Source organism: Tachyglossus aculeatus, chromosome 11, assembly GCF_015852505.1.
Source record: "Tachyglossus aculeatus isolate mTacAcu1 chromosome 11, mTacAcu1.pri, whole genome shotgun sequence".
Lineage (NCBI taxonomy): Eukaryota > Metazoa > Chordata > Mammalia > Monotremata > Tachyglossidae > Tachyglossus > Tachyglossus aculeatus.
Genome location: NC_052076.1, coordinates 19527368 through 19588145, shown reverse-complemented (window position 1 = coordinate 19588145; position 60778 = coordinate 19527368). Strand labels below are relative to the sequence as shown.

Below are 60778 nucleotides of genomic sequence, written 5' to 3'. Positions count from 1 at the left end.
TGTTTCTGTAGAAAGATAATCAGGCAGCAGGGTGAAATATGAACTTAAGTGGAGAGACACAGGAGGTTGGGAGGTCAGAAAGGCGGCTGATGCAGTAATCCAGTCGGGATAGGATGAGTGATGATAAACCTTTGTAGACCGCTTTCACATTCCAAAGCTCATCTATCTTTTACAATGGGAGACTTATCATTCTTTCCCCCATTTGACTGATGAGGAAACAGCAGGAGAAAGACCCAAGTGACTTGCCAATGGTCACACAACAGACCAGTAGCAGATCTGGGAATAGTTCCCATAGCTTCTGACTCCCAAATTCATGTTCTTGCCCTCACTACCTCCTATGTTAACTCACGGTCCAATACAAAATAGTCTGAGATATACTGGTTCCAAATATTACTAAGATGCTTTTTGGCCTCTGGGTAGAAGAGTGTGCCTTGAATCTTTTATTATCTCTAGGTAATGGGACAAGAACAACAAAAGAACCAAGCTGGATAATGAAAACTTAAGGAGGGCCAATGAATCCTCAAAAGTAGAATTTTATTTGTTTACTAGGTGGATTTAAGTTATTTCATTGCTCCATAGCATGACCCATCACATTAACCATTTAACTCCATCCATATACTAAAATTCTCTGAAGGTTAAAAAAAGTGGGAGCATGGTCCTTTAAACCACAAAGAGCAGGGCTGCCACTTACACTAATACAGTAATTTTTTAATTATGCCAACAGGCATGCTCTTTAAGAGAGCATGTTCGTAGTAAAACTGGCATTTGGGAACTATTGTTTCAGTGGAAAATCAGATGCATTCCTGCATCCCACCGCAGTCACTGCTCTCAGTTCATGAAGATTTACGATGCATTCCCATTTTCATACTAATATGTGCTTTTTAATCTCTTAGTTCTGGTTTAAGGATGACAAAATGCTGTAAAACTAGAATGATCTTGGAAATGCATACGAGATTCAAAAACTTCATATTTACCGGTGAGTTTAAGTTTCACCCATAAACCCACCAATTTTGAACTGATGTACCCAATGAATAATCACAGTGTGGCCTAGTGGAAAGATGAAGCCTGGGAATCAGAGGACCTGGGTTCTAATCCCGGCTCTGTCAATTGCTAGCTATGTGGCCTAGGGCAAGTCACTTAACTTCTCTGTAACTGTTTCCTGAACTATAAAATGTAGATTCAACACCTGTTCTCCCTCCCAATTAACACTGTGAGCCCCAGGTGGGACAGGGACTATGTCTGACCTGACTTGTACCTACTCCAGCTCTAAAAACAGTGTTTGATACACAGTAAAGTGCTTAAAAAGTACCATAAAGCAAACAAACTTATTGGAAACAAACTTTTTTCCATTTCCCCCTAAATGATTCCTGTGTAACTCTTTTGCATTATTTAGGAATGGTTGTTAAAAAGAAAATTGTTGGGGTGCAAAATTGGTGATATATACTGGACTCTGGGATGGAGTACTATACTGAATGAAGGATTTCAGAGATCAGCAGTCTTGTTTGTTAGGGTGTCTTATCAGCACTCCTATTCATTTTTAAAAACAGTATCGTCTTCCCTGATCCCCTGAATCATTGATCAGTTAGAGGTACTTGGGCTGCTCCCAGTTCCTGTTTCTACCTATAAATGGGTGACTGAAAGGCCAACTACCTAGACCAATACTTTATTTTGGGATTCCATTACTGAAGCAGCACTGGGGTTGTCCCAACTCCCACTTGCTCCTTCATGTCTATTATCTCTGAAGCCATTCAGCTTCACAGTCCAGCCAGGGTCTGGCAAAAGCTGAGTAGGTGAACAAAAGCAGGTATCATGCCTGCTCAAAGCCCTTCAATTGCTGCTCATCCCAGAGCCATAAGTGACAAGGAGAGAGTAGGCTCTCATGCCATGAGGCCTTTATACACTAGAGTATTTTGGACCCTGACATGCTATCTGAACACTCGGTTACATCTTTGAGGCATGCTATATTAAACCCCTCAAAACATTTAACCTAGTCAGTAGGGGGCCAAGAGAGGAGAATGAAGGTGGGGTGAGGGAGCCTAGCGTCTCTGGTGAGTGGAAAGCTCTCATTCTATCGACACCTGCCCCCAACTCTTACACCGAGGACCCTGCTGAATGGACTTAATCTGAAGGAAATGAGGATGGGTGCCCAATGGACTACAACCAAAGTGGTCATTCATCCAGTTTTACACTGGGCAGCCTGATTTCAGCTTGTCTGTCTCATGTTTGGGACCCAATAACCAACCGGACACCTGTGGGCCGGCCACCTTCTGCTTCCAAGTTCATTCAGACCTGAACTGCTTCCAAGTTCATTCAGACCTGAGAGGGGAGTTCAATGGCTCTGGGGCAAGCGGGGGAGTTGGGGTTCCCATGGGGAAACGCTCTTGGATCAGACAAACTCGGGCTGACTTCCCCTGAAAAATAATAATAACAATAGCTATGGTATTTGTTAAGTGCTTACTTTGTGCCAAGCACTGTTCTAAGCGCTGAAGTAGATACAAGGTAATCAGGTTGGACACAGTCTCTGTCCCACATGGGGCTCACAATCTTAATCCCCATTTTGCAGATGAGGTAACTGAGGCACAGAGAAGCTAAGGGACTTGCCCAAGGTCACACAGCAGACAAGTATTGGAGTCGAGATTAGAACCCGCATCCTCTACCAAGCCCATGTTCTTGCCAGTAGGGCACCTGTGACATCTTTGCATTATGCTGCAGGTCTGGTGAAAATGAGTGATGTCATGGGAATCTCATTGTTTGGAATTGACGATGGTTGCCTGTACCCACCCAGGAAACAGCATGGCACAGTGGATAGGACACGGGCCTGAAAGTCAGAAGGTCATGGGTTCTAATCCTGGCACCACCACTTGTCTGCTGTGTGACCTCAGGCAATTCACTTCACTCCTCTGTGCCTCAGTTGCCTCATCTGTAAAATGGGGATTGAGACTGTGAGCCCGATGTGGGACAGGGACTCTGTCCAACCTGATTTGCTTGTATCCACCCCAGCACTTAGTACAGTGCCTGGCACATAGTAAGCACTTAACAAATAATTTATTTTATTATTATTATTATTACAAAACAGGCTCTCAGCCCTACAATGAATTGCAGCTCCTCATCATTATGTAACGAGAGCCCACTGGATGCCGAGGCGGTCGCTAGGCACTGCTGAGAATGATAAAATAGAAAGTTCCTACTACTGAGGAGCTGGGGGAGGACATCAAGAAACAAATGCACTCCATTCTTCCACATTACATGTCAGATAGAGCACTGTTGGGGAACCAGGGGCATCTTTCCGATGACTGACTAGAATGCGATGTGATGTTAAAAGACATGGTGGTGTGTACAGTCAAGGCTTTTATGCCTTGACTTTAGTGCCACTTTAATGCCAGTTTTCCTTTACATGGGGCTCGTCAAGGATGCCACTCCCATGTCATAGGAGAGGAAAGTGTCTACAATTAGTTAAGGGGAAGAGCACTGATATTATATCTGTTGCATAGGAATAATAATAATAATAATGGCATTTATTAAGTGCTTACTATGTGCAAAGCACTGTACTAAGCACTGGGGAGATTACAAGGAGATCAGGTTGTCCCACGTGGGGCTCACAGTCTTAATCCCCATTTTACAGATGAGGGAACTGAGGCCCAGAGAAGTGAAGTGACTTGCCCAAAGTCACACAGCTGACAATTGGCAGAGCTGGGATTCGAACCCATGACCCCTGACTCCAAAGCCCAGGCTCTTTCCACTGAGCCACGCTTCTTCTCCATTTTTGAAATATTTGGAATATATGGAATTAGTTGGTAGGGATGTTCTTTAGAGGGGATATAGGTCCTGAGCAACATTCCATGAAGATGACCTAAGCAGCCGTGAGGGATATGGATTGAAGTTAAGAGAAGCAGGATGGTGTAATGAATAGAGCACGGGCCTGGGCGTCAGAAGGTCATGGGTTCTAATCTCGCCTCTGCCACCTGTCTGTTGTGTGACCTTGGGCAAATCACTTTACTTCTCTGGGCCTCAGTTACCTCATCTGTAAAATGGGGATTGAGACTGTAAGCCCCACATGGGACAGGGACTGTGTCCAACTCAATTTGTTTGTATCCACCCCAGCGCTTAGTAAAGTGCCTGGCACACAGTGAGCACCTAACAGATACCATTATTATTATTATTATTAAGTGGGCAGAGGCCAGAGGCAAGAAGAGCGGCAAGGAGTGGTGAGGCCCGGGATGCCACTGAAAAATCCAGCCTACAGTGGGGTGTGACGGCATAATACTGCCATAATTTTGTGGATGGCCATCCAATTGGGTCAGAATCAGCCTGAACACAAACTTAGGTTCTGATTCTCCCTCAATAGCTCCAGAGCCACAGCATTTCCCCCTCAGACCAAGTGAAAACTTGGACACTGTGCCTGAGCTGCATTATTCTGCGTCAAGAGATTGGGTGCTGGAAGTAAACCACACTGGATAAATAAGAGCATCCATTTCCAAATCAGTACCAGACGGGCCAGCTGAAATGGCCACCCTAATGACTCCTCCTGTCAATACTGTGATGAGTGCTTGGATTAGGGAGAATGGAGAAGAAGGGCCAAGTGCTAAGTGCTTGGGAGAGGACAATACAATAGAATTTGTAGACCTAATCCCCACACACAAGACACTCACAGTCTAGAGGGGGAGATGGACATTAAAATAAATTACAGATAAGGGAAATGGCAGAGTATAAAGACATTTACATAAGTACTATCGGGCTGGGGGTGGGTAACTAACACAAAACACTTACAAGATTCAGATCCAATGGCATAAGCATCTCCTTCTACCTTCAAGACAACTCTATTTGGATGTCGTCCCATCACCACAAGCTTAAAATGTCCAAAACAGAACTCCTTATCTTCCCTGTCCTACCCCTGACTTTCCCATCACTGCAGACAGCACCTCCATCCTTCCTGTCTCATAAACCCATAATCCTGGCATTATGCTTGATTCCACTCTCTCATTCAAGCCACTAATTCAATCTATCACTAAATCCTGTTGGTTCGATCTCTAAAATCTGCCCTTTCCTCTCCGTCCAAACTGTCAGCATGTTACTCCAAGCAGTTATGCTATCCCAACTTGATTATCAGTCTCTCCCCTGCTTCAAAGCCTTATTGAAGGCACATCTCCTCCAAGAGGTCTTCCCTAACTAAACCCTCCTTTTCTCTTTTTCAACTCTCTTCTGCACTGCCCTGACTGGCTCCCTTTATTCATCCTTGAGCCCAGCCCCACAGCACTTATGTACATATCTGTAATTTATGTATTTATTTTAATGTCTCCCCCTCTAAACTGCAAGCTTGCTGTGGGAAGGGAATGTGTCCATTCATTGTTATATTGTACTCTCCCAAGCGCTTAGAACAGTGCTCTACACACATTAAGCACTCTGATTGAACATCAGCCTGCTTGCTGACCTCCCTGCCTCCAGTCTCTCCCCACTCGTCCATACTTCACTCTGCCACCCAGGTCATTTTTCTACAAAAACGTTCTGACAATGTTTCCCCACTCCTCAAGAATTTCCAGTGGTTGCCCATCCACCTCCACATACAAGAAAAACTCCTAACCATAGGCTATAAAGCACTCAATCACCTTACCCACTCCTACCCCACCTCACTGCTCTCTTACTAAAAAACATAGCCCACACACAGCATTTCATAACACCGACCTACTCACTCTTGATCTCATCTATCTTGCCACGGACCTCTCACCCTCATCCTGCCCTCCCTCTTCATATTCAAAAGACAAGTACCCTACCTCCTTCAAAACCTTATTGAAAGCACAACTCCCCCAAGAGATCTTCTGTGACTGTCTTCTTTTCCTTTTCTTCCACTGTTCTGTATCTCCCTGACTTGCTCCCTTTATTCATCCCCCCACCCAGCCCCTCAGTACTTATGTACACATCCAAAATTTATTTATATTAATGTCTATCTTACCCCTTTAGACTATAAGCTTTTGTTGGCAGGGAATGTGTCTGTTATAATTTACCCTCCCAAGTGCTTAGTACTGCTCTGCACATAGTGAGCGCTCAATAAATACAATTGATTGCAGAAGAATGAGCGAATAAAGAAATCAAAGGCTTAGGAGAGGCCTCTTGGAGCAGATGGGATTTTAGTAGGGTTTTGAAGATGGGTGAGTGGCGGTCTATCGGATATGAATGGGGGAGGTTCCATGCCAGAGGGAGGATGTGGGCATGGGATCAATGGCCAGACAGACACACAGGAACAAGTGGTGAGTAGGTTGGTGTTAGAGGAGCAAAGTGTGAAAGTTGGAAGGTAGGAGATCAGAGAGGTAAACTACGGGTAGAGCTGGTTGAATGCTGTGAAGCTGATGGTAAGGACCTGAATGCCATTTATGAATCAAAAAGAAACACCAAACACTGAGTCTAGACCTTAGGAAGCCTCAACTTGCCTAATTTGGATAGCTCACCAGTGGTAGCTGCTCTGGCAATGCTTAGATCAAGGCCCAAGCCTTGAATAATAACAAAACAATAATAATTGTGGCATTTAAGTGCTTCCTATGTGCCAAGCACTACGCTATACACTAGGGTAGCTACAAGATAATCAGGTCCCTCATGGAACTCACAGTCTAAATAGCAAGGAGAGGAGTTATTGAATCCCCACTTTGCAGATGAGGGAACTGAGGCACAGAGAAGTAAAGTAACTTGCCCAAGGTCACACAGCAGGAACCTGGTGGAGCCAGGATTAGAAGCCAGGCCTTCTGACTCCCTGGCCCATGCTCTTTCCACTAGGCCACACTGCTTGAGTGGGGAGAATGTTTCTCCATGGGGCATCAGGCCCAATCAGGCCTAACAACAATCCCCATTATTTTAGAATGAGACAAGAAGCAGTATAGCCTAGTAGCATGGGCTCGGGTTCTAAACCTGATTCCGCCCCTTACCTGCTATGTGACCTTGGACAAGTCACTTAACTTCTCTGTGCCTCCATTTTACCTTCTGTAAAACTTCAAAACTTGTTCTCCCTTTTCCTCAGATTGTGAACCCCACATGGGACAGGGTCTATGTCCGACCTGATTATCTCGTAGCTACCTTAGTGTCATTCCCTTGGAGAACTCATTCACTCTCAGGGCTTCAACTACCATCTCTATGCAGATGATACCCAAATCTACATTTCCTCCCCTGATCACTCTCATTCTCTTCAGGCTCGCATCTCCTCTTGCCTTCAAGACATTTCAACTTGAATACACTCGCATCACCTCAAACTTAGCATGTCCAAAACAGAGCTCCTTTATTTTCCCACCCAAACTCTGTCTTCTCCCTGACTTTTCTGTCACTGTAGACAGCACCACTATCCTTCTCGTCTCACAAGACTGAAGCCTTGGCATTATCCTTGACTCCTCTCTTTCAACCCACATAATCAATCCGCCACCAAATCCTGTCGGTCCCACCTTCATACATGACTAAAATCCACCCTTCCCTCCCCATCCAAACTACTACCACGTTAATAAAGTCACTCATTCTACCCTGCCTAGATTACTGTATCAGCCTCCTTGCTGACCTCCCAATCTCCTGTCTCTCCCCACTACAGTCCATACCTCACTCCACTTTCTACAAAACATTCAGGACATATCACCCCCCACCCCCAAATCTCCAGGGATTGCCTATCTACCTCCATATCAAACAACTACTCCTCACCATTGGCTTTAAAGCATTCCATCACCTTGCTGTCTCCTACCACCCAGCCTGCATACTTCACTCCTCTGGTGCTAACCCTCACACTGTGCCCCATTAATTAATTCACTCATTCAATCGTATTTATTGAACGCTTACTGTGTGCAGAGCACTGTACTAAGAGCTTGGGAAGGACAAATCGGCAACATATAGAGACGGTACCTAGAAGCAGCGTGGCTCAGTGAAAAGAGCCCGGGCTTTGGAGTCAGAGGTCATGGGTTCAAATCCCAGCTCTGCCAATTGCCAACTGTGTAACCTTGGGCAAGTCACTTAACTTCTCTGTGCCTCAGTTACCTCATCTGTAAAATGGGGATAAAGACTGTGAGCCCCCTGTGGGACAACCTGATCACCCTGTAACCTCCCCAGCACTTAGAACAGTGCTTTGCACATAGTAAACACTTCATAAATGCTATCATTATTATTACCCAACAACGTGCTTACAGTCTAGAAGCAGTGTAGCTCAGTGGAAAGAGCATGGGCTTTGGAGTCAGAGGTCATGGGTTCAAATCCCAGCTCTGCTACTTGTCAGCTGTGGGACCTTGGGCAAGTTACTTAACATCTCTGTGCTTCAGTTACCTCATCTGTAAAGTGGGATTAAGACTGTGAGCCCCACGTGAGACAACCTGATCACCTTGTATCCCCCCAGCGCTTAGAATAGTGCTTTGCACATAGTAAGCACTTAACAAATACCATAATCATCATCATCATCACAACAAAACAAAGCAAGTAGACAGGTGTCAATACCTAAAGAATAAATATAAGTATAGCTATATACACATCATTAATCGAGTAATAAATATGTACAAATATATACAAGTGCTGTGGGAGGGGAAGTGGGTAGGACGGGGGGGCGATGGGGAGGGGAAGAGGAGAAGCCCGCACCCTCCACTCCTCTGCCGCTAATCTCCTCACTGTGCCTCATTCTCACCTGTTCCGCCGTCGACGCCCGGCCCACGTCATCCCCCTGGCCTGGAATGCCCTCCCTCCACACATCCGCCAAGCTATCTCTCTTCCTCCCTTCAAAGCCCTACTGAGAGCTCACCTCCTCCAGGAGGCCTTCCCAGACTGAGCCCCCTCCTTCCTCTCCCCCTCCTCCCTGCCTTACCTCCTTCCCCTCCCCACAACACCTGTATATATGTATATGTTTGTACCTATTTATTACTCTATTTATTTTGCTTGTACATATTTATTCTATTCATTTTATTAATATGTTTTGTTTTGTTGTCTGTCTCCCCCTTCTAGACTGTGAGCCCACTGTTGGGTAGGGACCGTCTCTATATGTTGCCAACTTGTACTTCCCAAGCGCTTAGTACAGTGCTCTGCACACAGTAAGCGCTCAATAAATACGAATGAATGAATGAATGGGAAGGTTTCCTGGGGGAGGTGAGCTCTCAGTAGGGCTTTGAAGGGAGGAAGAGAGCTAGTTTGACAGTTGTGTGGAGGGAGGACATTCCAGGCCAGAGGAAGGACGTGGGCCGGGGGTCGACGGTGGGACAGGCAAGAATGAGGCACAGTGAGGAGGTTAGCATCAGAGGTGCGGAGTGTGCGGGCTGGGCTGGAGGAGAGAAGGGAGGTGAGGTAGGAGCGGTCGAGGTGATGGAAAGCCTTGAGTAGTTTTTGCTCATCTCAACTGTCCCGGAGCCAATGTCCTGCCTCTGGCCTGGAATGCCCTCCCTGTTCAAATCCAACAATTGCTCTCCCTGCTTCAAAGCCTTATTGAAGGCCTTTCTCCTCCAAGAAGCCTTCCCAGACTAAGCCCCACTTTTCCTTTTTTCCCACTCCGTTGTGCATCACCACCTTGCTCCCCCACCCAACTATGTATAGATCTGTAATTTTATTTATTTTTACTGATGTCTGTGTTCTTGTATTGATGTGTGCCTCCCTCCCACCCCCCCACTAGACTGTGAGCTCATTGTGTACATATGTATTTGTTTGTACATATTTATTACTCTATTTATTTTACTGGTACATATCTATTCTATTTATTTTATTTTGTTAGTATGTTTGGCTTTGTTCTCTGTCTCCCCCTTTTAGACTGTGAGGCCACTGTTGGGTAGGGACTGTCTGTATATGTTGCCAACTTGTACTTCCCAAGCGCTTAGTACAGTGCTCTGAACACAATAAGCGCTCAATAAATACGATTGATTGATTGTGGGCAGGGATTGTCACAGTTTATTATTGCATTGTACTTTTCCAAGAGCTTAGTACAGTGCTGTGCACACAGTAGGCGCTTAATACAACTGAATTAGTGAATGGTAAAATGTGTGGCACAGAGCTCTTAATAAGTACCGCAATTACCGCTAGGGATTCAAAAACCAATGACTTCTTGGCTGGCAAATACCCCAGGCAGGGCCTGGTATCCTGCTGTTCTTGTACCAGGCTCAAGACCTCAGAATGAGCCTATTCTCATTTTTATTCAAAATCCCTGCTCATTTAATGGGAGAGAAGAAAGCAGGGAGAATGGAAGATTGACATTCTATTCTAGCCATCTCCCAGGACTGTTCCCTCCTGTGTCTTCTCCCTCCCAAGGGAAAGGACTAGTAACAATAATTGTAGTATATGTTTAACCTTTTACTAGGTGCCACATCCCATGTTAAACAATATAAAACGATTAGACTCGGTCCGGTCCCATATGGGGCTCACAGTCTGAGGGGGAGGAAGTATTAGATTCCACCTTTTACAGATGAGAAAACTGACTTTTAGACTGTGAGCCCACCTTTTAGACTGTGAGCCCACTGTTGGGTAGGGACTGTCTCTATATGTTGCCAACTTGTACTTCCCAAGCGCTTAGTACAGTGCTCTGCACACAGTAATTGCTCAATAAATACGATTGATTGATTGACAGTACAAGGTAAGTGACTTGCCTAAGGCCAACACAGCAGTTACTTGGCAAATTATGTTATGTTGCCAACTTGTGCTTCCCAGGCGCTTGGTACAGTGCTCTGCACACAGTAATTGCTCAATAAATACGATTGATTGATTGATTGATTGACAGTACAAGGTAAGTGACTTGCCTAAGGCCAACACAGCAGTTACTTGGCAAATTATGTTATGTTGCCAACTTGTACTTCCCAAGCGCTTAGTACAGTGCTCTGCACACAGTAAGCGCTCAATAAATACGATTGATTGGCAGAACCAGGATTAGAAGACAAGTCTCCTTATATCCAGGGCGTGATACCTTTATACCCTTTCCCCTAGGGGCCGCTGCTTTCCCCGTGGACAGGAGAAGGTCTCTGAAGCCCCAACACAGAGGTCTCCTCTCTGGGACCATGGGCCAAATGCTCCATGCGGCCTGAGGGAGCAGTCCGCCATTTCGTCCCAACCTCATCTCTGCCCCCACGGAAATTATTGACGCAAGCGCGGTGGGAGGCGGCGGCACTAGCCGCGAAAGCAAGAGCTCCAAACTGCGTATATCCGGACCGTCGGCATCTAGTTCTTCGCTTTCTTATTAATACATCAGCCAGTCCCATGGCGTGACTGGTTCTCCGCGGCGCCCTTTTCACCCCCCTTCCTCTTCGCCCCCTCCCTGTCGGCGTTCCCCACCCTCCCCCATTCCTAGGGATGTCTGTCCGCCCTTCCGCCTCTGCTCAGCAGCCCCTCGGCTTCCCGCGCGCGGGTTCCTAAAAGCCCCGCCCGCTTCTCCTTCCTCTTCCTCCTTCCTCCTTCCCCTCCCCCGCCCAACCCTTCCCCAGGGGCCGAGCGGGGGCGAGAATGAAGGTTCGAGAACGCAGAGGCCGCGCGTCACAGAGACCAGGGGCGGAGGCAGGAGGGAGGAGGCGTGTCCAGGGAGAGGAAGCTGCCGTGGCGATTGGCCCGAGGGCCCCTGGTCGCCAAGACCATTGGTTAGAAAGCCAGTGATGGGCGGCAGGAGAGGGTGGATCTGTTCTGGAAGGTTCTGTGCGAGGCTATAAAGGGTCGGGGGCGGGAGGAAGCCGGTCTCATTCAACGCAGCGGCTACCCTGCGGACTCTTTTGCACAGTATCGGCCCGGACCCCAGGTAATGGACTTGCGGCCTTCGCGGTGATTGTTAAAAGAAGCCTTTCCCGGAGTCTGTGAGGGAGAGACCCTGCGGGCAGTTTGTGGCGGGGGACAGGTTACAAGGGCCTTCTTTATTTAGACCAAAATGCTGAAGTCATGAATTGTCTGATGGGGCGGGCGGGAGAAGAGGGGTAAATGGATCGATCACCCAGGTTCCAGTTGTTTGCTGGGAGGTCGGGAAAAATAAGACTTGGGGTGGCTGGATCACCGTGATTGTCAGTGACTGTAGTGTACTGGGGGACACAGTGGAGCAAGATGGCGCGGGGGATGTTGGGGCTTGCAGTCTCCTCGGCTGGGAGTCGCAGGGGTCACCGAGATGTGCCCTGAGAGAGGTATTTTAGTGGACGGCGTGGGCCACGTGGGCTCTCGGTGGCGCATTATGGGCAATGTAGTTCCAAGGCTTCTTCCTACCCCTCCCATTCGCGGCCTAACCACATGGCTTCTCCGCAGTTTGAGACCGATCGCGGTGTTTTGCCCCCTGAGATTGGTTTGGGGCCAAGGCCCAGAGTGCACGGCCCAAGAGGAGCCTGTTGGGTTGGGGGAAAGGAGGCGACCCTTGGCCTTGCTGGTCAGATTTGGCACCAAGTGCGTGCCCAGCCTCCCTGACGGGAACAGGAAATACCGTTTCGTGAGTGGTGCTAGGAGCTTCCCTAGGAAAGGCCGCCCCATGTGGGCCACCCCAGCCCCACCCCACTTAACGATGTTAATGACTAGCCCTGCTCCAGTCTATCGTATTCTCCCAAGTGCTTAGTGCATTGTTTCCCGCTGTAAATATTTAAATAGTGCTAAATAAGCATTTAGTACTGGCTTTTCCTAAACCCCCGGCTCGTGCCCTTGCTCTGTGGTGAACTTGGGCACAGTCCATCAGTCCATGTGGCTTGGCCAATAGGTGAAAGTGGAGGCAAGAGACTCCCCCTAGCGATGGGCCAGTTGAAAAGCCGCAGTCAAGGCAACTGGTCCCTGCTGTTAACCGGTTTGCCAAACTCTGACGCTTCTTTTCAGGCACAATGTCGAAGGGACCTTCAGTTGGCATTGATCTCGGCACCACCTACTCCTGCGTAGGAGTCTTCCAGCATGGAAAAGTGGAAATCATTGCCAATGACCAGGGAAATCGAACCACCCCCAGTTACGTCGCCTTCACAGACACAGAGCGTCTTATTGGAGATGCTGCAAAGAATCAAGTTGCGATGAACCCCACCAATACGGTTTTTGGTAAGTAACACTTTAAAATTCAGAAGCTTGACATGAACTAATGCAATCTGTTAGTAGGAACTGAGTGGCTATTTGCAGAAAGCTGTGCTTATTCTTAAAGAGTGTCCCGGCAATGGGTGGAAGCCAAGTGGGCCCTGAGGATTAAAAAGTGTATTTCGCGGGGTGGGTGGGGAAGGCTTCTGAAGAGCCCTACATGGGTAGGGCAAAAGATTAGATCAAGTCATAATTCTTGCTTTGCACTTGGCCAGGGTGGAGGGTTTCCGGAAATGACTTCCTGATTCAACTAAAGCAGCCACATCTTCACTCTGGAGACTTAGCAGTAATCGTTTCTAGCCAGGAAGTCCACAAAAGCAGTTCACACCCAGCTTGTTCACTTCCAAACTTCTTATCAGCCTTAGTAACTCTAGCTTTGTTACAAATGGCTGAAATGTGTGACAACTAAGTAAACCTGATCTTCAGAGGGACAGTATCACAGTTGAGATTCCATATTAAGGGGCACTTTAGGAAATGTTGCTGGGTTTGGGTCACTGGTTCCCTGGGTTTAAAGTGGTGGCATGTCTCAAGCATTGTTTTAAGTGCTGGGGTAGACACAAATTAACCAAACTGGGACTTTCTATTTTGGAGGGAGAATAGGGATGGTAACACCATTTTACAGATGAGGAAATTGAGTCACGTTAAATGATAGTGGTTTGGCTAAATCCTTACTGTGCAACTCCCACGCCTGTATTCCATCTACTTGGCAACAGCTACCTTTCTTGAGTGACTCACCCAAGGTCACACAGCAGCTTGTGGTAGAACTGGGATTAGAACCTAGATCATCAGTCCCATGCTTTCCATGAGGTAATGCTACTTCTCACAGCTTCTAGCTAAAAGTGGGCTTTCCTTGGGGAGTCCTTTATACTAAGGTCACATCTGCCTATTCGTTTTTTTTTAAAAAATGGTATTTGGAGGGCTGTTTATATGCCAGGCACTGGGGTAGATACAAGTAATCAGGTTGGACACAGTCTCTGTCCTATATGGCTCAGTGTTAATCACTGTTCTAGGGGTGAGAAGTGGGGTGTAGAAGTGAAGGGATTGCTCTAGAGTCACACAGCAGACAAGTGGTGGAGCTAGGATTAGAACCCAGGTCTATCATCCCAGACTCTTTCTATCCTCTTAAGCCATGCTGCTTCTCAGTTGGCCTAGTGGGTAGAGAAGCTTCTCTTGCTGCTCTGGTGCCAGGCAATCACTCATGCCCTTGGTTCCTTTTAGATGCCAAGCGTCTGATTGGCCGGCGATTTGATGATGCGGTTGTCCAGTCAGATATGAAGCATTGGCCCTTCACGGTGGTGAATGATGCAGGCAGGCCAAAGGTCCAGGTGGAGTACAAAGGGGAGACCAAAAGCTTCTATCCAGAAGAGGTGTCATCTATGGTCCTGACAAAGATGAAGGAAATTGCTGAAGCTTATCTTGGGAAGGTAAGACCTATTTAGATTGGCTTGTATTAAGGGAGCTCCTTGATCGCTGTGATGAGTATTTCCAAAACCATTCGTAGTTTCCACCAGAAGTTGACTAATGATGGCTAAGTACCTTCCTTGGATGTCTGAGCGATCATTAGAAGGGCCTTGATTGACAAAACTTTTCCTGGCCAGACTTTTAATAATGACAACAATAATGATAATGGTGTTAAGCACTTACTATGTGTGAAGCACTGTTCTGAGTGCTGGGGGGAGGTGGGGGGGCGGATGCAAGGTGATCAGGTTGTCCCACTGTCTTCATCCCCATTTTACAGATGAGGGAACTGAAACATGAAGTGAAGTGACTTGCCCAAGGTAACACAGCTGACAAGTGGCTGGGATTCGAACCCATATTTCTTGACTCCCAAGCCCGTGCTCTTTCCACTGAGCCATGCTAGATTTGAAACTGCCATAATGTAGCCATCCAAGATGGCTGCCCTGGAGGCCATTTTGATGTCCTGTGTGATTTGATCATTGCCTCTTGAAACCTAGGCTTGGATGTGTTTTGTGATTTAGTTTGTATAGTGGCTGTAATTTTTTGCAGGGCATATCTTGACTTTTTCAAAACCTTCCTCTGCAGACAGTCACTAATGCTGTGGTCACAGTCCCAGCTTACTTCAATGATTCCCAACGTCAGGCGACCAAAGATGCGGGAACAATTGCTGGTCTCAATGTGCTCCGTATCATCAATGAGCCAACTGCCGCTGCTATTGCTTATGGCTTGGACAAGAAGGTAGGTAGAATGACTGGAATAGAGCTGGTTCCCCCTCCTGCCCAAGCAATAGCTTCAAATTTGGGCAGTCACTTAACATCTAAAATTGCCTTGTCTGGCCTAGGTTGGTGCCGAGAGAAATGTGTTGATCTTTGACCTTGGAGGTGGTACCTTTGATGTCTCCATCCTCACCATTGAAGATGGGATCTTTGAAGTGAAGTCAACAGCTGGAGATACCCACCTGGGTGGGGAGGACTTTGACAACCGCATGGTCAATCATTTCATTGCCGAGTTCAAGCGCAAGCACAAGAAGGACATCAGTGAGAACAAGCGTGCCGTCCGCCGCCTGCGTACCGCTTGTGAGCGAGCCAAACGCACCCTTTCCTCCAGCACCCAGGCCAGCATTGAGATTGATTCCCTCTACGAGGGCATCGACTTCTACACCTCCATTACACGAGCCCGCTTCGAAGAGCTGAATGCTGATCTGTTCCGTGGCACCCTGGATCCCGTGGAGAAGGCCCTGCGAGATGCCAAGCTCGATAAGTCCCAAATCCATGATATCGTCCTGGTTGGCGGCTCCACCCGCATCCCCAAGATCCAGAAACTCCTACAGGACTTCTTCAATGGCAAGGAGCTGAACAAGAGTATCAATCCGGATGAGGCTGTTGCCTACGGTGCAGGTAATTTGTCCTGAAGTGTCTTGGGCTCCCGTGGGAGGAAGAAATCCAGCTGGCCTGGTTTGTCAGGTCTACTTCCAAAATGTAGTATCGCTGTGATGAATGCTTCCAAAACCATTCGTAGTTTCCACCAGAAGGTGACTGATGATGGCCAAGTTCCTTCCTTGGATGTCTGAGCGAGACTCCCTCGTGCTCCTGGGGTCATCTTGGGTCTCCCGGTCCATTATGCTAACTTGTTTGTCTTCTCTTTCAGCTGTCCAGGCGGCCATTCTGTCAGGAGACAAGTCTGAGAATGTGCAGGATCTTCTCCTGTTGGATGTGACCCCCCTGTCCCTGGGAATTGAAACAGCAGGAGGGGTCATGACTGTCTTGATCAAGCGCAACACCACCATCCCCACCAAGCAGACACAGACTTTCACCACCTACTCAGACAACCAGCCTGGTGTACTCATTCAGGTAAGTCTTTACACAGGACCTGACTGCACCCTTGCTGCCCCAACCCTCTTTGCCTGAGCAATCTACCCTTAGGTTGGACTGCCTGGCTTGGTGCCCAGCTGTTGCTATGTAGGGCTTTTGTCGCTGTGATGAAAATGACCACAAACCATTCGTAGTTTCCACCAGAAGTTGAAAGACGTGTGTTGGCCCAAGTTCCTTCCTTGGATGTCTGAGCGACTTCTCTGTCCTGCCATCCACATTGCTTGAGTTGGCTCATCTGGTTGACCTGGCTTACACCTTGCCCCCTCATCCCCAGGTTTATGAAGGTGAGAGAGCCATGACCAAGGACAACAACCTGCTTGGGAAGTTTGAGTTGACTGGCATCCCTCCTGCTCCCCGAGGTGTGCCTCAGATCGAGGTCACCTTTGACATTGATGCCAATGGCATCCTGAATGTGTCTGCTGTGGACAAGAGCACAGGCAAGGAAAACAAGATCACAATCACCAACGACAAAGGTGAGTTCTGGTACTAAGTGCTTACTTTGGGCCAGGCACTGTGGTTACAAAATAACAGGTTGTACACAGGGCTGATGTTTTACAGACAAGGTGATTTGCCCAAAGTCTTGTGGCAGAATTGGGATTAGAACCCACATTCTGATTTCTTGGGGCCATTCTCTGTCCACTAGGCACACTGCTGGGCTGAGTAGGGAATCAGCCACCTGGGCTAGGTTATGTGGTCACCTGAAACAGGACACAACACCTTTTAAGTGGTGGGAAAAGTCCAGAGGTCTGCTATGATGCAATGATCCAAACCATTCGTAGTTTCCACCTGAAGTCCTAAGACTCATGTTGGCCCAAGTTCCTTCCTTGGATGTCTGAGCGGCTGGATTAACCACTATTTTGGAATGCAAAGCTTCATCAAGCACTTGTAGTCCTTAGTGACTGTTAGAACCACAGCATAGATGGGGCTAAGAGGCTAACTGAACCCAAAACACCTCTTGCCACAGGGCGTCTGAGTAAAGAAGACATCGAACGCATGGTGCAGGAGGCAGAGAAATACAAAGCTGAAGATGAGAAGCAGAGAGACAAGGTGTCTTCCAAGAACTCCCTTGAGTCTTATGCTTTCAACATGAAGGCAACAGTTGAGGATGAGAAGCTCCAGGGCAAGATCAGTGATGAGGATAAGCAGAAAATCCTGGACAAATGCAACGAAATCATCAACTGGCTGGATAAGAACCAGGTAAGTCTGGTGGCCTGCATGGCTCATTACTTAGCACCCATAGTAAGAGGATTTGAGTCTTTGAGTGTTTCAATGTCAATGCCCACAAAAGGCACCAGGGCCTGAAGTCCCAAGTCTAAGGTGGGTCTGCAGTTCAGTGTTGACTACAGGCTTTCTGAAACCTGAATGATATTGGGCAATTTTGGCAGTTACATGGTCGCTATGATGAAAGATTCCAAAACCATTCGTAGTTTCCACCAGAAGTTGACACATGTTGGCTTAAAAGTTCCTTCCTTGGATGTCTGAGCGACTAGACTAGAACTAGTGCCCTACCCTCCCTGTAGAGCTGTTCAGGCAGTTCATTCAATTGTATTTATTGAGCGCTTACTGTGTGCAGAGCACTGTACTAAGCACTTGGGAAGTACAAGTTGGTGACATACTGTACTCAACAATGGGCTTACAGTCTAGAGGATGGGCTTAATTGTGTTGCTGGAGCCAACTTTGCTTGCCTCTAGTGGGTAAGCCACAAAGCTAAGCTCCCAGGTTAATAAATGGAATTGAGCACAGCATTGGACTATAAGCACTAAATTGGTTAACACCCCCCCCCCCCCCCCCCCCCCACTACCCTCAAGGAGCTTACTCAAGTGTAACAGGAGGATCTTGTGGTCCTGTTTGCTGCCCTTAGAGGATACTACTGGCATGGGGTCTCCTGCACCTACCCGTAGCTATGCTCTGCTCTTCAGTGTTTGGGGATGGGGGTCAAATACTGGCCTGGCCATCAAGACTCCTATGGATTGAGCTCTCCTGACCTGTTTTTTCCCCCCTCCTCCCCTGTGCTTAACAGACTGCTGAAAAGGAAGAGTTTGAACACCAACAGAAGGAGCTGGAGAAGGTGTGCAACCCCATCATCACCAAACTGTACCAGAGTGCAGGTGGCATGCCTGGTGGGATGCCCGGGGGCTTCCCTGGTGGTGCAGCCCCTCCCTCTGGTGGAGCATCCTCTGGTCCCACCATCGAGGAGGTTGACTAAGCTCCCCAGGAGAAAGCATGTTCCACACCAGGCTCTAAACCACTCAGAAGGACCCCAATTTGGAGCCAGGGCTGGGTGCAGCAGCAACTCAAAACTCCCCTTTGAGTGGCTGGGTCATCTTTCCAGGCATTCTGAATACTTGAATGTACACAGGGAGAGGAGTGAACACCATCGCACTTTATCAGTACTGTAAACAAGTGGAAATGCAATTCATGTCCTGAACAATAAATCCTATTTAATTGGCACCATACAACTGAGTCTGGCTCCTGGTGTTCTCCTGCATTCATCCTGTGGACCCCCTACCCCTAATGATGTGCTTACTATGTGCCAAGCACTGTTCTAAGCACTGGGGGGATACCAGGTAATCAAGTTGTCCCACACGGGTTTTACAGTCTTAATCCTCATTTTACGGATGAGGTAACAGGTACAGAGAAGTTAAGTGACTTGCACAAAGTCACAGCTGAGTGGTACCTGTGGCAGAGCTGGGATTAGAACCCATGACCTGGCTCCCAAGCCCGTGCTTGTTCCACTCTGCACTGACATGCTGCTCCACAACATCTACCACCCTGAACAGAGCTGTGGGTGGATTCTGTCTTTAAGGAGGCCCTGTTTCCTGGTCCCTTATCTTGGGAGGCAATGCCTACTGGATTGAGTATTCCCTCCTTCCCTGCTATCTTTCTTACCCCTACTTAAGGCCATAGTAAAGCTTTGGGGCTGCAAGAGATCCTAATAAGGTGGGTTTGGTGGGCAGGTGCTGGCCGTGTAACCTACTGCCTCACTGGAGGTGTATGGTCTGCTGGCCCTGCTGGGAAGGAGACATTGGATGGGAATGCAGTATCCTCTGGGTATGTTTTGGCTTTATTCCCCCCTCATCCCTTCCCTCCCACTTGCCCGTAATTACCTAAGGTTTGTGGGCAGCAGAGGATGGTGGGGCTGGGATTAGAATCTCTAGGCCTGTACTCAGACCAGTTTGTTCCTGGGGAGGCATGACAACCAGCTCCCAGGGGATCCCAATTTACCTAAGTGACCTAGTCTAGTATTTTTTTTCCCCCCTCCCCCTATGGTGCCTCCTTTTCTAAGCTAAGTGGAGTAGCTCTGGAGGGGACTTTTTCCCTCAATACCAGCCACCCCTTTATACCAGCTGGAATGACTTCCAGGAGGGATTGGACAGATGAGAGCCAGCATCTTTTCTCTGGCCTGGAATGCCCTGTCACCTGAAGGGTAGTTACACTTCCCCAACTTCAAAGCTTTATTGAAAGCTTTTGCTTATTGAAAGGCATCTCCAAGAGGCCTTTGCTAAGCCATCCATATCCCACTCCTGTGTTGCCCTGACTTGTTTCCTTTATCCATTTTTTTCCCCACAGCACTTATACACATTTAGGATTGTATTAAGTATGTCTTCCCCTCATGGATTACATTGTCTGATTGTATTCACCCAAATGTTTATTATAGTGCTCTTCACAGTAAATCCTCTTACGACTGCACAGGCCTAGAGAGCAGCAGGAGGGAGATGATTGGTTTTGTAAACTTATGTATTACAAATGCAACTGTTCAAAGTGAGGTCTCCATGCTTTTCCTCCTTAGACTGAGACCTGTTTCACAACAAGTCTGCTTGATATATCTTCTGTCTATCCCAGATTTTAGCAAGGTATATGTGCAGGGCACTAGTTGTTGGGAGCTTATAAACTCTTTTGCATCCAGCCTTCTCTCTACCATAGCTCACCTTACTCAGACAATGTGAGCCTGTTGGGGAGCAGGGGCTCAGGGCTCTGTCCTTACCCACTACCCTCGCTCCATAGCCAGGGCTGGGGAGATAGGAGGAGCTACTACTAGGAAAACAGATGGGGTTACTCACATTGGTCTCTTTCTAATAGTATTAAGTGCTTACTAGGTGCCAGACACTACTTTGCCCTGGAGTAAATACAAGCTACTCAGATGGGAGGCATGGAGAAGTTAAGTGACTTGCCCAAGGACACAAAATCCAAGTGAGAGCTGTGATTAGAACCCTGGTCCTGGATACCAGGCCAGTACTCCATCTAATGGGCCATACTGCTTCTCTTCCTCCTGTTTCTCCCCTACTCTTTGTCTCTTTCCCTCCCATCTCTCTGACTACCTCCCCTCTGCCTATCTCTTTAGCTGTCGCTTTCTCTGCTCTGTTTCTTTGTCTTTGTCGCTTCCTGGGCCTAAATTCAGGAAGCCAAGCAGTTCTTGCTATCCCTGAGCTGCCTTCATATATGGAAGAAGTGATGTCATGGGGCAGCCAGTAGGGTTCAGTGGTGGGAGTGAATGGGCTCCAGGGAAGAAAGCTGGGACAACAGCTGCACTGAAGCGGCACAGGTAGGCTCAGCATGGAGGCTGCAGGCAGTACAACTGCAAGGTAGATGCTTGTTGGGTGGAGGCCATAGGTCACAGGTGCAGCTGGTGGGTGGGAGGCCATTCATTCAATCATTGAGTGCTTACTCTGCAGGGCACTGTACTAAGCGCTTGGAAAGTATAAGTTGGCAACAGAGACAGTCCCTACCCAACAACGGGCTCAAAGTCTAGAAGGGGGAGACAGTAAAATAAAACAAGTAAACAGGTGTCGATACCATCAAAATCCATAAAATTATAGATATATAGGCATTAATAAAATAGAGTAAGCAGATATAAGTGTGGGGTAGGGTGGAGAGGGAGTGGGGGCGATGGGGAAGGGAGGGAGGAGGAGCAGAGGATGGGGGGGCTTAGTCTGGGAAGGCCTCCTGGAGGAAGTGAGCTCTCAGTAGGACTTTGAAGGGAGGAAGAGAGCTAGTTTGGCAGATGTGAGGAGGGAGCGCTTTCTAGGCCAGAGGTAGGACATGGGCCAGGGGTCAACAGCAGGACAGGTGAGAACAAGGCACAGTGAGGAGGTTAGGGGCAGAGGGTGCGAGCTGGGCTGTAGAAGGAGAGGAGGGAGGCGAGGTAGGAGCGGGTGAGGTGATGGGGAGCCTTGAAGCCAAGAGTGAGGAGTTTTTGCTTCATATGAAGGCTGATGGGCAATCACTGGAGATTTTTGAGGAGGGGGGTGACATGCCCAGAGCATTTCTGTAGAAAGATAATTTGGGTAACATTGAAGTATAGGCTGAAGTGGGGAGAGACAGGAGGTTGGGAGATCAGAAAGGATGCTGATGCAGTAATCCAGTCGGGATAGGGTGAGAGGTTGTACTAACAAGGTAATGGTTTGGATGGAGAGGAAAGGATGGATCTTGGCGATGTTGTGAAGGTGAGACTGGCAGGTTTCAGTGATGGACTGGGTGTGTGGGGGCCACTGTCCACAGTCCACTGTCACCCCCCAGCCCCCCAAGTCTGCTGTCCAGGTGAAGGAAGTGATGATTGCTCTTCTCCCTACATCTCCTACCACCACTGGCATACATTTGGGTCCTCAGCCTCAGCAACCAGGACAGGAGGGGAGTGGGTGGGGGAATTCTATGGAAGAGGTAATGGGGTCCATGAAGGAGAGAGACCCCAGATGTGAACAGGAGGGGAGGGCCTGGCTCAACCCTGTACAGGCAACCCTGTTCCCACCAGGGGGAGCATTGCTTGGGGCACTGTTGGGGGTCTGTGGCTGCCAGGGAGTAGGGGGTTCTCTTTCCCAGTGTATGAAGGCTGGGATGGGCTGGAGAATCTGCATGCTTACCATGTCATGCGGCATCCAGGGAGCAAAAACAAGACATTTTTTTCACTTTCCTGGTTGGAGCTCCTGGACCTTGAGTGTTTTTTTCAGAGGCCTCTACTCTGCTCCTCAGCCCCAGCATTCCAAACCAACAAGTCAGCTTCCCTCTGGGTACCAACTAATGGGAGCAACTTCCCACTGGGTACAGCCAATGGGTGCATCTTCCCACTGAGTACCAGCCAATTGGCAGCCGCACACTTCCATCCCTCATCGCCTCCAACCCCAGACTTGCTTTCCCTTATCATTTTTTAAATCCCTTTTGATCATAAATTCATTTTTTTCTTCAACAGTTTCCATCACAATTTAAACAATCACTGTAATCTTTGTTAATTTAATTTTAACTTTATGGTGTTTGCCAAGCATTTGCTAAGTGCCAAGCACTGTATTAAGTACTTGGGACAGTTGGTATGAATGTTTCCTGTCCTCAATGAGTTTACACTCAAGAAGGGAGGGGTAACAGGTATTGAATCCCCCTTTTTACAGATGAGGCCCAAAGAAGTTAAGCGACTTGCCTAAGGTCACTCAACAGGTAAGTGGCAGAACAGGGATTAGAATCCAGATCTTCTGACTCCCAGGCCTGTGCTCTTTTCACTAGGGCATATTGCATCCCTTCAAAGCCCTACTGAGAGCTCACCTCCTCCAGGAGGCCTTCCCAGACTGAGCCTCCTCCTTCCTCTCCCCATCCCCCTGCCTTACGTCCTTCCCCTCCCCACAGCACCTGTATATATGTATATATATTTGTACGTATTTATTAGTCTATTTTATTTGTACGTATTTATTCTATTTTTTATTTTGTTAATATGTTTTGTTTTGTTGTCTGTCTCCCCCCTTCTAGACTGTGAGTCCGCTGTTGGGTAGGGACCGTCTCTGTATGTTGCCAACTTGTACTTCCCAAGCGCTTAGTACAGTGCTCTGCACACAGTAAGCGCTCAATAAATATGACTGAATGAATGAATGAATCCCCACTTACTATAAGCTAAGCACTCTGCTATGAGCTAGAGGAGAAACCAGATAATCAGGGTGGATGTGGTTTTTGCCCCACCTGGGGATGCACATTAGGGAGTTAAAACATTTTGTTTTCAGGAGACCCTCCCTACTTTTCTAGCACGACAATTCTGCAAATGTGAACTCTCCCAGTGTAGAAATGTTGAAGCTGCTCAAGATGGTGTTTGGAATTTTGTCTACCAAGGGCTCTTATTCTCCATGGGTTTTATCTGGGCCTGTTGGCCTCCCTCTTTTTCCCCAGTGGAAACCACCCTCTATCCCCAGGTGCATGGTGGGGCTTAGGGGACTCTGAGTTCAGCTTCTACTGTGAAAGTATTCAGCCTTCCACAGCTTGAGAGCATCTCCCCATGGCTACATTCAGGACCCTCACACGCCTGTTGCCCCAGGCTCTATGTGTTTCTCCCACACTGGCAGTGACTGATGGGGCAGTAATGGCCTGAGTCCTGCCCTCGAAGGGTTGGGTGACGTTGGGCAAGCCATTTAACCTCTCTGGGCCTTAGTTGCTTAGTTCTGTTGTAGGGGGAGACATGTTGGGAGTCAGGGGATCTGAGTTCTACTCCTGGCTCTGCCACTTGCTGGTTGCGTGACTTTGGGCAAGTCACTTAACTTCTCTGTGCCTTAGTCTTCTTAACTGTACAATAGGGATTAATCAATCAATCGTATTAAATACCTATTCCTATTTAATAGATTAAATACCTATTCCTCCTTCTAAGCTTGTGAGCCCCATGTTAGGACTATGGCTGCCCTGATTATCCTGCACCTGTTCAGTGTTTGGCACACACAGTATGCATTAACAAACACCACATTTATTATTATCATTAGAAAATGAAGGCAAGGAAGAGAAAGGGTTTTGATAACTGGAGAAATCCAAATATCATTGTATTGTTCACTCAACCCTTCATGGGAGCTAGCTGTGGTCAGTGCTATTGTTCCCATTTTACAGATGGGAACAACGAGGTGTGGGGAATCTCACGGACTGGCTGCGGGCTGGCCATGAAGATCTAATTTATGATCCAGAGAATTGTTTTTCCCCTTTTGGGATTAAAGCTTCACGGGGCTGGAGCTCAGGGTTCTCCAGTTCTCTGTGATCTTTGGGAGAGAAGGAGCAATTTCGATCAACACTGTGCCTCGCCCGGGTGCAAAATTCCCCAGGAAGAGTGTTTTATATATACTATATAGACACACTACTCCTTGTTGCCACCAGATGGGAGTAGGTATTAAATTATGAACGGATTTGACAGGAGGAAATGAGAACCCTACACCCTTGGGAAAAGTCCCCAGTTCAGACATAGCCCAGCCAGCGGTGCTGAATAAGCCAGGATGACAACGAACCACACACATGCACACACCCCAGACACATAACAGCAGGCAAATACATGGACATATACAAACATGAACACATAAGCATACATTCAGATATGCATGCACATATGCATGCATGACACCCACAGGTGCAAACAAGCATGCACACCAATGCACCCCCCCCACATGCATTCGTGTATTCTTACACACAAACATATGTATGTGCACGTGAGCATGCATACAAACACACACACATAAACATACACACCAGCATGGCCTTGGGTCAGAAGTGTATTACTGGGGGTGGGGGGAATCTCCATCCAACTCCTTTCAAGTCTTGTCAGTCAGAGCCCAGACAAAGTCTCCTCCTTTCATCCACTTCCAGGCCTCACCCTGTCACCATGCGTCCCGTGACCGTCGTTATTCTGTCCCACTACCTGCACACAGCGGCCTTCCCGGATCCCAGCCCCACAGGCCCCTCCTCCAACAGGCACAAGCTCAAAATTACTCAATCCCATGCCCTGCTGCCACCACCTCCCTGGAATACCTCTAATGTCTCCGAAGCCAGCCTGGATCAACACTGGCAGTGGGAGCAAAGGAATTGTGCATCGGGCCACAGCAGGAGTGATTTGCCCTACTGAGAGCTCACCTCCTCCAGGAGGCCTTCCGAGACTGAGCCCCCTCCTTCCTCTCCCCCTCATCCCCCTCTCCATCCCCCCGTCTTACCTTCTTCCCTTCCCCACAGCACCTGTATATATGTATATATGTTTGTACATGTTTATTACTCTATTTATTTTACTTGTACATATCTATTCTATTTATTTTATTATGTTAATATGTTTGGTTTTGTTCTCTGTCTCCCCCTTCTAGACTGTGAGCCCACTGTTGGGTAGGGACTGTCTCTATATGTTGCCAACTTGTACTCCCCAAGCACTTATTACAGTGCTGAGCACACAGTAAGCGCTCAATAAATACAATTGATTGATTGATTGATTTGGACTAGACTTGAGTAAGAGCTTCCTGGGAGGGAGGGTAGTTCTTATCCTTCCCCTGGCCTGGAATGCCTTCCCTCCACACATCCGCCAAGCTAGCTCTCTTCCTCCCTTCAAAGCCCTACTGAGAGCTCACCTCCTCCAGGAGGTCTTACCAGACTGAGCCCCCTTTTTCCTCTCCTCCCCATCCCCCCATTCTACCTCCTTCCCCTCCCCACAGCACTTGTATATATTTGTACAGATTTATTACTCTGTTTATTTTACTTGTACATATTTACTATTCTATTTATTTTGTTAATGATTTGCATATAGCTTTAATTCTTTTTGTTCTGACGATTTTGACACTTGTCTACATGTTTTGTTTTGTTGTCTGTCTCCCGCTTCTAGATTGTGAGCCCGTTGTTGGGTAGGGACCATCTCTATATGTTGCCGACTTGTACTTCCCAAGCGCTTAGTACAGTGCTCTGCACACAGTAAGTGCTCAATAAATATGATTGAATGAATGAATTAATTAATTAATGATGTAAAATTCCAGAAGGATTTTCATGGACAATGCAAAGGGGAGGAAATAGAAAAAGGCAATGTTTCTGTAATGTGTTCAAGTACATTTTATGGCTTCAAGGCCTTTACATATTAATTACCTTGGCTCTCTGAATTGTAGCTCTTGCTTCTTTCTGTATATGAAAGGAGAATTGCCATAGTTAGGAATTTTGGCTTAATATGAATTTGCAGTAGATATATATTTTTCCTCCTTAGATGGTTCCTGGTGTGTGACTCTTACCTGTGCCATCTCCTACAGAAGGTCTTCCTTACATTTTCTCCCGCTCCCTTCTTCAACACCCTGACTTTCTCCCTTTGTTCATCCCCCCTCCCAGCCCCACAGCACTTATACTCGTATCTGTAATTCATTTATTTACATTAATGTATGTCTCCCCCACTCTAGATTGTAAACTCATTGTGGGCAGGGAATGTGTCTGTTTATAGTTATATTGTACTCTCCCAAGCACTTAGTACAATTCTCACTAAAGTACTCACTGAATAGGATTGAATGAATGAATGAATGCCAACACTGCATCCAGAGACCCCCATCCAAGCCAGCAACCACACCACCCAACTCTTACCCACCAGCCAACCACTGGGCCATCCCTGCACATGCAAAAAAAGAATTACCCTGAACTTCTTGAGGGCAGGGGTCATGTCTCTTACCTAGTGAAAAGAGCACCCTGACTTTCTCCCTTTGTTCATCCCCCCTCCCAGCCCCACAGCACTTATACTCGTATCTGTAATTCATTTATTTACATTAATGTATGTCTCCCCCACTCTAGATTGTAAACTCATTGTGGGCAGGGAATGTGTCTGTTTATAGTTATATTGTACTCTCCCAAGCACTTAGTACAATTCTCACTAAAGTACTCACTGAATAGGATTGAATGAATGAATGAATGCCAACACTGCATCCAGAGACCCCCATCCAAGCCAGCAACCACACCACCCAACTCTTACCCACCAGCCAACCACTGGGCCATCCCTGCACATGCAAAAAAAGAATTACCCTGAACTTCTTGAGGGCAGGGGTCATGTCTCTTACCTAGTGAAAAGAGCACATGGTTGGGAGTCAGGAAAACTGGATTCTAGTCAAGGCTCTGTCCCTGGCCTGCTGTGTTAAGAGATTCGCCCGAGGGAAAGTCACTTAACATCTCTGGGCCTTAGTTTCCTCACATGTAAAATGGGGACTCAATATCTGTTCTCTTTCACCCTTAGACTGTGAGCTCCATGTGGTGTAAGGACTATGCCCAACCCGCTTATCTTGTGCTTGGAACATAGTAAGCACTTACCCAAAACAATTATTATTATTTTCCAAGTTGTTGGTGTCCCACAGTGACCCTGGGGTACCCACCATCTCAAGATCAAATGCTATCTTGTGACTGCCTGAGCCAGCAGTTGGAACTCGAAAGTGCAGGTGGGATATTGCCCCCACAACCAAAACTGCTAGATTGACAGCTCAAGCTGGGAATACAGAAGGTGTCCCTCGCCACTGTGCCAATCAAATTCGGTATGGAGGAGGGGGGAGGGCAGAGATTGGATAAACTGAGGCCAGAAGCTAGAATGGCCTAGAAGAACAGGTAATAAATACCTGTGGCCTCTGACCTTCTGTGCAGTGGATCGAGACTTTCAGCAGCTGGCTGTAGGTCACCTCTGCTCAGAGTATGAGATGCCTGCCCTGCCTGCACCAAGTGAGGAGCCATGGGATGGGTGAGGGCCCCGTCCTGCTGAATGCTTGTGGGGCTGGAAGCCAGGTGCTTTGCTTCCAGCCAGGTTGTGTAATGCATAAGTGGATTCCTCCCAAGTGGGAAGTCCACGTGGGTGAGAGCTAGCCTCCTCACCTCATGCAGGTAATACATAAGTGCCAGGAGCTTTGCCACAAGTTGTGTAACGCATAAGTGGATTCCTCCCGAGTTGGAAGTGCTCGTGGGTGGGAGCTAGCTGCCTCGCCACATGTGAACAAACCATAAGTGAATTCCTCCTCCTGGGTGGGACCTGGGTGTTTTTGCCATGCATGAGTAACACATAAGTATATTCCTCCCAATAGGGAAGCTCTAATATCATTAAATAATCATATTCTCCCTGAAAGGGAAGTTCAATTTTCCATGTCTAAAATAATCAAATAGTTCAACTTGCTGTGCCAAAATAGAAAAAAATTCAATTTGCTTTGCAAAATAAATTTTGTATAAAACTTAGGCTTTCCATCCCCGCTCTCTCTCTCTCTCTCTCTGTCTCTCTCCACACCAATTCCCGAACCAAGCCGTTCCTGGGACACGGGTGACGGTACAGTGCATCATAGTCAGTGGGCACTCAGAAAATAGCATTGCTTCTGCTGCCCTGCCCAACCTGTATGTCTGTGGCAGGGATCCTAGATCAGGCCAGAGATGCTGCTTGTCTCTCCTGGCAGGGGGAGGAGCATGGACAGAGAAGCTGCTCCTTCTACCAGCACATAGGTGGCTTCTTCCCCTGCCCGGGCCCAAGCCCACCTCCTGACCTTCATTATCTGACCCAATGCATCCTTCTACTGTGACCCCTCAAGCTGGGCCTCAGACTGGACTGTGGACTGGGGCTTTGGGATGGGATTTCTGGGCCGGCTTCTATTTTTGGGGAGCCTGGCATCTCACCCTCCTTCTACCCTGCCTACATGTAGTCAGATGCTGGCTGGGGCCTACTTGAATCCCTAACTCCCTGGTTCAGGGGAAACTGAGGCTTGGCCAGAGTTTGTGAGCACCAGGATTAATTAATAAATTATGGTACTTGTTAAGCGCTTACTTTTTGCCAGGCATTGGAGTAGATGCAAGTCAATCAGGTGGGACACAGTCCTTCACACTCTTAATCTCCATTTTTATGGATGAGGTAATCGAGGCAGTGAAGTGACTTGCCCAAGGTCATACAGCATACATGTGGTGGGGCTGGAATTAGAACCCAGTACCTTCTGACTCCCAGACCTGTGCTCTATCCTGGTGGGGTGGAGAGGGAGAGGGGTGCTTTGGGGGCAGGCTAGGGGAGAGGGCCACCTGACTGGGCCACATTCTGGGTTCAGGGGGCAGTTCAGCCCAAGTTGGATTTGCTGGAACTCCATAGCTCAGAGAGGGCTATCCAGCATCAGCCCTGACCCTGGGCACCTGAGTGCACCTGGGATCCCCTGGCCCCCACCAGCCCTGGGGGCTCTAGATAGTTGAACAGTGCTGTCAAAGTGGGGGCAGAGGTAGAGAAAATGACAGTGGGAATGGCAGGAAAGAAGAGATCTCAGCAACTGCTGCTATGGAGACCTGATACAGAAGGCAACGGCTGGAGAAAACTACAAGATGGGTCAGATGGTGGCAACAGCAGCAGCAGCAGAGGTGGATAACAATGGCATGTTCCCTCCTGCCCTGCCGAGTAGCAGCACATACTCGGAAAAAGGGTCCCTCCCTCCTTCTTCAGGTGCGTGATTGCTTTGCTCTGTGTCCTTCAAACCTTGGTGTTTTGCCCTGGGCTGGGTCCAGTGGCTGGGTACCATGGTTGGGCTATTAGATCTGGGCTGTGAGCTCTGCCCCGGGCAGATCCACATTGGTGGTGGCTAGGCTGGTGATGACTGCATCCCCACCAACACTGGGCAGTCCCGGGTACTCAGTCTGCTAGGTGCCATGGGTGCTCCACAAGTGTGGAGGCTGGCCTGGATTTACATGAGATAATTGGGGTCCCAGCTGGTCCATCTACTGTTGGACATGGCACCAGATGTCATTTTGACTGGCATTTGGAATCTTAGTATCCGACCTCTCTAAACCTCGGCTCCTGCCACTGAGTCCCAAGGCTTGGAAGTAGCACAGGAAGGAGTGAGGGATGGGGTGGCCTTGGCTCCAAACCAAGGGAGGGGGCTGGAGTTCATTCATTCATTCATTCAATCGTATTTATTGAGCGCTTACTGTGTGCACAGCACTGTACTAAGTGCTTGGGAAGTACAAGTTGGCAACATATAGAGATGGTCCCTACCCAACAACGGGCTCACAGTCTAGAAGGGGGAGACAGACAACAAAACAAAACATGTGGACAGGTGTAAAGTCATCAGAATAAATAGAAGTAAAGCTCAGGCAACCTCAGACAGACTTTGGCCAAGCAGCTCATTTGACATCATGACTATATGCCATTTGCAGGTGATGACCCATGCGATGCCTCAACTGGTGTTCAGCATCCACTGTTTGCGATGGAGGCCAGGGTCCCCAGGCTGCCCAGGAGAGCTGGACAAGGTTTGGCCAGGGGGGCCAAACTGCAATCCTGCCTGACCCCAGGCAGAGTCCCTTCTGTGGAGTGGACCAAGCTGCCCACCCCTTACCTGAGTGAACATGGGCCTCTAGCGATCCTTGTGATGTCCTCAATCTGTTGCCGGCCACTGGAGGGCCCTGGCCACTCTAGAAACCTCTGTCTGTCCCCACGTGGGGAGTGCTCTTATCTGGGCTATACCTCCCACTGGACCTCTGGCCACAGGCTTCTGGGATCTCTCACTGAGAAGCAGCATGGCTCAGTGGAAAGAGCCCTGGCTTTGGAGTCAGAGATCATGGGTTTGAATTCTGACTCCACCACATGTCTACTGTGTGACCTTGGGCAAGTCACTTAGCTTCTCTGAGCCTCAGTTACCTCATCTGTAAAATGGGGATGAAGACTGTCAGCCCCACGTGGGACAACTTGATCACCTTGTATCCCCCCAGTGCTTAGAACAGTGCTTTGCACATAGTAAGCGCTTAACAAATGCCATTATTATTATTATTATTATTATTATTATTATTATTAAGGGCCTGGGGAGACGGGACCCAACCACAAAAGTCGTGTCTGCTTGGAACCTCGCAGCCAGAGCACCCCAGAAGAAAATATCTCATGGGGTGCGAAAAACCTTTTCACCTATTTGAAAAACATTTCCAATTCTCTGTTGGACAAAAAGGAGGAGTTTTTCCCAATCTTTCTTTTTCTTTTTTTCTTCTTCAGACCTTCCTGCCTTCCCCAGATACTTACAGGAGCTGGCTCCTGAGCACGTTTGGGGATTTCCTTCTTTTCTCCCCTCCCCCCAGAGATCTTGGAGAAAATAATGTCAAAGGGATTGTTTAAGCCCCTGAGCACTTGGGCAATCACTTCCCTGCTTTGTCCCAGCCCCCCACCATCTGTTCTTAGGCACATATCTTTAGATTCTATTGCTCCCCTATGTGTAACTTATTTGGACTGAAGCTCTTTGAGGGTAGGTAATAATAATTATGATATTTATTAAGCACTTACTATGTGCCAAGCACTGTACTAAGAGCTGGGGTGGATACAAGCAAATCAGGTTGGACACAGTTCCTGTCCCACATGGGGCTCACAATCTCCATCCCCATTTTACAGATAACTGAGGCAGAGAGAAGTGAAGTGACTTTTCCAAGGTCATACAACAGACATGTGACAGAGCTGGTATTAGAACCCAGGACTTTCTGACTCCCAGGCACATGCTCTATCTACTATGCCAGCCTACCAACTGTATTGAAATAAATTAATAGTGATATTTATTTAGCACCCACTGTGTGCAGAACACTGTAGTAAGCACTTGGGTAATACAACAGAGCTGGTAGATGTGATCTCTGACCACAAGGAGTTTACAGCCTACAGGGGGAGACAGATATTAAAATAGATTAGGGATAGGGGAAATAGAAGAATAAGACTATGTACATAAGTGCTGTAGGACTTGGATGAGTATCAAAGTGCCTATGGGCTACACAGCCAAGTTCGTAGTTGACATGAGGGGAGCGTGGACAGGGAAAATAAAAAAACTTAGTCTGGGAAGACCTCTTGGAGGAGATGGGATTTTAGGAGGGATTTGAAGGTGGGGATTGTGGTGGATGTTTGGATATGAAGGGAGAGGAAATTTCTGGCCATAGGGAGAATATGGGCAAAGGATCAGTGGCAAGATAAGATGAGATTGAGGCCCAGAGAGTACATTAGTGTTAGAGGGGAGGAGTGTGTGGATTGGGCTAAAACAGGAAATCATCAAGGTAAGGTAGGACGGAGAGAGTGGTAAGGAGTTCCTGTGTGATGTGGAGGTGGATAGGAAACCTTCAGAGGGTTTTCAGAAGTGGGGAGATAGGAGCTGAACAGGTTTTTCAGATAAATGTACCCGGGACCAGAATGAAGTATGGACTGGAGTGGGGAGGAACAGGATGCAAGAGGGTCAGCGAGGAGTCAAGGCAGGAAATGATGAATGCTTGGATCAGTGTGGTAGCAATCTGGTGAAGAGAAAAGGACAGATTTTGGAGGCTTTGTAAAAGTAGAACTGATAGGATTCCATGACAGATTAAATGTGTAGGTTGAATGAGAAAGATGAGTTGAGGATAATGCCAAGTTTATGGGCTTGTAAGGCAGGGAGGATGATGTTGCTGTCTGTAGTGATAAGAAAGTTATGGGGAGGACAGGATTTGGGCAGGAAGATGAAGAATTCTGTTTTGGAAACATTAGGTTTGAGTTGTCTGTGGGATATCCGAGCAGAGGTGACTTGAAGTCAGGAGGAAATGAGAGACTGCAGGGAAGGAGAGAGGTCAGGGCTGAACATGTAGATTTGGGAGTCATTAGTGTAGAGATGACATTTTAAACCATTAGGGTAAATGAGTTCTCCAAGGATGTTGGTGCAGATGGAGAATTGAAGGGGCCCCAGAAATGAACCTTAAGGCACCCCTCACCCCACAGGGGGTGAGCCAGAAAATGAGCCAGCAAGAGACTGTATGCTCCCAAATGCTTAGCACAGTGTGGGATACAATAAACACTCTACAAATAGCCTTGATTGATTATGAACCCTCCGAGAGACAGGGTTCATGGCTAATTCCCACCTGTATTCTCTTCCAACGCTCCGTACAGTGCTCTGCTCATAGTAAGTGCTCGTTGTGGGCAGGGAACTTGCTATACTGTTATATTGTACTCCCCCAAGTGCTTAGTACAGTGCTCTGCACACAGTAAGCACTCGATAAATATGAGTGATTTATTCATTCATTCATTCATTCAATGGTATTTATTGAGCACTTACTGTGTGCAGAGCACTGTACTAAGCGCTTGGAAAGTACAAGTTGGCAACATATAGAGACGGTCCCTACCCAACAGCGGGCTCACAGTCTAGAAGGGGGAGACAGACAACAAAACAAAACATATTAACAAAATAAAATAAATAGAATAAATATGTACAAGTAAAATAAATAAATAAATAGAGTAATAAATATGTACAAACATATATACATAGTGACTTGAATATAAATAGCACACCCCTCTAAATGTTTATCACAACCAAAAATTTGGTAACCCAGTTTTCTGGATATGCATATGCTAGGTATCTAAGCATGGGGACTTTCCTTTTTTCAGAGCAGTAGTTGCCCAAAATCAATCAATTAATCAATGGTATTTATAATAATAAGAATAAGAATGGCATGTATTAAGTGGTTACTATGTGCTGAGCACTGTTATAAGCGCTTGGGAGGTTACAAGGTGATCAGGTTGTCCCACGTGGGGCTATCACTATCACTACTCCTGCTGGATTGCTGTTTAGGTATAGTCCTGCTGGGAGTCCTGGCTGGACCTGATGACCTCCTAAGTAGGAGGGCCCTGAGGTCACTGCTTTGTTGGAACAGTGGCATGCAGTCAGGGGGCCAGCCAGAAGCCATGTCAGAGGCTGTAGAGACGCTTAGATGCTTGAGTTTAGGGTTTGCTGTTTTGCTAGAGACTAGAAGATGTCTCTACTCTCCCCTTGATTCATCAATCAATCAATCAATCAATCGTATTTATTGAGCGCTTACTGTGTGCAGAGCACTGTACTAAGCGCTTGGGAAGTACAAGTTGACAACATACAGAGACGGTCCCTACCCAACAGTGGGCTCACAGTCTAAAAACAAATCATCAATAAGCGCTTACTTAAGCGTGTCCGTCCCATTGCTGTACTGTACTCTCCCCGACCGCTCAGGACAGCGCTCCGGGCAGCGTAAGTGCTCCCTAAATAGGACTGACGGCCCGCCTTGCCCTCAGGGTGGCCACCTGCTCCGTCCAGAACCAGGAGCTGCAGAAGAAGCTGCAGGAGCTGGAGAAGCACAATGTGTGCGTGAGGGGGTCCGGGGGGGTCCGCGCGGGAAGTGGGGAAGTACAAACATATATAGTGGTCAAGTAGGGAAATCCACTGTTTTCATCTTTCCTCAACCTCTCCCTCGGGTCTATTTGGGCCAGGAGACCAGTCCCAGACTGAGACCCTGGGAAGCCGTCTGGCCTGTAGAAAAGCAGACCATGGGCCTGGGAGTCAGAGGGCCTGGGTTCCAATCCCAGCTCTGCCACTAGCATTCTGGGTGAGTTTGAGCTGGGATTCTCACTGGGACTCAGTTTTCTCATCTGTAGAGTGGGAATTCAATGCCTTTCTCCCTCCTAATTAGACTGTGACTGCACATGGGACAGAGACTGCATGCGACCTGAAGATCTTGTAACTACCACAACACTCTGCATCACCAATGCAACCGCAGACTGGCCAGACCTTGAGCCGAGCTGCAGCTCTGGTCCACCCCCATCCAGCTCACTGTCCGCCTTCTCTGGGTAGCCAGACACTGATTTCCTTACAACGTCTAATTCTATTATTTCACCTGATGTCCCCGAGGGCTGCAGTTTATTTTTGTCATCGAGTCTCTGATGAAATCTTTAGATGGGAAATATTTATCCCAATCCCAGCAAATCGCAGAGAGCGTTACCATGTCACAAGCTACCCGCGGTATGCATTAGGCGGTAATTTGAGAGAGAGTGGAGTGATAATTCCGGGCCAGGTAGCTTTTGTGAGCGTGCATTAATGCAGCTGGCTGGGACCCCTGCCGTCAGCCAATCGACTCCCACTAATGGGGCACAGAGGGGGCGAGATTGGGGCAAGGCAGGAGATGAGGCCTATCGACTTGGCCTAAGGCTGCAGGGGCTCGTGGCTTTTAATCTCTGACTGCCCCGGATGGGACTCTGTTAATGCAACTTGGGGGTCGATCGCCTTTCACTTCACGTGCTTAGTCCTGCTGTGTGGCCCTGGTAAAAGGGCAGGAGCACCCCCTGGAGATATCTGGGGCTCCTGAGGACCTATCCCTCCAGGGCCCGGCTGGGGGCTAAATCATAATGATTTTATCGGAACCATTTGACGGGTGCATGTATGAGCCTTCTGAGGTGGAAGCGGCTGGCTCTGGGAGGTTTTCCTGTTAACCTAAAATGATGGCAAGATCTCCCTGGCTCTGCCCACCCCATCCAAGACCAGGAATCTCTGCTGGGATGATAATCGTTGAGGTTATGGTTATGGAGCGCCAAGGGGGCACCTTGGTGCCACAGGGCCTGGACCCAGGATTGGGGTGATTGGGAGACTTTGTCTGCTTAACCAGGGCTGGTGAACTGGCTGGGTGGGTGAGTGGGTGGGTGAGTGGGTGGGCAGCGGGCCAGCGGGTTGGGTGGATGGTGGACTGGAGGGCTGGCTGAGTGGGTAACTGGATGGGTGGCAGATTGGCTGGCTGAGTGGGGGGCTGGGTGCTCTGTCAGCTGAGCAGAGGCAGACTTTATCTAACTTCCATCAACACTAGGTGGCTGGAGCTATCCTGGAGAGAGTCCTTTCAGCACCCTCTTTTCTCCCCCAAACCCTGTAGTGCTAGCTCAGCCTAGTCCAGATTGCAGGCATAGTTCTCTGCTGGTCCCCATGAAATTTCTCCCAGCAGGGAAACCTGTCCCCATCACACCCAAACTGCCCGGTGTGCTAGTGATGGGGGTTAGGTGATGGGAGCCCTAGATGTTGGAGAACTATCATGAGGTCATTTGGACCAGTCTCCTGCCTCCAGCCAGGTGATTGATTAGAACTCCTTGTCTTAAAGATTCTCTCTCTCTGACAATTGGACAGTTCCTCCTTCTGCTCAGCCAAAGTTTCTTCTGCTACAATTTCAGCCCATGTTTTTCTTGGCCCTTCTTCAGTGGATGAAGAGTTTCTCTGCTTTGTCCCCATAGCTCCCTCAGGGGCTTGAAAGCCATTAAATCTCCCCTCAGCTTTCCCTTCCTTCTCCAGGGTAGGCAGTCCTAATTCTCTTAATGTTTTTGCATGGAATCCTGGAATAATTTTGTTTTTTTCTCAGGTTCCTATCTTTTCCTCTCCATCCTTTTCGAAGTCCAGTGACCCAAACAGGTCACTGGGTCATAAAGCCCAATTCCTAGCTAGTGGTTACCTAACATCCTCTTCTATCTCTCGAAATCTTGGCTTGTCAGCAGCCTAATCTCTTGAGGCTCTACTTGATTTCCTTCCAAACCCTGGACCAGATCCAATTTGCATTGTTTAGTTGGGTCTAGAAAGTGAGATTCCAACCTACCTGTTTGCACCGTAGGTTCCCCTCTTATTTAGTCTGTGAGCACAATGTGAAACAGAGTTGGGGTCTAAGTTATCTTGTTATCTACCCCAGCACTTAGTATAGTGCTAGACACATAGTAAGCACTTAACAAATAATTATTATTATTAGCCTTAATTTTCCCATATATTGTTTTTGAGGATGTGCCCCCATTATTTACATTATATTTGTTAAGTATTCTGTTCTAAATGCTGGTGCAGATACAAGTTAATCAGGCTGGATACAAGCTGTCCCACATGAAGCTCACAGTTGAGTAAGAGGGAGAACAGGTACTGAATCTCCATTTTACGGTTGAGAAAAAAGAGGCACAGAGAAATTAAGTGACTTTCCCAAGGTCACACAGCAGGCAAGTGGAAGAGCTGGGGTTAGACTGAGGTCCTCTGGCTTCCAGGCCCATAATTTATCTACTAGGTCGTGCTGCTTCAGGTTCTCTTGTGAAATTAGCTGGATTTGCTTTGCCTCCACTCAAAGAGTTCCCCTTACTAACATAGGCTGCCCAGTGACCCTGACCAAATCTAGGCTGGAAGGTAGTCTGGTCTAGGGGAAAGAGCATGAGGGTGGGAGTCAAGGAACCTGGCTTCTAGTTCCATTTCTGCTTCAGGCCCCAGATTGTAAACTGTCCCTCTTAGAGTGTATGCACGTTGTGGGCAGGGAATGTGCCTGCTATATTGCAGTGTTGTACTCTCTTAAGCACTTAGTACAGTGCCCTGCAGATAGTGCTTCATAAATATGATTGATTGATTTCTTGACTGATGGTGACCTTGGGTTGCTCACGTATCCTCTCTTTGCTTCAGTTTATATGTAGGGATGATATATGCTATCCTTCCTCTTAGACTGTGAGCCCAGGTGGGTCAGGGACTAATCTGATGACTGACATTCACCCCAGCAGTTGGCACAATGTTTGGCCCAAAATAAGCACTTTAAAAATGCCATGACTACTACGAGGTAGACCAAAGTTAAGTTTAAGATGAATTATCTGGAATTAATCAATCATTAGTATTTATTGAGCCCTTACTGTGTGCAGAGCCCTGAATTCATTTATTCATTTATTAAATTGCATTTATTGAGTATCTAATGTGTGCAGAACACTGTACCTAGCTCTTGGGAAGGTACAATGCAACAATAAACAGACATATTCCCTGCCCACAATGAGTTTACAGCCTATAATAGGGGGAGAAGTACTTCCCAAGTGCTTAGTACAGTGCTCTGCACACAGAAAGTGATCAATAAATATGATTAAATGAATGAATGAATAGAAATAATAAATTGGGAATACATACATAAGTGCTGTGGGGCTATGAGGAGGGAAGAACAAAGGGAGCAAGTCAGGGTGATATAGAAGGGAGTGGGAGAAGAGGAAAGGGTGACCTATTCAGGAAAGGCCTCCTGGAAGAGATGTGCCTTCAGTAAGGCTTTGAAGTGGGGAAGAGTAACCGTCAACTGGACTTGAGGAGGGAAGGTGTTCCAGACCAGAAGCAGGATGTGGGCGAGGGGTCAGCGGTGAGATAGGCAAGACTGAGGCAGGGTGAAAAGGTTTAGCGTTAGAGGAGTGAAGTATGAGGGCTGGGTTGTAGTAGGAGAGTAGCAAGGTGAGGTAGGAAGGGGAAAGGTGATTGCTTTGAAGCCAATGGTAAGGATTTTTTGTTTGATGTGGAGGTGGATGGGCAACCCCTGGAGTTTTTTGAACAGTGGGGAAACATGTCCAGAATGTTTCTTTAGAAAAATGATCCAGGCAGTGGAGTAGGGAGAGGCAGCAGGCTGGGAGGTCATCAAGGAGGCTGATGCAGTAATCCAGGCAGGAGAGGATGAGTGATTGTATTCACATGGTAGCAGTTTGGATGGAGAGGAAGGGGCAGATTTTGGCGATGCTGTGAAGGTGGGACCAATAGGATTTAGTTATGGATTGAATATGTGGGTTGAATGAGATAGAGGAGTCAAGGATAACACCAAGACAAGACTATTGGACAGTTGGACTTCTTTTGAGACAAGAAGGATGGTGGTGCTGTCTACATTGATGGGAAATTTGGGGCGGGGCAGGGGGGACAGGGTTTGGGTGGGAAGGTAAGAAGTTCTGTTTTGGACATGTTAAGCCTGAGGTGATGGGAGAATATCCAAGTAGAGATGTCTTGAGGGTAAGAGGAAATGTGAGACTGCAGAGAGAGAGATTAGGGCTGGAGATGTAAATTAGGGTATAATCTTCATAGATATGGTAGTTGAAGCCAGGGGAGTGAATGAGTTTTCCAAGGGAGTGGGTGTAGAGAGAGATTATAAGGGAACACAGAATTGAACCTTGAGGGATCCCCACAGTTAGGGGGTGGGAGGCAGAGGAGGAGCCCATGTAGGAGACTGAGAATTCATTCATTCATTCAGTCGTATTTATTGAACGCTTACTGTATTGCAGAGTACTGTACTAAGCGCTTGGGAAGTACAAGTAGGCAACATATAGAGACGGTCCCTACCCAACAACGGGCTCACAGTCTAGAAATGAATGGCCAGAGAGATAAGAGGAGAACCAGGAGAGGACAGTGTCAGTGAAGCCAAGGTTGGATAACGTTTTCAGGATAAGGGGGTGGTCGACAGTGTTAAAGGCAGCTGAGTGGTCAAGGAGGATTAGGATGGAGTAGAAGGCATTGGATTTGGCAAGAAGGAGATCATTGGTGACCTTTGAGAGGTCAATTTCTGTGGAATGAAGGGGATGGAAGCCAGCTTGGAGGGGGTCAAGGAGAGAATTGGAGGAGAGGAATTTGAAACAGCAGGTTTCAACATCTTGAAACAACTTGCTCAAGAAGTTAGAAGAGGAATGGTAGGAGGAGGGAGATGAGGGAGGGAGCCGTGCGGTCAAGGGAGGGATTTTTTAGGAGAGGGGAGACATGGACATGTTTGAAAGCAGTGGGGAAGAAGCCACTGAAAAGTGAACAGTTGAAGATGGCTGGTAAAGAGGGAAGAAGGGAGTGGGCAAGGGTTTTGATAAGGTGTGAAGGAATGGGGTTGGATGCACAGGCAGAGGAGGTGGATTTTGAGAAGAGTCGGGAGATCTCTAAAGATACTGCTGGAAAGGATGGGAGAGTTGAAGGCGGGGGAAGGAGGGAAGGCTTAAAGAGAGGCAAGGGAGATTTTAGGGATCTCATGCCTAGTAGTACCAATTTTCTTAATAAAGTAGGTGGCAAGGTCACTGGGGGCAAGGGAAGGTGGAGGGTGGGGGCAGGGGGCCTGAGGAGGGAGTTAATTATCTGGAATAACTGGCAAGGCAATGGGCATGGATGTCAATAAGGGCAGAGAAATCATTTTTCCAAGCAGAGGAGAGGGTAGAGTTAAGGCATGCAAGGATAAACTTGATGTGGATGAAGTCAGCTTGATATTTAGATTTCCACCAACAGCACTCTGTGGCTCATGCACAAGAGCTGTACTAAGCTCTTGGGAGAATATAATAGTAATAGTACACACAATCCCTGCCCTCAAGGGATTTACTGTCTAGTAGGGAGGCAGACACTAGAATAAATTACAGATGGGGGATATGTATAAAAGTGGTGTGAGAAAAATCCTTCTCCACCAGACTACCACACTGCCTTCCTGGGACCCTGCACCAGTTCACCCCACATCACTGAGGATCCTCCATCCCAACCTCCCTTGCAACACTCCGTCAGGACAGAGAGAAGTAGCCGTGGCCTGGCGCCACCTCCAAAGAACCTTGGGAAGACTGGGATGGCTGTTGCTGAAGCATTCATTGTGGCTGCCATGGCGACCGTTGGACTCTGAGCCGCGAGGAACCTGAACTTCTGCTCCTTCAGCCTTAGTGTCCTCTGGACCTTTTATTTGGTCTTTATTCATTCATTCATTCAATTGTATTTATTGAGCGCTTACTGTGTGCAGAGCACTGTACTAAGCACTTGGGAAGTACAAGTCGGCAACCTATAGAGATGGTCCCTACCCAACAATGGGCTCATTTTACGTTGTCTTAGTGTTTAGTTTCATCTCTCTTAATGTATCTGTCACCAGTTCCCTAGCTGAAAGAGCATGGGTTCTAATCCCAGCTCTGCCACTTGCTTGCTGTGTGACCTTGGGCAAGTCATTTAAATTTTCCATGCCTCAGTTTCTTCAACTGTAAAAATGGGGGCTCAGTACTCTTTCTCCCTCCTACGTAGACTGTGAGCCCTCTCTGGGACAGGTACTGTGTCTGATCTTTTTAAATTGTTTCTACCCCAGTGCTTAGAACAGTGTTCTAGTGTTATTAAACACTCATAGTGTTTAATGAATACCATAATTATTATTAGTGTTATAATTTTCAGATTGTAAGCCCCCCAAGGGATGGGATTGTATCTAATTCCCACCTGTGAATTATTTCCCAGCATGTTGGACCATACTTTGCACATTTTAAGTGCTTTATGAATATTATTACTATTATTACTACTACTGCTGCTAAGTGCTGAAGAGATGAGGAGGACTAAAACATATAGGCAATGGAGAAGGGAGAAAAAAAGGGCAGTGTGGTAAGTCAGGAAAGGCTTCCTGGAGGAGATATGATTTTAGTAGGGCCTTGAAGATGAGGATGAGATGAGGTGGTCAGTTGGTTATGAAGGGGGAGGGGGAGTTCCAGACAGGGGGGAGGAAATACACAAGGGGTTGACAGCAAGGGAGACGAGAACGAGGCATAGGGAGGAGGTTGGTGTTAGATGGGCAAAGTGGGTGGGCTGGGTTGTTGCATCAAAGGAGCAAGGTTAGGGAGTGTGGAGAGAGCCTTGGCTGAGCTTTAGCCCTGGAGAGCCACCCTGTGTTCGCTCTGCAGTGACAGAAGCCACAGAGTGTGATTAACCATGCCAGGGCAAGGCTGGGATGAGGGGCAGCGAGAGCACCGGGTCCGAGGGATTAGGTGGGCTCCCAGTCTCCAGTAGCATTAACTCATTGCTTTTCAGTGAAATTTGGGCTCTCAAACCATCTGGGATTGTGATTTCCTGGGTTTGAAGACTGAGTGAGATCCCCTGCAAATGTCCTGGAAGGAAGAGAGGAGAAAGCAGTCTCTGTTGGAGGGGCAGCAAACCAGGGTGATGGCCCTCAACCTCAGAGGAGTGAGTCCACATCTCTGTCCTGGGGTTGTGGTGTGATGCCAGCATCGGGGTCTCCGAGGCCTCAGGAGATGCAGGATCACCATGTGCTAATCGACCATCACCAACCGTTCATCCCATCCAATCCCCTGCCTCTGGGCAGGCCTGCCCAATGTCCGATAGCAGTTTAGGGGCAGAAAGAAGAGGGGAGAAGATGCTGGAGTGTGAATCTCAGGTAATTCATGCCCCAGGTTCCTCCCAAGGAATCACCTGGACAGACTTGTCAGTTCTCATCCTGGCTTTGCCTACTGCCTGCTGTGTGACATTGGATAAGTCACTTCATTTCCCTGTGTCTTGGTTAGCCCATCTGCCAAATTGGGATAAAATATCTGTTCTCTCTCCCCCTTAGACTGCGAAGCCTATGTGGAACAGGGACTATGTCCCACCTTATTACCTTATATCTAATTATCTTGTATCTTGGCACACAGTAATGCTTAATACATACCACAATTATTATTAAGTATCAAATGTCAACAGAACTGAGCAGTCCTAAGCCTGCTTGTCTCTACCTCTCCTTTCCTACTGAGGGAGCTGGGTTCACTGTCCTGTGTGTCCTGGGCTCTCATAAGCTTAGAATCATGGAATCAAGTGGTCAGAAACGTCCCTAGAGGTCATCCAGGCCAGACCCATTCTAGGTCAAAGGAAAAGGGGATAAAGCTGTGCTCCATTCCTAAAGGTCTTCAGAGATAGAAAAATTTCATCATTTCTAAATTATCCATTCTAGGGCCTCAGAACAATTGTTCAGTGGTTCCCAACCGCAGCTCAGAGCAAATAAAAGATTCCTGATTATAGACTGTAAGCTTGTTGTGGGTATGGAATGTGTCTACCAACTCTTTTGAATTATACTCTCCCAAGTGCTTAGTGCTCTGCACACAGTAAGTGCTTGATAAACACCACTGATTGATTGTTTGATTGATAGGCTTAAAACCCTCCTCCAACTGATTCTCTCTTTGTTAATTGCTTGGATCTCTAACCTCACTAACTCTGAAATCCTTTTATCTGACCACAACCTCCTCACCTGCCTCACCTCCTCACCTGCCTTCTCTCCCACACCCATGCCCTGCAAATTTGTCCTGCTTTCCAACAGAGACCTCCGATGTTTTGATCCTCTTTCAATTTTCTAAAGTCATCATTCCCCATTTGATATTCACACCCAAACTACCTACTCTTCACACACAAATTGACTCCATCAACACCACGTTCTCCACTGAACTCAACCCCTTTGTCCCTCTGCCCCCATCCTGATCTGATACCATCAACCAGATCACTTTTAAAATACACTTCCTCCACTCCTGTGCTCAAGCTGTGGAATGCTGCTGGTGGAACTCTAGACCAAACTTGTCAAATTCTATTTAATTCATCCTTCCCTGCTATGTTTCTGTCCTCTCTTCCACCCAACAAGAATACTTCCCCATCCTAATTGAGTCCTATACTCATTCCCATTCCCTAGCTGTTCCAGACATTTTACTTCCTCCTCAAACCCACTGTCCCCCTGCCCTCCCCACCTCTTTCCCCTAATGACCTATCCATGTACCTTATTGATAAGACCAAAACCCTCAGACATGCTTTCCCTAAAATCTCTCCTGCTCCACTCCAGTCCCTCTTCCTGCCCCATCTTTGACTCTCCCATCTTCCCAGCAGGATCACAAGAGATTTTCTGCCTTCTCTTAAAATTCACCCCCTCCATCTGTGCCTCCAATTCCATTCCTTCACACCTTGTCCAAACACTTTCCCCCTTACATTCATTCATTCAATCATATTTATTGAGTGCTTACTGTGTGCAAAGCACTTGGGAGAGTACAATATAGCAATAAACAGAAACATTCTCTGCCTACAATGAGCTTACATTCTAATCCCCTCTCTTTTTCCCTCCCTGACCATCATCTTCAACCATTCACTTTCCAGTGTCCTCTTCCCCACTGTTTTCAAACATGCTCATCCTCAAAAAACGCCACGGCTCCCTTCAGTTATTGCCCCATCTCCCTCCTACCATTCCTCTCCAAACTCCTTGAACAAGTTATCTACACCTGCTACCTCCACTTTCTCTCCTCCAATTCTCTGCTTGACCCCCTCCAATTTGGTTTCTGCCCCCAGCACTCTACAGAAACTGTCCTCTCTAAGGTCACCAATGACCACCTTCTTGCCAAATTTAATAGCCTCTAGTCCATTCTAATCCTCCTTAACCTCTCAGATGCCTTTGACAACTATGGACCACCCCTTTTCCCTTGAAACACTATCCAACCTTGGCTTCACTGATATTGTTCTCTCCTGCTTCTCCTTTCTTTCTAGCTGCTCTTTCTCAGTCTCTTTCATGGGCTCCTCCTCTGCTTCCCACTCCCTAACTGTGGGAGTCCCTCAGGGCTCAGTTCTGGGTCCCCTTCTATTCTCCATTTGTACCCACTCCCTTGGAGAAATCATTCGCTCCCATGGCTTCAACTACCAGATGATTCCCAAACCATTTCTATGCAGATGATTCCCAAAACTATCTCTCTATCCTTGACCTCTCTCTTCTACACAGTCTTGCAATTCTTCCTGCCTACAAGATATCTCTACCTGGATGGTCCATCTTCACCTCAAATTAAACATATCTAAAACAGAAGTCCTCATCTTCCCACCCAAACCTTGTCCTCCCTGGTCTTTCCCATCATGTAGTCAACACCACATCACATGATCTCCCACCACTCCATCCAGAGGTTCTCTCCTTCCTCTTCTCCTCATCACTTCCCTTATCTCTGCCAGATGACAGCTGCCACCCCACCATTCCAGCTTCCAGAGCTCTGTTCCCAAAACACTCTGTGCACCATGAACCATGAGGTCCTAAACTGCTGAAGACCACCCCCCCACCGGGCCTCTCTCTCCATAAGGCAGCCAAGTAGATCCTCCATGAATCTGCCACTCTGCCACTGCAGCTTCCAGGGCCCCTGGTATCCTCCGTTACCGCAAGCAGTAATGCCATCACCATTACTACCCCCTTCAGAGACCTTCTAAAAGCTTACTTCCTCCATGAAACCCTCCCCAGTTAACCCCCAATCACTCCCTTTCCCCTTTCCTTCAGGTTCATCAGAGAGCTCTCTGCTCTCAAGACGCAATGGTTTGGGGAAACTGTGTGGCTTAGGGGAAAGAGCATGAGCCTGGGAGTCAGAGGATGTAGATTCTAATCTCAGCTCTGCCACATATCTGTTGCATGACCTTGGGCAAGTCACTTAACTTCTCTGTGCCTCAGTTACCTCATCTGGAAAATGCGGATTAAGACTGTGAGCCCTATATGGCACAGGGACTGTGTCCAAACTGATGACCTGAATGACTAAACTAAACTATCAAATTGACTAACCCAGGGCTTAGAACAGTGCTTGGCACAGAGAAAGTGCTTAATAAATAATGATTATTATTATTAGTTTTAGTATTTTTAAGGGAATGAGCTAGAGCCTGGGTGTCATAGGACCTGGGTCCTAATACCAGCTTTGCCACTTGCCTGCTGGGTGACTTAAGACAAATTGAAACCATCAGGCATTATCTGCCCTGCTGTACTCCAGTCTTTTCTCCAAGCCTCAGTTTTCTTATCTGCAAATGGGGATACCTGCTCTCCCTCTCTCTCAAATTGTGAGTCCAGGGGGATAGGATTGGGCCTGATCTGATTATTTTGCTGGTATTCAAAGGCTTAGCATAGTGTTTGTCTGAAGGATTCTATGCCCAGCAGTGATACCCAAGGCTTGCATTTGATAGGCTGTCCTCACATATAGGGTTCAGTCAGTTTATTTGCTGGCTAGTGAGAACCTTGGGGCTAGAAGAGCATAGGTCTCCCCTGCACAGCATCCCCGAAAACCAACAACGAAGCTCCTCAGTCACCGTCACCAAGCAGCCCATGGGAGAATAATAATAATTATATTCATTAAGTGCTTACTAAGTTCCACTAAGTGCTTACTAAGTATTATGTGCTGGGGTAGATACAAGATAATCAGGTCGGCCATAGTCCCTATCCCACTTGGTGCTCACTGTCTAAGGGGGAGGGAGTACAGGTACTGAATTTATCCCTATTTTTATAGATGAGGAAACAGAGGCACAGAGAAGTAAAATGACTTTCTCAAGGTCACACTGAAGGCAAATAGCAGAGCCAGGATTAGAACCCAGATCAACTGATTGCCAGGACCATGCTCTTTCTGCTAGGCCATGCTGCTTCTTAAGAGAAGGAGCTGCTGGCATCTCTCTCCCTCTCTCTTGCTATCTCTTTCTCTCTATGCATTACACCTTGATTATTTACCCATTATGGTCACAGGGCTTTCTCTTGTGACTATGTTGCAATGAATCCCAGGTCTTCACCCATTGAAATCCTTGATTAAATCCTCAAGGACCACCCACTCCCCAGTCTTTAACACCCAGGCCTTCCCCAACTCCCACAGCTGGACAGCCCTGAGACTTCCCTCCTGGAGAGAGGGGCTCTATGCCCTACAGCAGGGCATAATAGAGAGAGAGAGAGATTAGTGATCCATCAGTTCACCAATGACTCTCAGCTGTTGGCTGGGGACTAAGGTTGGGGGAGGGGGACAGAGGGGCCTTCTAGAATCAGGGTTGGCCTAGACGGGCTTTCCCAGAGGCTTTTCTGAGCGTATGTGAGGTCATTTCAGTCCATTTCCTCCTCTTCTTCTTGTCTGTATGTCCCAGAGCCCTCCCCATCCTCACCACTGGCACCTAGAAAGTGCTTAACGAATAGCATAACTAAAAAATTGTGTTCGGGCCTCAGATGTCATACATATCTTTAGCATAGGTGTATATTTGCATTTGCATATACATGTATGTCCTGTTTCCCTCCAGGGCAGGGTGGTGTTCCTTAGCTGGACTTTGTACAGGGCTCTACACAGAGTGGGTGGGTGCTTCATCCAGACTGCTCAACATGCTGTGAATAATGAGGACAGTTTTCCACACACAATAAGCACTCCATAAATACCACTGATTGATTGGCAGCTATTAGTTGCCTACAGCCCCTTTCTCCCAAGCATCCAAAGTATTTCCCAGAGGCGACCTCATCACCTCCTTCCCCACTCACAACAGGCTTCTTTCCACAGGTCAACTGGGGAATCAGAGGCCCACAAATGTTGAGCAACTGGCTCAAAGCCTCCCAGCTCAGTTGGCCCTCACAGACTCATCTTTTGCTCCACCCTGCCAGGTGACCACCAGGGCCACAAAGATGATGCTAGCAGATCCATGTTGCGTAGGTCTGTGGGAGTCTTGGGGTCATGGGGTTCTTCCACCGTGTCATTCCTGACACACCCAACCCTGCCTGGCACAGTCTCAAAGCAGACATGGCTTCATTTCAACCATGCAGTGCTTATTTCCAGGGGAGAAGCTTGTCGGGGAGTGTAGCCGCCTTTCAGTATTCCCTCCAGAGCCCCGCAGCTGCTCAGCTGCTGCTGCTCAACCTACACTGACCTCATCTCCCAACACAGAGCGGGGGAGGATTTAGAAAGAATTAGCTGTATTAGTGACTCCTGAAGCAGTCCGTTTATTTGTGCTATGACAAATATTTCAACCATTAGGGTCTTTCTATCTCTTATCAGCTTAAATGCACTCACTTAGATTCCAAATCACTGTTTAATTTAAAAGCTTATTTGTCTAGATTGTCACAGGCTGGGAGAAAAAAGAGACAGAACACACACTCAGCCAGGGGAATAATAGAATCAGACTTCAAACTTTGATTGAATCTTTCTCTCTCAGTCGCACACTTAGCTGTCAGCAGAAACTTAAAGGGGAAGGTCAGAGTGGAGAGACTGGAAAGGGAGAGTATGACACCAGAATTCCCTTCCAGTCTCGCAGTAGTCTCACCCTTATGACCCAGTGTTCTCTGTCCCCTTCTTCTCCTCCTCCTCTTCCCTCCTATCAACACCATAATAATAATAATTACTATTATATCAATGATTATTATTATTAGCGGCTTAAGTACTTGTTAAGTACTTTCTATGTGTGTGCCAAGCACTGTACTAAATGCTGGGGTAGATACAAGATAATGAGGTTGCACAAAGCCCCTGTTCCACAGGGGGCTCACAGTCTAAGTAGGAGGGAGTTAGATTTAATCTCCATTTGACAGATGAGGAAACTGAGGCATAGAGAAGTGAAATGACTTGCCCAAGGTCATCCAGCAGACAAGTGTCAGAGCTTGGAGGAGGACACAGTTCCTCTGACTCTCAAGCCATTGTTCTTTCTACTAGGTCACCCTGCTTCCCAACATCATCATTATCACTGTTATCATCATCCTCACCATTCCTCCTCCTCCTCCTCTTCTCCTCCTTGTGCCCTGGGGCTCATGATCCCTTCTCTTTCTAAACCTTCCCCCTAATGCCTTCAGCAGCCCCCTCTGGCCATGAGGACCCTCTGAAGGTGGAGAGGGGCAGCCGATCCCAGCCAGACTTCTCCTCTCCCTCTGAGCCCCAAGCTCAGCATGGCTCTGACAAATGCACATCTCAGGTTCAGAAACCTCGTCCCGAGGAAGCCCCATTGTCCACCCAACCTGGTAAGATCCCAGCTGCTCTACCCAACCCTGGGGCTTTCAATTCCGATCAGAGGAGAGAGCTAGCCAGCACAACTCTCGGGAGAGGGAAATGAGTGAGAAGAAGCTGTTCCCTCTGCAGAAACATGGACAAATTTTCTTCCAAGGGGCTCAGGGGGAGGAGAATACAAAACAGGATTTTGCATACTGTTTGCATACATTTACATATCCAGGTCGAGAGGCCCAAACTGCAAATATATCCAATAAACCTTTTCATACAGCCCAGTAGCTTGAGTGGCTTGCAACTGCCTGTTCCAGCTGCCCCTTTACCTCCCCGTTCTTAGCCACCCCCCATTTCACTCTCTCCCCAGTTCTCAAAGTCAAGAGACCACAAGTATTCCTCCTGTCCTCAGCACACTGAGCATTCTCCTCCAGACCCATGGAAAATCCAACCTAAGGGATGGGAGAAGTGGGGCTTATTGCCCTTCTCGGACCCCAGGCCCAGACCCACTGTTTATTTTTACAGTTCTTTTGGGGCACCCCTCCCTCACTAAAGCAATTCAGCCCCAATGCGTGAATATCTGCTTCTTTATATTTTATTAATGTAGTGATTCCTTTCATCATTTTTGTTATCATCATTTTCTTTTAACTATTGTTTATTTGATGATTGTCACCCACTTTTCTCCCCCTGATAGGCTTTAAGCTCCTCAAGGGCTTGGGCTAGGTCTTTTACTTGTGTGGCATACTCCCAGATACCCACTACAGTGCTCTGCACCCAATAAGGATTGTTGCAATGCTGTCTTGACAGTAAGAGCTCAATAAATGCTGATAAAGATGATGAGTCCCGGATGACTGGCAGATCAGATTTGTGAACCGGTCCTTGGCTTGGAGAAGCAGACCGGGCAGACAGATGGATAGACTCCCCACACAACCACCCACCCCGGGAGAGCTGTCGAGCCACGGGGCTGGATGTCTCCATAGGGGGAAAATGGCGACTGAAAAAGATTTAATTATATTAGGGAGTCACTCTGGGACTCAAGGAAGCCGTTAGCAAAGGTCCTGGCCTCCGTTCGACTTATAAGTCTCCAGGAGATCAAATGCTGATGGAAATTTATTGATTTTTCTGCATTCACTGAACGCTTCAAAAACATGGTGTAACACTGCTGGTTCCAATTAAAATCACCTGTTAACATACAAAGGTTCTCCTCCCACCACCTCCGGGCAAAAAGGGTTTAAAAGATTTTCATTTAATTGATTTGCAGTAAAATGCCCTTTACAATTACCAATCTAAACTAGGCAACACCTGCGGAGTAAGAGCCAATTTGTGCTGTTTATCAAGACTTCACTCTGGCCACTTCTCACACTGCGATCTTGAGCTCTGTATTGATAGCAAGCATCTGCCAGCCTTGGATATTTTTAGAGGGCCATGGAAAGCTTTTACGGAGCGGGAAGCTGCAGGGGGATCCAGGGTGTGTGTCTATACTCATCAAAGATGCTTAATGGCTAAAACACAACTACTACTATTGGTCAAATCCACCATGGAGACAGATGCTGACCCAGGCCACCTCCTCCAAGAAGTCTTCCCAGATCAACCTCTCCTGATTCTGCTCACTTCAATTTTTAAAGCTCCCTCATAGTGCTGGGAAATTGTTCTGTAAAGTAGTTCAATTTGGCTCTTTGAAAAATAATAATGATGACAATCATAATAGTGGCATTTAAGGAGCACTTACTATGTGCCAAACACTGTATTAAGCACTGGGGTAGATTAAATCTGTTTGTCTCTGTCCCACAGAGGGTTCACAGCAGTCTGTGTCTGTATCTGTCTTTGGTACTTGTAGTGACACATTATGATATTATTATTTTTAAGTGCCATCGAGTCATTTTCGATTCATAGCAATTACATGGATATACTTTCTGCAGAATGTCCTGTCCTCTGCCATAATACACAACCTTTCTAACGGTTCTACCATTATCATTGTTATGGTCTCTATCCATCTAGCTACTGGTCTACCTCTTCCAAGTTTTCCCTGGACTTTTCCTAGCGTTAGCGTATTCTTCAGGGAATTAGTCCTCCTGAGTATGTGTCCAAAATATACTAATCTAAGTTGAGTTATTTGGCCTTTCCAAAGACCACTTTGGCTTAATTTGCTCTAAAATCCATTTGTTTGTTTTTCGGGCAGTCCATGGTATTCTCTGTTCTCTATCTACACTCACTCCCTTGGTGAGCTCATTCACTCCCAAGGCTTCAACTATCATCTCTATGCTGATGTCACCCAAATCTACATCTCTGCCCCTGCTCTCTCTCCCTCCCTTCAGGCTCGGGTCTCCTCTTGCCTTCAAGACATCTCCATCTGGATGTCTGCCCACCATCTAAAACTCAATATGTCCAAGACTGAACTCCTTGTCTTCCTTCCCAAACCCTGCCCTCTCCTTGAATTTCCCATCACTGTTAACGGCAATACCATCCTTCCCGTCTCACAAGCCCACAACCTTGGTGTCATCCTCGACTCTGCTCTCTCGTTCACCCCTCACATCCAATCTGTCACCAAAACCTGCCAGTCTCACCTCCACAACAACGCCAAGATCCGCCCTTTCCTCTCCATCCAAACTGCTACCCTGCTGGTTCAATCTCTCATCCTATCCTGACTGGATTACTGCATCAGCCTCCTCTCTGATCTCCCATCCTCCTGTCTCTCCCCACTTCAATCTACACTTCATGCTGCTTCCCGGATCATCATTGTACAGAAACGCTCTGGGCATGTTACTCCCCTCCTCAAAAATCTCCAGTGGCTACCAATCAACCTATGCATCAGGCAGAAACTCCTCACCCTCGGCTTCAAGGCTCTCCATCACCTTGCCCCCTCCTACCTCACCTCCCTTCTCTCCTTCTACAGCCCAGCCCACACCCTCCGCTCCTCTGCCACTAATCTCCTCACTGTGCCTCGTTCTCACTTGTCCCACCGTCGACCCCTGGCCCACGTCCTCCCCCTGACCTGGAATGCCCTCCCTCTGCCCATCCGCCAAGCTAGCTCTCTTCCTCCCTTCATAGCCCTACTGAGAGCTCAGCTCCTCCAGGAGGCCTTCCCAAACCGAGCCCCCTCCTCCCTCTCCCCCTTATCCCCCTCCCCATCCCCTCCACCTTACCTCCTTTCCCTCCTCATAGCACCTGTATATATGTTTGTAGATATTTATTACTCTATTTATTTTACTTGTACATATTTACTACTCTATTTTATTTTGTTAATATGTTTTGTTTTGTTATCTGTCTCCCCCTTCTAGACTGTGAGCCTGCTGTTGGGTAGGGATTGTCTCTATATGTTGCCAACTTGTACTTCCCAAGCACTTAGTACAGTGCTCTGCACACAGCAAGTGCCCAATAAATACGATTGAATGAATGAGTGAATATTCTCCAAAAACACATTTCAAAAGAATCAATGTTGTACTTGTTAAGCATTTACCATATGCCAAGCAGTGTACTAAACTCTGGTGTAGATATAAGATAACCAGGTAGGACACAGATCTTGGCCCAGTGGAGCTCACAGTCTAAGTGGGAGGGAGAAGGATTAAATATCCATTTTACAGATGAGGAAACTGAGGCAATGTAAGTTAAGTGACTTGCCCATGACTTTGCAGCAGGCAAGGGGCAGAGCTGGGATTAGAACCTGGGTCCTCTGACTCCCAGGCCCAGCCTCTTTCCACTAGGCCATGCTGCTTCCCTGTCCTGATTCCTCCATTAAACTGTTCATTCATTCAATCGTATTTATTGAGTGCTTACTGTGTGCAGGGTACTGTACTAAGCACTTGGGAAGTACAAGTTGGCAACACATAGAGATGGCCCCTACCCAACAATGAGCTCACAGTCTAGAAGGGGGAGACAGACAACAAAACAAAACATGTAGACAGGTGTCAAAATTGTCAGAACAAATAGAATTATAGTTATAATGCATATCATTAACAAAATAAATAGACTAGTAAATATGTACAAGTAAAATAAATAGAGTAATAAATTTGTACAAACATATATACAGGTGCTTTGGGGAGGGGAAGGAGGTAAGACGGGGGTATGGGGAGGGGGAGAGGAAAGAGGGGGCTCAGCCTGGGAAGGCCTCCTGGAGGAGGTGAGCTCTCAGTAGGGCTTTGAAAGGAGGAAGAGAGCTAGCTTGGCAGATGTTCATTCATTCAATCGTATTTATTGAGCACTTACTGTGTGCAGAGCACTGTACTAAGTGCTTGGGAAGTACAAGTTGGCAACATATAGAGACAGTCCCTACCCAACAGAGGGCTCACAGTCTAGAAGGGGGAGACAGAGAACAAAACAAAACATATTAACAAAATAAAATAAGTAGAATAAATATGTACAAGTAAAATAAATAAATAAATAGAGTAATAAATGCGTACAAACATATATACATATATACAGGTGCTGTGGGGAAGGGAAGGAGGTAAGGCGGGGGGGATGGAGAGGAGGAGGAGGGGGAGAGGAAGGAGGGGGTTCAGTCTGGGAAGGCCTCCTGGAGGAGGTGAGCTCTCAGTAGGGCCTTGAAGGGAGGAAGAGAGCTAGCTTGGCGGATGTGGGGAGGGAGGGCATTCCAGGCCAGGGGAATGATGTGGGCCGGGGGTCGACGGCAGGACAGGCGAGAACGAGGCACGGTGAGGAGATTAGCGGCAGAGAAGTGGAGGGTGCGGGTTGGGCTGTAGAAGGAGAAAAGGGAGCTGAGGTAGGAGGGGGCGAGGTGATGGACAGCCTTGAAGCCGAGGGTGAGGAGTTTCTGCCTGATGCGTAGGTTGATTGGTCACCACTGGAGATTTTTGAGGAGGGGAGTAACATGCCCAGAGCGTTTCTGGACAAAGACAATCCGGGCAGCGGCATTAAGTATGGATTGAAGTGGGGAGAGACAGGAGGATGGGAGATTGGAGAGGAGGCTGATACAGTAATCCAGACAGGATAGGATGAGAGCTTGAACGAGCAGGGTAGTGGTTTGGTTGGAGAGGAAAGGGCGGATCTTGGCAGTGTTGCGGAGGTGAGACCGGCAGGTTTTGGTGACAGCTTGGATGTGAGGGGTGAACGAGAAAGTGGAGTCAAGGATGACACCAAGATTGCGGGCTTGTGAGACGGGAAGGACGGTAGTGCCGTCAACAGTGATGGGAAAGGATGTGTGGAGGGAGGGCATTCCAGGCCACGGGAAGGACGTGGGCTGGGGGTCGACGGCAGGACAGGTGAGAACAAGGCACAGTGGTTAGTGCAGTGGAGAGCAAGGAATGAGGTTAGCGACAGAGGAGCAGAGGGTGCGGGCTGGACTGTAGAAGGAGAGAAGGGAGGTGAGGTAGGAGGGGGCAAGGTGATGGAGAGCCTTGAAGCTGAGAGTGAGGAGTTTTTGCTTGACTCGTAGGTTGACAGGCAGCCACTGGAAATTTTTGAGGAGGGGAGTAACATGCCCAGAGCATTTCTGTACAAAGATAATCCGGGCAGCAGTGTGAAGTATAGACTGAAACGGGGAGAGACAGAAGGATGAGAGATCAGAGAGGAGGCTGATGCAGTAATCCAGTCAGGATAGAATGAGAGATTGAACCAGCAAGGTAGCGGTTTGGATGGAGAGGAAAGGGCGGATCTTGGCGATGTTGTGGAGGTGAGACTGGCATGTTTTGGTGACAGATTGGATATGTGGGGTGAATGAGAGAGCGGAGTCAAGTATGACACCAAGGTTGTGGACTTGTGAGATGGGAAGGTTGGTAGTGCCGTCTACAGTGATGGGAAAGGCAGGGAAAGGACAGGGTTTGGGAGGGAAGATAAGGAGTTCAGTCTTGAACAAATTGAGTTTTAGATGGTGGGCATACATCCAGATGGAGATGTCCTGAAGGCAGGAAGAGATACGAGCCTGGAGGGAGGGAGAGGGAGCAGGGGCAGAGATGTAGATTTGGGTGTCATCAGCGTAGAGTTGATAATTGAAGCCATGGGAGTGAATGAGTTCACCAAGGGAGTAAGTGTAGATAAAGAACAGAAGGGGACCAAGAACTGACCCTTGAGGAACCCCTACAGTAAGGGATTGGGAGGGGGAAGAGGAGACCACAAAGGAGACTGAGAATGAATGGCCGGAGAGATGAGGAGAACCAGGAGAGGATGGAGCCTGTGAAGCCAAGGGTGGATAGCGTGTCGAAGAGAAGGGGGTGATCCACAGTGTCGAAGGCAGCTGAGAGGTCGAGGAGGATTAGGATAGAGTAGGAGCCACTGGATTTGGCAAGAAGGAGGTCAGTGGTGACCTTTGAGAGGGCACTTTTATGGAATGTAGAGGATGGAAGCCAGATTGGAGGGGGTCAAGGAGAGAGACTATAAACTCCTTGAGGACAGGGACCATGTCGTATTCTTCCCTGGTAAATGCCCAGCCCTGGGTTCTGGCTATTGAGTCTGCTCATTTCAGATGCTGAATGACAGCCTGGCAAAATCCCCTCTCCCGTTTTCATAGCCTGTAGCAACCCCTAGGTTCAGTGGTAGTAGCAGTAGTAAGAGTATGTATTAAATGCTTGCTGTGTGCAGAGGAACACTGTACTAAACCCAAGAAAGAATATGCCAAAGGGAACTAGATATGGTGCTTGTTCCTCAGGGGGCCTCAGGAAGTAGTCCTCCTGCTCTGCACCTTTACTGACCCTTGTTGACCACGGGGCAGTGGTGAGCAGTCCCACAGTGTCCCACCCTGTAAAAACATGCAGAAATCTAAAAATGGGGCTGTAACTCTGACAACAAGCTGACTAGGGATTTTATTATTTTGTATATTTATTATGCAGTAGCACTAGTGCCATATAGGTGGCCAGTCCTGGGCTGGACTCAGTCGGGCTACTGGCCCAGCTCTGACTGTGGCAGCTGTCCAGAGCTATCGGTCCCAGATCTAGGGACCCGGAGGCAGGTCTTTAAATTTCAGAGCTTTACTTCCCTAAAATGGGAAGGCTGGTCCATCAATCAATTGTACTTATTGAGTGCCTACAATGTGCAGAGCACTATAGTGGTAGTCTCATATTTATTTTTCCATACAAATAAGCAAAAATTTCATTCATTCATTCAATCGTATTTATTGAGCATTTACTGTGTGCAGAGCACTGTACTAAGTACTTGGAAATTACAATTTGGCAACAAATAGAGACAATCCCTACACAACAACAGTCTCACCATCTAGAAGAGGGAGACAGACAGAAAACAAAAACAAACCAAGTAGACAGGCATCAATAGCTTCAATATAAATAGAATTATAGATATATACAAATCTATTTAAAATAAATTGAATACTAAAATAATAAATATGTTCATATATACACAAGTGCTGTGGGGCGGGGAGGGGGGTAGAGCAGAGGGAAGGAGTAGGGGCGTTGGGGAGGGGAGGAGGGGCAGAGGAAAAGGGGGGCTCAGTTTGGGAAGGCCTCATGGAGGAGATGAGCTTTCAGTAGGACTTTGAAAGGGGGAATTGTGCTAGTTTGGCGGATGTGAGTGGGGGGCATTCCAAGCCAGAGGTAGGACGTGGGCCAGGGGTCGACGGTGGGACAGACAAGAACGAGGCAGAGTGAGAAGGTTAGTGGCAGAGGAGTGGAGTGTGCGGGCTGGGCTGTTGAAGGAGAGAAAGGAGGTGAGGTAGGAGGAGGATGGAGAGCTTTGAAGCCAATAGCGAGGAGTTTTTGCTTCATGTGAAGATCGATAGGCAACCAGTGGAGATTTTTGAGGAGGGGTTGACATGCCTGGAGCAATTCTGTAGAAAGATAATTTGGGCAGCAGAGTGAAGTATAGACTTAAGTGGGGAGAGACAGGAGGTTGGGAGGTCAGAAAGGAGGCTGATGCAGTAATCCAGTCGGGATATGGTAAGTGATTGTACTAGCAGGGTAGCAGTTTAGATGGAGAGGACAGGGTGGATCTTGGCGATGTTGTGAAGGTGAGACTGGCAGGTTCTGGTGATGTTTGGATATGTGGGGAGAAAGAGAGAGGGGAGTCAAGGATTACACCAAAGTTGCGGGCTTGTGAGACAGGAAGGATGGTAGTGCCATCCACAATGACAGGAAAGTCAGGGAGAGGACAGGGTTTGGGAGGGAAGATAAGGAACTCAATCTTGGACATGTTGAGTTTTAGGTGGCAGGAGGACATCCAGGTGGAGATGTACTGAAGGGAGGAGGAGATACGAGTCTGGAGTGAGGGAGAGAGAAGAGGACAGGAGATGTAGATTTGGGTAGTATAGATCTCAGAGCTGGATCAGAGTTTTGCTAGATCTTAGTCAGTAGCCAAAACCCTGGGAGCAGAGGAGCTCCCTGAGGGAGTGAGTGGAAAGAGGAAAAGAAGTAGACAGAGAGAACTGTGCTGTTGGTGGAAATCCAAGCACCAAGCTGACTTTGACCTCTTGAAGTTCAGCCTAACTTTTATAATAAAATCAGTCAATGATATTTTTTGAGTACTTACTATGTGTGGAGCACTGGTCAGACACATGGATGCCCTTGGCGAGGGCCCTGAATCTCACAGCAACTCACTGGAAAAAACTCCTCACCCTCGGCTTCAAGGCTCTCCATCACCTCGCCCCCTCCTACCTCACCTCCCTTCTCTCCTTCTACAGCCCAGCCCACACCCTCCGCTACTTTGCCGCTAATCTCCTCACTGTGCCTCGTTCTCACCTGTCCCGCCATCGACCCCTGGCCCACGTCATCCCCCTGGCCTGGAATGCCCTCCCTCCGCACATCCACCAAGCTAGCTCTCTTCCTCCCTTCAAAGCCCTACTGAGAGCTTACCTCCTCCAGGAGGCCTTCCCAGACTGAGCCCCCTCCTTCCTCTGCCCCTCCTCCCTCTCCCCCTCCTCCCCCTCCCCATCCCCCCCCACCTTACCTCTTTCCCCTCCCCACAGCACCTGTATATATGTATATATGTTTGTATGCATTTATTACTCTATTTTATTTGTCATATTTATTCTATTTATTTTATTTTGTTAATATGTTTTGTTTTGTTCTCTGTCTTCCCCTTCTAGACTGTGAGCCCACTTTTGGGTAGGGACTGTCTCTATATGTTGCCAACTTGTACTTCCCAAGTGCTTACTACAGTGCTCTGCACACAGTAAGCGCTCAATAAATACGATTGAATGAATGAATGAATAAATACTAAGTGCTTGAAGATTACAACGGAAATAATGGGCACATTCCCTGATAACTCTGCCCTCTCCTCTGTTCTAGTAGCAACTCTACTTCTCCTCCCTCATTGATTCCCCAAACGTCTATTTGCCCCCACCAACTATTTCAGACCTGTAACTCTCCTCTTGAAAAATCCAGAGCCCCCAATTACCCCTCTCCTACCCCGCAAAGATCTTACCTTTGTTGAGAAAATGGAAAGCACCAAATGGGAGCTCCCCCAAATCTTCCCCGTTCCTCTCCATCTCCCCTTCTACTCCTCATCCACTCTCTCATCCTTTTCAGCCATCTCTCAAAAGGAGATCTCTGGCTTATTTTCAAATGTGCCTCCTCTACCTCCTCCAATCCCACCTTTCTCACCATGTATATAAAAACCCTGCAATCCAGCCTTCCCTTCCTGAAAGCCAACTCCAACTGCTTGGGAAATTTGCACTCCTAAGTCAGTATTGCACAGCTGTGGCCCCAACCTTAATTGATTTAGTCCTGAGATCCACTCCCACTGTTGGATTCAGGAGTTTGTTTTAAGCTCCCTCTTAACACTCTCCCTTGTTTTCTCCCCTCCCTCTCTCTTCCCTCCTTCTCTCTTCTTTCCCCTCCTCTCACTGGAGGCCTCTTCTTTTTCTTATTCGTTTCTGTAGGTGCAGGGGCAGCAGATATTTCTAGATCTTATTAATTCCTGATTTTCCATTCCAGAGCCTGCTGTAGCAAAGGAGAGTTTGATGGCTGAAATGGTCAGGGGCAGCCAGGCTAGGGGAGCCAGACAGAAGAACCACTGTATGTAGGGGCAGACAGGGTTGTTTTTCTTCTCTCCTACTACCTTATCACTACTTTGAGAATGATTTTCAGACTGCTGAGAAGCAGCATGGCCTAGTGGAAAGAGTGGGCCTGGGAGTCAGAGGACCTGGGTTCTAATTTTGGCTCCACCACTTTTCTGCTAAGGGACTTTGGGCAAGTCACTTCACTTCTCTGGGTCTCTGTTCCCTCATCTGCATGCTGCTTTTCTTGATTAATTGCAAATAAGCCAAAACTTGGCCTGAGTCCCAAACAACACCCCTCTCATCTTCACACAGGACTAGAAAGCACATCCAGTATCATTAATCCATCAATCAATCAATGGTATTTACTGAGTGCTTCCTGTGGGCAGGATACTATACTAAACAATTTGTTTTTCATATGGTATTTGTTAAGAGCTTTTACTATGTTCTAGGCACTGTACTAAGCACTGGGGTAGATACAAGATAATCAGGTTGGACACAGTCCATGTCCCCCCAAGGGGTTCGCAATCTTAAACTCCATTTTACAGATGAAGTAACGGAAGCACAGAGAAGTTAAGTGATTCATCCAAGGTAACACAGCAGACAAATGGCAGAGCCAGGATTAAAACCCAGATTCTTCTGACTTCCAAGCCCATGCTCCATGCACTAGGCATCCTTGCTTCTCAGCTTGGAGAAAGTGCAATACAATAGAATTGGTAGACATGATCTCTGACCTCAAGGATCTTACAATCCAGTGGGGGAGATAGATGTGCTTTTATTTCTTCTTCTCCTCCTCCTCCTGGTCTCAGATGAGTTAGTTGATTTATTTACTATTCTATTTATTTTACTTTGTAGTAATAGCAATAGATTTACTATTCTACTATTTACTGTTCTATTTATTTTATTTTGTTAATATGTTTTGTTTTATTGTCTGTCTCCCCCTTCTAGACTGTGAGCCCGCTGTTGGGTAGGGACCGTCTGTGTATGTTGCCAACTTGTACTTCCCAAGCGCTTAATACAGTGCTCTGCACACAGTAAGCGCTCAATAAATACGATTGAATGAATGAATGAAGTGCTAGCCTGAAGAGGAAGAGCAGCTTAGTAATCTTATCTCACCAAGTTTGCTCTGGTGTCCTTCTGCCCCAAAGCTGACCCTTGCTTCCTCAGGGCTCAGTGACTGCCTGCGCCATGTCATCACGAGTGGGGGCCTACCTTGCTTATACCATCTGCACCTGGATGAGGAGTTCTTGCGGGGCAAAGACTGGGCCTTTTGAATCTAACTGCCATGCAGCTGGCTCTCCAGAAATAGTTTTCATGGTTGATCCTTGAGACAAAGTCATGGCCCTCAGGAAATATTCTGAACAGAAAACCCCAGAAATGCACTGTTACCCCAAGAAGCTCAACCTTTCTACTCCCAAACCAGGAAGTGGGGTGGTTAGCTGTAAGTGGGGAGTCTGGGCTCCTCAAGAAGTGAAATTCAGATGACAAATCTGGGAACAGGAATGCCAACAGTTAGGCTGTCCAGGAGAGAGCAAAAGCAGCTCTGTCTCTGACATCTGTCCCTCCGACGACAGCCCTGCTAGCTTGGTCACCCCAAGGGGAGATAGCAGATGTCCAGGATACCCTTGCTCACTCCTGTTAACCTGGCCAACTACTTTGTTGACAAAGTCAAAACCATCAAACGGGAATTTCCCCAAATCAATCTCTCGCTCAACTCCCTCTCAACTGCACACCAATCTCTCATTCTTTTCAATTACCCCACAAAGTTCCAATCTGCTTTCCAAATTGACACCCCACATTGATGCTCTGACCCCACTCCTTCTAATAGTAATAATGATAATATGATGGTATTTGTTAAACGCTTACTATGTGCCGGGCACTATACTAAGCCCTGGGGTAGATACAAGCAAATTGAGTTGGACACAGTCCCTGTCTTATGTGGGGCTCACAGTCTCAATCCTCATTTTACAGATCAGGTAACAGAGACACAGAGAAGTGAAGTAATAATGATAATGCTGATGATGGCATTTATTAAGCACTTACTATGTGCGAAGCACAGTTCTAAGTGCAAAGCACTGTTCTAAGTGCTGGGGAGGTTACAAAGTGATCAGGTTGTCCCACGGGGGGCTCACAGTCTTAATCTCCATTTTACAGATGAGGTAACTGAGGCCCAGAGAAGTTAAGTGACTTGCCCAAAGTCACACAGCTGACAATTGGCGGAGTCGGGATTTGAACCCATGACCTGTGACTCCAAAGCCTCTTTCCACTGAGCCAAGCTGCTTCTCAAGTGAAGTGACCTGACCAAGGCCAGACAGCGGATAAGAGTTGGAGTAAGATTTACTATTCTATTTACTTACTATTTAAATTTACTATTTACTATTCTATGTATTTTATTTTGTAGTAATAGATTTACTATTCTACTATTTACTGTTCTATTTATTTTATTTTGTTAATATGTTTTGTTTTGTTGTCTGTCTCCCCCTTCTAGACTGTGAGCCCGCTGTTGGGTAGGGACCGTCTGTATATGTTGCCAACTTGTACTTCCCAAGCGCTTAGTACAGTGCTCTGCACACAGTAAGCGCTCAATAAATACGATTGAATGAATGAATGGAGGGGGGACTAGAACACATGACCTTCTGACTCCCAGGCCTGTGCTCTATCCACTATGCCAAGCTCTTTCTAAAAGTCCTCGCTCCTTCCCTTCCCTCCCTGACCGCAGCCTTCATCTGCTCACTGCTCACACCTCCACTTGTTGCCCATTCTTCTGGGCATCAATCGGAAACTTCTGACCATTGGCTTTAAAGCACTCATTCAGTTCTCTCCTTCCTTCTTATCCATTCTCTCCTCCCAGTGCAATCCAGCTCATGTTCCTCAACCTTCTCAAGA

General features: G+C 47.5%; 1 protein-coding gene and 5 non-coding genes across 6 annotated transcripts; all 6 read left to right on the top strand.

The window, feature by feature from the left end:
* Positions 1-11619: 11619 nt before the first annotated feature.
* On the top strand, positions 11620-18769 carry HSPA8 (heat shock protein family A (Hsp70) member 8). Its single transcript, XM_038753657.1, has 9 exons — positions 11620-11698; positions 12742-12951; positions 14203-14408; positions 15028-15180; positions 15284-15839; positions 16090-16292; positions 16588-16786; positions 17278-17510; positions 18334-18769. Exons 2-9 carry the CDS (start codon positions 12747-12749, stop codon positions 18517-18519), a joined length of 1941 nt encoding a protein of 646 aa, XP_038609585.1. The 5' UTR covers positions 11620-11698; positions 12742-12746; the 3' UTR covers positions 18520-18769.
* LOC119935309 lies at positions 14452-14541 on the top strand. The gene has a single exon (XR_005453195.1). It is a non-coding gene; the product is annotated as a small nucleolar RNA SNORD14 (small nucleolar RNA).
* LOC119935334 lies at positions 15927-16016 on the top strand. Its single transcript, XR_005453219.1, has one exon. It is a non-coding gene; the product is annotated as a small nucleolar RNA SNORD14 (small nucleolar RNA).
* LOC119935359 lies at positions 16413-16508 on the top strand. The gene has a single exon (XR_005453244.1). It is a non-coding gene; the product is annotated as a small nucleolar RNA SNORD14 (small nucleolar RNA).
* On the top strand, positions 17060-17153 carry LOC119935346. The gene has a single exon (XR_005453231.1). It is a non-coding gene; the product is annotated as a small nucleolar RNA SNORD14 (small nucleolar RNA).
* On the top strand, positions 17707-17799 carry LOC119935322. Its single transcript, XR_005453207.1, has one exon. It is a non-coding gene; the product is annotated as a small nucleolar RNA SNORD14 (small nucleolar RNA).
* Positions 18770-60778: the final 42009 nt, after the last annotated feature.

What these genes read in the sequence shown, in the direction of transcription:
- HSPA8 (XM_038753657.1), top strand. Translation starts at nt 12,747, where the DNA reads ATGTCGAAGGGACCTTCAGTTGGCATTGATCTCGGCACCACCTACTCC. An exon ending in CTGAAGCTTATCTTGGGAAG is followed by an intron (nt 14,409 to 15,027) that starts GTAAGACCTATT and finishes CTTCCTCTGCAG; the next exon opens with ACAGTCACTAATGCTGTGGT. An exon ending in CACAATCACCAACGACAAAG is followed by an intron (nt 16,787 to 17,277) that starts GTGAGTTCTGGT and finishes CTCTTGCCACAG; the next exon opens with GGCGTCTGAGTAAAGAAGAC.